Source organism: Accipiter gentilis, chromosome 13 (genome assembly GCF_929443795.1).
Source record: "Accipiter gentilis chromosome 13, bAccGen1.1, whole genome shotgun sequence".
Taxonomy (NCBI): Eukaryota; Metazoa; Chordata; class Aves; order Accipitriformes; family Accipitridae; genus Astur; species Astur gentilis.
Genome location: NC_064892.1, coordinates 31,396,165 through 31,467,733, shown reverse-complemented (window position 1 = coordinate 31,467,733; position 71,569 = coordinate 31,396,165). Strand labels below are relative to the sequence as shown.

The window sequence follows — 71,569 nt, the reverse complement described above, 5'->3', positions numbered from 1 at the left end:
CTAAAGTGTTTCTAAACCTGTGAAAAACAGAGCCGTTCTGTTTATTGGACATGTTTGAATGGGCACACGAGCCTTTTCCTGGAACGCAGGACCGATGGCATCACCATCTACATGGAAACGTCATCATAGGAGTGCTGCATAACCACAAAGTTCATTTATAAGGAAACGCTCAAATTAGGGTCCCACTTCAGCACTGGTTTAGGAAAAGCAATTTAATACTGCTCAAATACGACAGGAGCATAAAACGGCCTGATTTTGCATTAAATTGCTGGAGCCTATAATAAAATGTACTGGGGAGTTAATAAATAAGGCAACTGGATAGAGAATTTCAGTCAGACTTTTTTTTTTCTGGCAACAGGCATATATCAGTTCCAGCCTCAGCTCAGCCATGCACATCTGGATAGAAAGGAAAGACTGCGTTTACGTATGGGAGATTCAACTCTAATTTTCAGCTGTATAAACCAACGTGAACTGTGAAGAGAATGACATGATTAAATTGATATACTACCAAAGTGATAAATCCAATATCTGGAAAGATGTTTTCCTTCCCTGCTTGCTTCTGAACCGTAGAAATTGGTTTTCAGCTCTTCACCCGAGAACAGCAGAGGAGGATTTATCAGGTGGTTTTTGGGGTGGTGTTTTGGTTTTGTTTTTTTTTTTCTTTAGAAATATTTTGTGTTGCTCTAAAAGTACCTAATCATTATCGTATTGATTTGTGCATCAAAAAAGGAATGTTAGGTAAAGAACAGGAGTTTCCTTGGCTTTTGTCCCCTGATTGTTACTGAAACACATATATATGTTTTTGCTATGGTTTTCAGCGGGTAATTTATCTGGTCCGGCTGCTTCCAGCCGTGCGGGGGAGAAGGGGCTGCTCTGATGAGGAGCATCGACGTGTTGGCCACTACCCCACGGGGCTGATCACACCTTGGGCTGCCTGTGGGCAGAGGCGTCCTAAATGTTTGCAACTGGCATCTTTAGGAGGTTTTACACGATGTGGCTGTTTTTAAGCAGGGCATGAAAGCACAGCTCCAAAAGAAATATTTTATTTGGAGACATTGTAACCTACTTTAATCTGATAAATGCTGACACTGTCCCATAAAGGGATGGAGGAGAAATCAATGTAACCCTAAACTAAATTGAATTATTGGGTTTGTTCCTCTCCCTTCTGCAAGACTCGGGTAGCTTTGCAATTCATCACACACTACTGATCAAGAGCTGGGAAAGTTTCTTTCCAGCCTTAGAAAAATTAAATTTTATGCAGCTTTTGACCTGGATTAGTGGTGGGTAGAGCAATATATTGCCTGATCCCAGTTATTTCTTAGCTGTCGCCCCTGGCCCGCTCCCTCCCTCCGCTACTGGTATGTGCTGGTGTTTGCTGGTTGGCAGCTCCATGCAGGCTTACTGGAAAAGGAATTGTGGAAAGGTTATTAGATGGCAATAGAAAGCCGTTGTAAATAAAAACATTCAAAAAGCCAACAGAAGTCTTAGGCACATTTAAAAATACATTGTAAAGAATATCGCAAAGACCATTGTAGTTATCGTTATCTTCAGCTTGGCCTTCTTTCTAATTGAGTCTTAGATCCCCGCTGGTTAAATGACTGCCTTTCTATCTACATGCCTAAATCTGCTTTTTTGTGGATAACTCTTTATGAGCACTGCTCCTGTTACAAATTGTGAAATACAATTTATACTGGCAATAAAACCTTTAACAATTGCTAGAACAGTTAACCAGCTCACTAGAACATTCCCCATCACGGATCTAGCCTTAGGAAGTTAACTAACAAACATGTTATTAACCACTGATGAGGAGCTGTTTGGAAGAGATTATTGCTTAATTAATCTTTGTACTGAGCTAATAAGAGTGTTAAATGGGCCTCTCTGTTGAATTGGGTTGTTAATACAGATTGCAAGTTCCCTCAGGGGGAAATCCGAGACCAATATGACATTAAAGTTAGCCATCCAACAAAGAAGATATTTTAGCCGTTAAAAATAATAAAGCCAAATGTCTTTGTTAATAATGTCATAAGATTCAGTGGCTCTGTGTGTATGAATGAGTGTACGCACGTGTATGATTTACCGGGCTCTTTCCTCTTCTGGTAGGAAAGCTATATCAAAAATCTTATTTAGATTCAACATTTTTCATCGCTGTTCTGTTGCGGCATAAATTAAACTTGTCACACTTACCTGTAGTAAGCAGGTTACGTTGATCGGGAAGGCAGACTCCAAAGCAAACTCTCATGTCATCTACTTATCCTAAAAAGACAAACAAGATCAAAAAATCTCTTCATATTAATGAGTTGAGTAAACCTTCTGCTTGGTAGAGTTTGATGCAACAGTAAAAGGCAGTGACCAGATTGTCCTTGTGCTTTATGGCATTTTTAGTAGCGAGCGCTCAGGACTTAGCCATGAAGCAAGGTGCCCATACTTAATATTAAACCTTCGTTTTGAAAGGCGTTATAATTCCCTGTGTAAGAAGTTACCTATTGTCTTCAACTCCCTTTTAACGTACATGTTGCGTCTTTTGGGGGAAGAGAAAGATTCCATAAAAAGAAAGGCTGGAAAGGAATAATTCGCCCTTGAATGTTTGGTGTTAGAAGGGATATTGGTCTGTATCTACAGCTGCTTCCACGCCAGTCCCTGTCCCTCATGAGACCAATTTCCATCCTTACACCCAACTCGGAGGTGTTGACTCAGGGTATGCCTGCATCCCATGATCCTAATGTTATACTCAATGGGTGATTACACTCATTTTGTATGAAACTATCTCAGAAAGACTAGGCAAAGCATTTATGACATGAAAGTAGCAATATGACAAAAATGCGTTCATGCGTACCCGTATTTTTGATGTTAGGGTTTTATCTTGTCTGAATTCTTGCTGGCTTCAGGCTTAATACACTGCACACACACACACCCCCCCTAAAAGCTTGGGTGCGTCTAGGCGAGGTGAAGTCCTTGTTTGCCTGACTCCTCTGTGACTAGCCTTTGACATCTGACAAGTTTATTTTATGGTCTTTTGCTATGCACGCTTGAATATTGATGAGATCCTTGCACTTAGGAGATGTGGTCATAGTACAGATCATCTCTTAGTGGGCTGTTGACTGGTTTCTCTATGTTGTCCATGTTGTCTCTAATGCATCACATTGAAGCACCAAGGCAAAACCTTCTTGATTAGCATGCCCTTGGAGACTTCTAAATATTGCCTCACTTCATTACTACTGCAAAATGATCAATACGCCTCACCAAAATTAACTGTACTTTGGACATCTCCCTTGCCTGATTACTGTGCATTTTTTATTCCTCAAGGATAATGGAGGTTTGTTCCCAGCCAAGATGTTATCGTAGTTGTAGGCACAGCTGCGGAGTCCCTCTGTGCCTGTGGCCTTTTCAGGAATAGGTCTTAGCTGCTAATCAAAAATACTCTTTGTACACGTGCACGCGATTTATGTTTGGCGAGTATGAGTTGGAATTCATAAATGGGAAGTGATTGATTAGAATAACATACCCTTGTGCTTTTATAAACATCGGGATGAGGGCTGGAATACCTCACTCCCAACCATCTACAGCATATGTCCACAAATCAGAGACGTTGTTTTCCCACCCTTCGTTTCACGCTGACCTTTTAATGTACTAGCCGAAGCTAATCTTACGTGTACAACAGCATATTGGCTTGATGTATTTGTTACAGATAATTAATATTGCTCTAGTCAGCCATCTTCTTAATTATTACTTCCAGTCGCTTCATAGTTATTAAACTGTCACATTTCAAGTGCGGACAAGTGTCCGTGATGATATACAGAGGCCCGTTAAGTGGAAAACTTGTAGGTGCCTTTTATTACTCAGATCCCCGAGGAATACCGCTGTGGTCATGCCGTCTTCAAATACATATTTGACCTATACTTCGTATGCACAGTTAAAGGTTAGAATAAATATGCATGTTTTCTCTGCTTATTAAGCGAAACTCTAGACATTAAGAGAACATGAGCGAGGTTCCGCCGCTCTCCCAACTAACACAGTAAATTGCTCACGCTGGACGCACCTGCCTGCCTCCGCTCCGCTCATCCATGCCGCCGTTGTTCCATACGCGCATTCACAGAAATCCATTTGCATGGAAATACAGCTCGCTAGTTAAGCCCTTGCGTTGTAAATCCAGCTTTAATACTACCAGCGGTGCTCCCTGCTGTGCATCAAGGTCTGGTAAACCACTCCTCCACGCCGGGGGTTGGAGGACCCATCGCACGTTGTCCTCTTTGTCCTCTAGGCTCTGGCTTTCCATCACACCTTCTTCCATGAGCAATGCCAGGTCGCTCTTGCTGCAGCAGTAAGAAGCGCAGGAACCTCCTAGATGCCACGCCGCCAACTTGATCGTGCGTTGTCCTCCGTAAAAATCTCCTCGGGAATGGCCTTCTTGCAGGATCCTTTCTGTACAGAAGGAGTTAGGGCCCAAGGGGGTGCGAGGTTCAGTGCGGAGGTCGAAGTGGCAAGATCAGGGACTGCAAAATAACATCGGTGATCCTGAGCACTGTCAGCTGAAGGGTGGCAGCGCTTGGGAAGAGAGGGAGGGAAAGCCGAAATGGAAAAGCAGGGGGAAAGAGTATGCATAAATGTCTGAAAAAAAGAAGCGAAAGAATGAGAAAATGACACAACAGGTCTTGTTAAATCTCTGTTCATCAGGTAGTAAAAATCTCCCCTCTACACAGAGAAAAAATGTTTGCCCTCCAGGACAGAGCCAGCTCCCAACAAAGTCGTGTTGGATTCATGTTGAAGTCGTGTTGAAGTCTCTTACAAGCTTCTTCCCAAGCAAAAAAACGTCGTGGATTTTACTGAAAAAAAATCCGAACGCCAAAAGCAGTCGGGAATCCATCTAAGGATAATCTTCGACTCCAGTAGTCCTGTTTGTCCAGGACAGGGCTCTCCCTTCCCCTCTCTGCTGTCAGCCCCTGATATTTCATTTTCTCCCAGCCGCTCAGGAGAGCCTTTTGTTCCCAACCACAGCCCACCGGCTGCGACAGCAGCCTCCTTTCCCCTCTCCAGTTTAGGTACGTTTCCACCACCGCCGCGACCTTCAGAGCTGATGTATGGAGCATCCCTGCAGGATTGTTCTCTCTGACATTGAGCGTGAGGCTGGGCAATAAAACAAGGAATTATCAGGCATTTACATTCTGAAGTTAACGATGAGGAGTGTGAGCCTTCCGAACATCTGTTTCCCCTGTTTTCAAGGGGGCCTTCAATTTACTCCTGGTTCTCATCCACGCGGCTATTAACATTAAACCATCAGCCAGCATTGCCCTGGGTCTGGGGAACAGAGCCTGGGTTGTGGAATAAAAACCCTCTAAATCACGGTACAGCTCAGCTTTGGGGGTACATTTGTAACAGCCGTGGGGTTAGGAAGCAGTTGGAGACTTTCTTTGCGGGTGATGAGAGAAACACAGGGAAAGCTGGGTTATCCTCAAGCCTGGAGCTGGACTCAGGGCTATATAAATGAGGAAATTATTCCGCAAGCCGCTGTGATCTCTCCCCCAGCTGGTCTGTCTCTTCTGCCAGCCTAAGTCCTAGGGAAAGAACAAAGCCCTGACCCTAAGGTGAGAGAAGGGCCAGAAAATCCAGAAATTGGCAACTTGCAGGGGAAAAAGAATAAGAGGGGAAAAAAAGAGTTAAAAAAAAAAAACCAAACAGGGTTGCATGTGCAAGGAAAAAGAATTCAGGAGGGGTGGATGAAGGCAAGCTCTGGGTAATGACCACTGTTTCGAGATGGACTCGGCAGACGTAGGGGCAGAATATTATTCCCCAGTAAAACACAGGCTGGGGTGAAGCTGCCAAAAATCAGATGTATCCTGATCCAGAGGGAATGAAGGGAGCAAACTGGGCACCCGGTCAGGGTGTCAGAGCAAAATGTGGAAGGGACCCCTTATGGAAGAAAATGCCCGAGTGGATTATAAAGACCCATATGGGAATAAATCTTCCCTGTGCCTCTGCCTTTGACTTTCAAAGCCTTGTAAGAGGGCACGTCGTTCAGCTGTTACACCCCTCCCTGATTTAGGACACTGGAAGTAGCCTTCACCTCCCGGAGTCCCCCACTTCATTGCCTTTAATAACCTCGTCAAGGGTAATGAAGCATTTTAGGTTTTGTGTCGAGCCGGCTGGTGTGATGGGGGTGGCACATGGACCGGGTGAAACCTGGTCAAGGTTTCAAGATGCTTTTGAGAAAGGGCCTGAGGTAGGGATGAAGCATCCCAAAACACAACCCTGGGGACCTGCCCCCACGTTCAGTCCCAGCTCCTCGTCCTTTCCCAAATTCTCCCCAGTCTCCTTCCTGACTTTGGGGTGGAAATTTGGGGCTGAGGCAGTACAAGGATGCAGGATGGAGGATGGAGGGGGGGGGGTTATCTGAGCCTCGTGCCTGCTGCCCACCCACAGGCAGAGCTGGAGGTGGGTTTTAGCGTTCCCCCTTCTCAAAATCAAAGCACAATAATAGCCTGGAGAGCCTGGAGGGGGGGGACGACGACGACGACTTCAAAAGCCTGATGCCAAAAGCAACTTTCATTACGCATGGCACCGCTCGCAGTCATCCAAACACCGCGATGCCGGTGAGCACCTTAAATTACGGATCTGTGACAGCTGGATTCAGCGCGGAGGTGTGGGAAGGCTCTGTGGTTTACCAAATAACAGGGAGAGACGGGAAAATCAACACGTCACACCAGCGTCTGCTGGCAGTCCGACTGATTTAACCGGCTCCACGCTTTTTAGCGTTTGTGTTGGATTTGCTTGGCTTTTAAAAACAGAGGGGCTTTCAGGCTTTCAGCCATTTTCAAATCAAACACCCCACGCCACTCCTGTCCCCATCCTCTTCTGAGATGCTTTTTGGCTGGCACAGATCGTCTGATGAGGCTTTGATTCCGAAATGGTGCACCCAAAGTTGTAATAGAGCCTTTTCTTTGTGGCTGTTTCCCTTTTAAGCAAGGTAACCAAGAAAGCCCGATCTGCACCCAGGAATGCTGATTGCACTAAGTAGTTAAGTCCGTCAAGTTCCTAGTGACGCTTTCTGTCTGCGAGTTTCAGATAAAGACAGGGAGCTAAAGTAGCTTAATGGATTAAAGCAATTGCCTTCCCCACCTAGACACCTCGCCTGGAATCCGATTTTGGCGCTCAAGTGAAATTGCTCATTTGCTTCAGGGGAGGGAGGCAGGGGACAGATCACCCAAATTACCCTGGTGGCCAAAAGCCTCCGTCTGGTAGCCAAGGGGTGGCCATCACCAGGACTGGGGCCATAGGCGCTGGTAGATGGGGCGGCCCACCGATGCGCAGACCCCCTGCAAGTCATTCCCCTTGCCAGATGCTCTCCCCATATGGGATTTCCCCACTGCTAAAAATTTAGCCCCCTTGGGCATGGTGGAGAAGCTCGTCCCGCTATTGAATACACTGTCACAAATTCTGCCAAATTCTCGTTCACTTGGAAAACAGCGTTCAGACTGAGGAGGTGCTAAATGGTTAACCAGCAGAGCAGGGAGAGGCTCTGGCTGTGAAAGCCCCAGTAATTTACCTTCCATTAAGATGCTGCAGCTTCTCATCTATTTGAAGGCTGATAGAAATTGTTTTCTAAATAATATGGCTTTCCCTGTAAAAAAATACCATAGGTAATGGAAAGATTAAAACAGAAGTTGAGACATCACCAATCCATATATTCAATCAATGCCAAATGCTTCATACAGTCTTTCTCTGCTTCCCAATACATGTTACTAGGACCATACCAGAAAGCTCAGGAGAATTTGCAGGAATTGCTGCTATTTTAACTTACTTTTTTTTTTTTTTTTTAGTTCAGCTTTGAGGTCCAGAAGGGAATAATTGAAAGTTGTCCAAATGACCTGAGAGGTCAGTGGAAAATCTTGCAGAGAATCCATGACTTTTCATTTAGAGGTCTAGAGCCGCTTCCACAGGAGCAACAGGGCTGTTCCTTTCACTCTTCAGTGCGGCCATAATAAAAGTGGACTTTCTTAAAAGACCTGTTTGTTTCTATGTGTAGCTGAGGCCCATCACTACTCATGTCCCAAGACATCCCAGAGCACCAGACAAAATGTGTCCTGGAGGGTCACTTCTTCATTACTGTCTTCTCCAAGGTGGACCATCACAATTTTGTCTGGTGACGGTACACTGCAATTTTCACAAGGAGAAAATTTCTCTTAGACAGCCAGATTTTGATCTGGAAGAACAGAACCGGCCAAGCTGAATCTGAACAGTCAATGCCTCAGTTTTCCAAACTTCTTTTTTCCCGTGTAGTATCTAGAAAAACAGTCTATGAGAGCAGTAGGGAAGAGGACTCCATTTCTAACCTCTACAAACAGAGGCTGATCCCGCGCTGCTGGTTGAAGCTCATGTGAAACACATCACACCCAGTGCTTCGCAAGAATGATGCATCTGTCTGACAGAGGAGAGAGACAGAAATACCACTTAATGCCAGATTAATCCAACGCGATTTAATAATAAGGTGCAAAGGAACATAGTTGTCATTTACCATCGGCTTTAAAATGCTTCTTGTTAACCGCATTTACTGCTCCATCTGATGTAAGCTGTCCATTTAAATCCTCTTGACACTGTCTCTTTATAGATCCTACAGATCCCTGTTTTATTGTCCCTCTCTTCTGGGATTTTCCTGCCCCAACTTTCATGGAAGTGTGATTGGAGCAGAAAAAGGGCTCAAAAGCTGCTACAGTGGTGCTCCATTTCTCTCACATTATTTTCGGTTGAGATTCTAGAAGAAGACTGACCTTGATGTAGGAACCCAAGTCATCACCTCTGCCCCATGCTACATGGTGTAACCATTACTCCCTCTTGTGAGGATGTAGGAGGAAGACTGTTCTGCAGCTCTAGCCAAGGGAAAAGTTTTCCTTGCCAACAAAGTGAGCAAATAGGATGGGAAATTGTTCCTGGGTCCTCTCTGCAGGGTTGTTTCTAGACTGCAGCCAGAGCTGATGGGGATTTCCGCCCCCCCCCGTGGAATTAGGTACTTTTGTTGTCGGTGCTGATGTTTTTTCAAGTTTCTCCATGAGAAACCCAGAGTCTGAAAGATGGAAACATTTGGGAGTTTCTTGGCAATGAAAACTTTTCAGATCATGAAAAATCATTGAAAGTAGCGTGTTCTTAAAAATGTTTATTGAGTGGAAAAGTTGTTTTTCACTGGAAGACATCAGGGACAATTTTCTTCTCCGCTCTAGCAGATGGAGTCACCCCTGAGCCTGAGCTCCTTTTTTATGCTGTTCCATTTCTCTTTATTTTTCCTCCTTTCCCCCAAATGCTCCTCTCCCTCTCTGCCACCCACAGGGACGGTGCCGTGGTCAAAGGATCAGCGATCCCCGGCTCAGCCCCCACGGAAGAATCACAGCATCATCTAAATGTCCTGGAGACCAGTGGGATTCTGTGGTGCTCCGGTGTTGGGGTGAAACCACCTAAACGATTCCTCATTTAATTCTGACTCTAGGAAGCAGGAGAAGGCTGGAGCCGGAAAGGGGAGCAGAGCTCTGAAATTTGGGATATGTGGGCTTTCTTCCAAGCTCTTTTCCAGCACTGCCCAGACTTTTTGTGCAGGCAGCGATGGGCCACTCAGCCCCCGCGTCCATCTGCAGAGGGATGCTCTCATACTCGCTACTGACCGCCCTTTCTGTCCCCCGCACTGTCACATAAAGATCCCAGGGATCTTCGGCTCAAAAATCACGGTGCAATGACAGTATTGCAAGGATATGGGTGTCTGCCTTACTCCTATCTTGTTCGTTAGGATCCACCAGCTAAAGAAATTGCTATTTGGCCCAGTCAGCCACCGAATACTGTTTATTCAACTTGCAAAATGCAAATACGCTGGCAGTCAGAGGGTTAAGAGAAAGCAGCGACTAAGTACTTGTAAATTGATGTAGTGCCCTGAGGGTACCTCTGCTGGTAATAAAGTGCATCTCATAAACAGATTTGACTCCATGCTACAGTCCAGCAAAGCAAAGTGGAGTGGATCTGTCCCAAATTAACCGTAAATGAGACTGACACTCTAACACAAATCGAACGCCCCTCAGGGCTCCGCTTACATTAATTACAAAGCCTTGGAAAACGATCTTAGAAGGGCTTTCTCTTCTCCAGGAGAAATTAATTGAAGGGATCTGCAAACGGTGGAAAAATCAGATGCACAAGAAGCAAAAGCCATTTAAATCCTTTCCTTTGCTCACCTTTCCCGTGATGAAAATCAGTAATATCAGGAATAACTGCTAGGTGTGAACTCCTCTGAGTGCTGTTCTCCTCCTCCACCGCTCTCCTTGCCCTGACCTTTGAGGTGGAGAAGACCATCTCGTCCATGGATGTGGCCACTTCCAGATGTGCCCCAGGAGGCGAGAAATCATGGCTCCAAGGCCGGCAGCGGGAGGCGAACGGAGAGCAAAAAAAAAATAAATCTTATCAGGAAAACGCCTGGGCTGGGAAAGGCTGGACTGGCCGAGGGGCTGGAGGACACCCACGTGGGCTGTGAGCGTCCCTCCAGCTGAGATTGGGGTGCTGTGGGTGCTCCCCACCCCGGAGCACCCAGACCCTCTCTGTGCCCAGTCTTACTGGAGGGATGTGCCCCATGGTTTGGTCCCCAATCCCGCATCTCTGCCCTCCAGCCCCACGTGGGCTCAGCCAGGGATGGAAGAGCTAAGCCTCCTCCGGAGGTGTTTTGGAGAAACCAAAAATGTGCTTTTTTTTTCATTGCTAGAAGGAAATGGATTTAACACCCAAGATCATGAGAGGGGTCGGGTCCTCCATCACGACTTTGTCCCACTTGCGCTTGTGCATTGGAGCATCTCACCCTCAGCAGGCACGGAAGAAACGCAAACGAGGTGGCAACCCCCCCGGGCTGCACGCTGGACCAGGGGCTGAATGAGGTTCAGATTTAAAAAAAAAAAAAAACAAAACCAAAAAAAACCAAAACACAAAAAAAATTCCTGATCTGAACTTTGGGATTGCAATTCGTCACAGCTCGTTCCTTTCTGGTGACGGGCTGTGGGGCCGGGGTGGGTGGTGGGTGCTCTCCGAGGCAGGTCGGCTCCTCTCGAGCTTTGATTCAAAGCCACCGTGCCAGGCGGTGGAGGGGCGAAGGTGCTGCTTCGTGCCTTATCCTCCAGCTCTGCTGCTTTGCGTTTCAGATGCAGGGGCACGGTTTAGAATCTAATTCCAAAACAAGGGCTCGGCATCTATTTTTTTATGCTTTGTTAAGTAGCCTGTTTGGATTCTTATGATTCAACTAATATTTGTGGGGGTTTTATTGAGGAGCCATCCAATAGCAACATTAAATAAAAAGTGGAGTCTCTTTATTGATTTGCTTTTAGTTAAAAACAAACATGTCATATATAATCGAGATGTACGCTGCTTGTAGATCGTAGAGAGCACATTTATAAAACCATCAAAAGAAATAATTAAACGGAATATATCACAGCCACCTTTCCCAATCGTTCAAACAGGGATGTTACACACATAAAATGCTGATAGTCCTTCTGGCAAACTTTTAATACAATCATTTGGTTTGCGCTTTAAATGCCTGGCATATTTTAACCCCGGAGATAAATGAATCTCAGTGGGATTGCTGAGTAATTAAGAAAAGTGTCTCTGATGGGCTTGCTTCATACAGAGAGGTGAAACAGCACCGGGAGAGCCAGCTGATCATTTGATATCTTTACATTATAAAAAAACCCAACAAACCAGAAGGCAAACCCCGAGGCGTGCCACGGTCACATTGCACGACAGGGATTGCTTTCGAACAAGTTGGGTTTTCAGCGTTAACTGTATCGTGCTTTTATAAATTGCCATTTAAAATGTAAACCAGCGTGCAGTCTGGAAGGAAACCTCTCAAGACCGCCCGAGCCGGAGCACGATGGCCTCGAGGCCACAGGTCAGGGCTCATCTGCTCGGCTGGGGCTTTCCTTGATTGAGGGCGATAGCTGGCAAAAGATCCACAGGAGTTGTTTATTTTCTAGTGACGGGTCAAGCCGGTCTTGATAACCTGCTTTTAGGTTTTGTGTTGAGCTTTCTGGACGCTCGGTTTTACTGAAGGCTCGGATTTTTTTGGTAAGAAATGCCAAATAGAAATTGAAACGCTGAGCCGCCCCCCCAAAAAAAAAAAAGAAATCGAGCCTTAAATTACTGCCTGACTCTTTGATGTGCCATGATTAGCAACGCATGCAGTTTTAGTCCCAGTGTTATTACACACAAATCACACTGGGAACTCTCCCTCGGCTATTCCTGCCGGCAGAGGGATGTTTTTGCATCGAGGTGTTTAACTCAAAACAGTTGCTTTGCCAGAAAAATCTTCTCGGAGAGGAGGCTCTGGGAGTTTTCCCTTCAGCGTAGAGTAGCAGAGCTGAACCCCAGGCTGGGAGCTTGCAGCCTTGATCTCTGCTGGCTGCGCTGAGGTCAGGCTCCGCGCGCCTCTCGGGAGCGAGCTGGATCACGGTCAGGAACGCGCCGCGTCAGCTGGGATTTGCGCCGACAATATCGGTCTCGGTTTCCATCCGCATCCTCCGGCGTGAAAAACATCCCAGGAAGAAGGTGGTTGCATCCCCAGAGACAACAACCGATCTCGTTATGAGGAGCATTAGTTATTCTCCGGAAAACAGACCCGGAATTAAGACATGAGGCAATTAGGACAGTTGCCCCTTTAAATGATTATTTTCAGCTAAAAGACGTGGTTATTATTGGCGGAGAGGTGGCTGCAGGAGCAGTCCATTTGACAATTGTGTCTGAGAGCAGGGGACAGAAGTGCCTGTTTATTGGCTATATAAATCAAATTAATTTAGTTAAATTTACAAAGGCAGGAAGAAAAGCAATAAAGTCTGTCCTGTGGCTGTGCCCCAAAACAGAGGCAACACTGTCAGTATTAAAACTAGTCTCTCCGGGGAAACTGAGAGCACGATGTGGCTACAAGTATTTATTGGGTCATTGGCATTTCCAGCGTGACGTATTTTAAATTGATTTCAAGCCCTGTTGAAAACCACACCGGTGAGAAGCCACCCACCCAGAGGGGTGACACGGCCACCAGCGGGAAGGGTTGCTATGCCAGCTTGCTCCAAGGAAATAGTGAATTGAGGGTTTATAAGCAAGGTTAATAACTCCAGATACATCTCCTTCTACCACACAAGGCAGGTAGATTATTTATAGGCACATGTTCTGGCCCCCTAACTCTCTCCCCCTGCCCCTCTCCCCTGCTCTACCAACATCTTCTGCCCTGTCCATGACTCCGACCACGTCTGAAACATGGCACAGCATCACTTTTCCGCCTGTGATGCAAAGAGGAGGTAAAAAGAGGTCGTACTTTGACATCCCTCCCCAGCGTTTCTCGCCTTGCCCTGTTAATCAAGGCAAGACAGATGCGATGTGGGTCCTGGACGTCACAGCCTCTCTCGCCCACAAGATGTTAGTCCAGATGCAGAGAAAGAAATGCTTGCTGTAGGACATAGCTGGGTGGCTTCCACTGTGCTGGCCCGCATCAGCCTGCTTCGCCTCTGCTGACATCAGCATAATTCCAAGGGTATATTAAGCTGAAGGACAGCCCCCAAATTCATTTCAGGGAGGACTAGCCACCTCTGTTTTTTCCTTCTGAGAAGATCCTGAAGGTGAAATAAATGGTCTAAGAGTGAAATCCTGCATTCAGCTACCTCTCTACAAATGCCACCCGTGTCACGGGAGCACCGTGTGTGAACGTGGGAAGAGGATTCGGTGCTCCAGGTGAGGCCCTTCTTATTGAGCATCCTTTTCTGTCCACACTTTCTGGGCAGACAAGTCCTTGCACCGTCTCTGAGCTGGGTGGGCTCAACCTGAGCTATCTGTGGGCTGAAAAAGAAATGCCGCTGGCTGTTGGTGCACGTACAGATGTGAAAGGACGTGGTCAAGGCAAGCTGTTACTGCGTGCAGCTCACGAGGGATGGATGCCTCTGGTGATACACTGGGACGTGGTAATCATCTTAACAGCACTTGGCACCGAGTACTGTCTCCCATCCACGTCGCTTTCCGAATCTCTGTGCCATTAGCTAATTGAGCTTCACAGCAATACTTCAGCAACACCGGCATCGGCAGGCATGTTTTTCAAATGAGTAAATTCAGATTTGGAAAGGCTATGTGTTCCGCCTGGCCGGTGGTCATCGGTGGGATCTGCGATGGCAGGAGCCGGTGAGACCTTCAGACAGTGGTGGTGGTCCCTGGGCTCACCAGGACCACATGGGAGGCTTCTGCTGGTCTCTGTCCCAGAGACTTTTATGAAAAGGGTTTAGAAATTTAGAAAAAGGGGCTGAAATTTAGATCAAAATGGCGCTAGTCCAACCGTCCCCAGCCCATGTCTGTGTTAGTGAGGGGTATGGCTGGCGATGGGGAGCGGGATGAGGACCAGAGAGGACGCAGAAGTTCTTGCACTGGTGCGTATCAGACTAATTTGGGGCCACCTGGGCTCTGGGACCTTCACTAAGGGGGATGTGGTGGCCAGGGATTGAGGTGTGGGGTATGCACATAGCCCTGCAGTAGGCAGGACCCCTTGGAGAGACTACTCCCCCCGGGTCATGGACAATGCTGGTGACAAGCAGGTCCTCACCGAAGCAGCCCTTGGATGGCACCCACTGCCCGGGTGGGATGTGAAGGGGTTTCTCTGGGGGTGCGGGATGCCACGTACTGGAGCCGCTGCTTGTGTGGCAATGCCCAGCTTGCTGGGTTTGGGATTCATCTCGCCTGGTCACGGAGGAGCGCGGTGTTTCATCTGGGAGAGTCATAGGCGTATAGTCAACGGAGGCGATTTGGTACTTTTAGGTGGTGAGTCATCTAACCCATTTTAGGTATCTCCTTTAACCTGAGATGCCCCAGACCTGTTTCTCCCCACTGTCTCAGGAGGCATAGCTGGCTAATTAAGACATAGGCATCCACTAGAGGAAAATGTGTGCCACCTCTGGCAGCTGGAAAATCCTCGACGAACGTCTCCTAAATCTGCCTTGACCAGATTTCGAAGAGACGAGAGTCCAAGACCAGGAAAACATGGATGTAGGATCCAAAGCTCTGAAGCAAGCCTGAATTATTTATCATTCTCATGACCCAGAAAAGCAGGGATTTCAGTCTGTCTTGCTGGGTCATTTGGACACAGCCCACCACCTCTTCAATGCCCAGGCCCCCCTCCGCGGGGGAGGCAGGAGCAGCACGACCTGGTTCAGCAGGGCTCGCCTGCGTGCCCAGAACCCACTCGTGCTTTAACGTGAGCCCAGCAAGTCTGTCTCATCCCTGCTACCTCCCCGTCCTTCACACATCTCCTCCGTGCACGCGTCTCTGCGTCTGTTTTAAAGCAGTTGGAGCAGAAAAAAAAAATAATAATTTTTTTTTTTTAAAAAAAACCAGCTCGTCGTGACTCTGGCAGGCTCCTAGGGAGGCCCCCAGCATCCTGATTACAAACCAGCGCCGGAGCTGAGGGCACAAAAAGGAGATTAAAGGGTGAAAACGGTGCTGCCATCAGTCTGTGTTGCTGACCGCCGCTTCCTCCGGCTGAGCGCCGCTCGGGGACCGAAACGCCAGCCTGAAGTCCGTGACCACAAACAGCCTCTCCGGTGGGCTCCCTGGCAAATGGGAAACTCCCCAGCCCTTAAAACCTGCTCGGAATTAGAGGCTGCCTCTGAACGAGCCACTGTCCGGGCTGTCAGCAGGAAAAGGAGCCTTCTCCATCCATCACTACTGGCTCCTGGTGCTTTTTCTCTCCGATACAAGGTGACCGAGGCGGCTGTGGTCCATCCACCCCACCGTGCCGGTATGGCCCGGGGCAGCAGGACTCTCGGCTGGGCACTGCGTTAGGCTGGAATTGAAAGCGATCCATCCTTATGGTAATGTGGGCACCAGGCAGCCACTACGAATAGGAAATGATGGCAGTTACTTTATCTAATAACAGCATGAAAATGTAAAGTGTCTTTATTGAGCTGCTGGCTTGCTGGTGAGAGTTAAAGGAGATGCTCTCTCGGGTATAACATTTGCAGAGAGAAGTGGCATGAGATATTGCCATAAACTCTCCCGTTAATAAGCAAGCAGAGGAAGGAAGAGCACGCCGAGTGCAGCGGTGTGAAAGGACAAAATAAAGAAGGTGGAGGCAGCAAACTTTTTCCCTAGGCAGCAGATGTCCCCCAAGGAGAAATGAAGAATTCCCCTCTTGACCCAGCAACTAGAAACCGCATGTACTGCTAATAATAATGTAGGAAGGATGGCTTTGAAAGGAATAAAAGAAAACCACCTCTTGCCATATTAGTGTCCTTCAATACCAGAGGGAAATGTAAGTTTCTGCCAAAGGGAGATTAGCAGAAAAAAAGCCCAGCTCAGCAGCTGTGCGTTGACGATGCTCTGCAGGGAGCCAGGGGGTGCAGAAATGACTTTTGCCCTGTGACAGATGGGGGAGACGTGGCCCAAGCGCGTGAACGATGACCAGATGCATCTCCGGTTATTCCAGCGATGGTGTTGGACGTGCAGCATTGCAAAGTAGCTCTGAGGGCGATGACCACGCACGGCTGAAGGCGACCTGCCCAGAGGGAAGAGAAAGGGAAGAACCTCAGAGTTGTGAAATTGGTTCCAGTTCAGAAAATTCTGTTTTCTCCCTAGTTTTGTAAGATCATCTGTGGCATTTATCACTGGTATCTTAATTGGCATGTTATTGAACTGATTTAAAGACTGCTTTTGATAGTTCTTGCCCAATAAAAGCTGTCCTTTTGAGAAAATGAAAATTGTTGAGACGTTTAAGATCGGTTTCTGCTTAAAGCATCCATACAATTCCGGGGCTTGCTATTGCTTATATCGCTGCATGGAGTCAAAATGGATTTTTGAAAGCACATTTGGCAAAATAATTCACCAATAAAAAAAATAAAGTACTTTGGTAAAGCCAAAAAATTTGACAGCACTTTCCTTTTGAAAAAATAGATCATTTTTTAAAAGAGGAAAAAAGATTTGCTGATGTTTTTGCCTCTTATCACTGTAGGCACCAGAGACGACAAGAAGAGGTTGTACCTCCATGTGTTTTCCAGGGAAGTTTGCAGTTCTCCTTCCTGCCCGCCGACAGCTCTGGCTCCCGCGTAGCTGGGCTGAAGTGGTGTGAAATCTGTCCTGCAAGCAAAAAAGAGGTGTGGGAATGGAGACCCAAAGGAGTGGATGTGTCACAGCTGTAACCAGCGCACCGTGATGGAGTAAGCCAAATGGGTCGTTTTGCTTCTGCGCACATCAGCGGGGGTGAGGAGCGGATCAGGGTCAAGAAGAGATGAGGAGGTAAAGAAAATGCATCGAGAAGCTGCGAGAGTGGCCTGCTCGTGGGCAAGAAAGGTGCTTTGCAAAGGAAACACTATTTTTCTGTCGGGTTTGCTGAAGGAGGTTTTGGGCAAAAACTGTGTCTTCGCATGGAGAAGGGTTGTGACGGCAGAGGTTGCCCCAGCTCAGCACGGGAAAGCACAATGACTTTCTGCAGGCAGAATCGTATGCAGGAAAATGATTCAGACTGGAAATATGATAAAAAATCCTAGTGGTGAAGATAAATAACCTTTGGAAGAACTTACCAGGAGGTGCCACCGGTGTCCTTCGTGGGAAACTTCAAAGCCGGGCTTTTTGGAAAGGATGGGCTCCAACCAAAGCACAAGGCAGTTGGTATGAAGCGATGTGTGCTTTACAGGGGGCAGGCTGGAGGGCTACGACTCTTCTCCCAGTTTTAAAAATTCCTGGTTCTGCTTCCCCAGGGATGTGCCTTCCAATGCCCCAATAGGACGGGTGGTGGCCCCTGCCTACAACCTGGCTCGAAATGCCATCTCCGGTAGTCACTGCTGGGGACAGGGTGCTGGGCTGGAGGACCATTGCACTGAGCTAGTGAGACGTTTCTCATCTTCTTGGTTAAAAGGTCTGGTGGACAACAGAGGGAAATGATAACTGGCAGTGCAAACACCTCTCTTCAAAACCTGCCGTGAAACCCAGGAGAGCAGACAAAGCTTCATACATTGGGTTTACATCCAAAGGATGTAGAAAACTGCCTGATGTCCCAGCCAGGGCAGGGAAAATGCATCCTCAGTGTGCCCCATTCCCCTCAAACCTACAAAAGGAGCTGGGCTGATGCACTCGGATGTAGACAAGCACAGGAGAGGTGCCTCGTTGGCATGGATCCTCCTCCTCCAGCCCCCAGCCAGGCAGAAAACGGACTCGCACCTTGGCTAGAAGGTGGCAGGGACCTGTTGAAAAAGCCGACTAGCACCCCTAGAAGGAGGGCTTGAGGGTGTAAAAGGGGTCCTTCCCTGCCCCAGTTTGGAAACGATGCATCTCCCAGGCTGTTGTCCTGCCAAGTCGCGCAGTGCCTGGACAGCCACGGTTTCCCACGAGCGTTTCCCTTTCACCTCGGCAGCACAGACCAAAAGCCAAGCAGGCAAACTGGAAACCTAGCACCACTGCGACCAGTTTTTCTGTCTAGCTGATCCTATTATCGTGCTAACCTGATGCAGCTGCACCAGCAGCTGAGCTATTAGAGCATTATAATCCCATGCGTATTACGGTGATGCCACTAGAGCAGTTAATTTGGCAAAATCTGAATCCTAATGAAGATTTAGCCTATGGCCTTTTGCCATGTCACACTTGCACGTTACAGAATTAACTGTCTTGGAAATAACGGCTACAGTCGCCAGAAATTTGCAACCAGCACTTAAATGGGATTCATCAAGTGCCCCTTGCACGTGGATTCATCCCTCCTCTCTCTGGCTGCATCCACACAGCTCAATAATGCCGTCGAGGACCCGCTCCGTGGTTTGAGCCCAGGTAGGACAGCAGACCTTGCATCCCCAAACCTGGATGAGACCACCAAGAACTCAAATTAATGGAGTTGCGCTGGTTGAGAGCCCCTGTGTGCAAAAGCAGAAGAAAGACCTGGACCCACGTCCACGCGCTAGACCACACTGCTGAGATTTTTGTTTGCAAGCGAAGCTGCCGTGGCGGGGTGGGTGTAGGGTCCGTTTGTCGAGCCGGTGCTAAGTCGTGTGCTGCATGTGGGTCTCGGGACGTGAACAATACGGGCAACAAACCATTTCCCAAAAGCGTCTCCATGAACGTAACTCGCGCACCGAGCAGGAGTTACCTTCAGATGCGCTGAGCACTCGTTTTCGCCCTTTTCCACAAATACTGCTGGCCGGGAGATGCTCCTCGGGTCGTATGTAGAAAGCAAGATGGGCACAGACACATGTGGGAATTTGGGCACGGCAAAGGTCCCTTGCCCACCCTTGAAAGCGGTCTTTTCTTCGCAAGAACGACAACGCTTCTGGTATACCAGCCCAGTGCCCAGGATGTATATTTAGGGTTGAAGACGTCCCTGTGCTCCTGTGGTATCAGGGGCACCTCTCCTGCCCCCCCAGAAAGGCAGATGGGTCTCAGGGTGGCTGGACCGTGGCGCTGCCAAAGCCCCGAGGTGGCTGGACAGCAAGGATGAGGGGTGCCGTCTCCGCTGCCCACGGATGTGTTTGTGCCCCCCCAAAACCTAGGCTTTCAGTCGAGTGGATCGGTCAAACAGAAATAATCCCAGGGGATTTAGGTGGCAATAACGAACGTAAATAGCAAGGACCTTTTGCTCGTTTAAGGCTTTGATGGCAGAATAATTGCACTGTTAACTTACAGGCTGAAATTTGCTGGTATAAAGTGTTTGTGCAGCTACCAACTACAAATCAGGAAGAAGTAAATAATAAATAGCTGGATGCTCGCAGTTACTTTGGGAATGGAGAAAAGGATACATTTAAGCAAATCATTTCACTCACTTGTCCTCAAGTCTGTCTGCAAATATTCTCAAAGTGTCTCTCAGTGCTGCAAAAATTATCCCCTGTTCTCATTTACAAGCCAATGTTAAGAACTGAAAGATACATATTCTTCCCATCTTTAACATTTTTGGGAGGGGTTGTTGTGTCAGCTGTTCCAGCATTCACAATTTCCCACTTATTTATCTACACAGGCCTCCTTTTTTTATTTTTTTTTTTATTTTTTTTTTTTACGCACAGGCTCTCTGCAGTCTGGCAGAGCCAGTATTGCAGTATCGATTTAGGAAGAGGCAGTTGTGACAATCCAGTCCCAGGCTGAAGCAGCAGCCTCACCCCCAGCGCGGGGCTCACGTTTAAAAAGAAGCAGGAAAAAAAAAAAAAAAGAAAGAAAAGCTACTTTTATCTGTTCTGCTTTGAAGGGAAAAAAGGATTACCAAGGCTAAATAAGCCATCTGAGTACTTAGCTAGCAAGCCTAAATAGCACCCTGATAGGAAGTTCTGGCAGAGAGCTAATTAAATTAACCCTCTTTGATTTATTAACAAGCAGAGCAACATATCACACAGGATTGTCCCATGAAATGAATGTGCCTTCTGATTCCCTCGGCTGCTTTGGCGCAGTCACCTCCCGGAAAACCCGGTTATGGGGACTCAAGTTTAATGAGAGTCAATGGCTCGAAAAGGATCCCTGCCCACCGACAGAGATACGCGCGGGTAATAATACGCAAACGCGTGTTATTTTCCTTGCACTTCCCTAATTCCTTTTTAATGCCTAGGATGATCTAATGGCTAATTCACAATTTCCTGCCCACCGATATGCAGATGAATGACAAGCAAAAGCCTTCTGCATGTTTAATTATTCTGTTGATTTAGAAGCCACTTTTCCCTCAGTGCAAGTTTCTCTCTGTGTGTGCTCTCATGCATCATGTATTTCATTATTTTTAGAAGCATGCTCTGTGCCTTTTTATGCTCTCATAGTTCCAGCATCCAGTAATTGCCATGTTTTGTGTCCAACGGACCTGATCCACCGGCAAGTGTAAATCAGGAAAACATTGCTGACTTTAAATGGAGTTATTCCAAGTTACACCAGACCCGAGACCTGACCTCACCTATTTTTAGGCAGGGGGGGTGGGGGTGGGGGGGGGGCGGAACGTTATTTGTGTTCTGGGACCCTTGTGAAGTAGCGGAATATACAATTGAGAAAACTTCAGAGTGGTGAAAATCCAAATCAAAGCCTGGAAATGCACAGACGTGAATCTTTTTATATAGCGAGCTCTACTCCTGTTTAACCCCTGCAAGGAACTGCAACTGTCTTTGCATATTTGATTTTTCTCCCTCAGTAAAACACAGCCTGCTTAATCTATTTTTGCTACTTTCTAACAGTTTCACTGGTGAGCTCCTTCCCCGCGCCTTACATTTAGCTTCGGTATCCGAGCGCTCTTTTGTTAAATTAAGGCAATTAATAAATGGAGACGTTAAGCAATCAATTTTGCCTGCACATCTCCCCAGCCTTACGTATGACTGGCTGTAATCACAAGATAAATGCAATGTGCTGATGTATGGTAATGTTCAATAATACATTCTCCACCAGGCTCAATTCATCAGGGAATTTCTGGAGGGGAGGCATTCGTTATTGGCTGTCTCCGGACCTCAAGGATAACATTTCTGTCCTTTCCATTGGCCGCCCCGCTGCTGCAAGCCTCTTCCCGTCTTATTTTGATGATGAATATGAAGGCATGCTAAGCCGTGCCGGAGCGTAGCTCTCACCGACCGCACTCCCTCCGCGGGCTCAAGGACTCAGGGGCTCCCCGGCTGCTTCCCCTGCCCACCGCCAGCAGCAGCAGCAACGCCAAAAGTTGTGATGCTTTTCTTCACCCAGTGCTTTGGGGCTGTGTTAGATCTCATTCACCTGCGGTTTCAGCACTACAAGGCAAAGAGGGTTTTCTCAGCTGCCGGGCAACTTGTCTGCGTCGTCAACCCAACACACAGCCTAAAGGTGAGTCAAAAATTATTTTTTCTCTTCTGGCAGCTTCTTGTCTTCCCCCTCTTCCCCCCCCCACCCCCCACTGGTGTTTCTATGCAGGGAATCAAAGGATGCTCTGGCAACGAGGGGAAAGTGCTGTTAACACATTGCAGCCCTGGCAAAGAGGGTGTTTGCATTGTCTGGCTGCGCGATTCCCTTCGGAGCGAAGGAGAAGCAACCCGCTGCTCCAAGCCATCGTGGGAAGTCGCTGCTCCCCCTCCCCAAAGTTTCCTCATCCCTTTCAGCCCTGGAATGAGCACGGGTGTTGCAAGAGGAAAAAAAAAAAAAAAAAAGATTGGAAAAGTTAGCCAGAGGAATTAAGGTCCCTTTTTTTGGTGGAAGGATGCTGGGTGGTCTCCCAAGCACGGCGGGATGCTGCCAGGCGGTGGGGAGCAGCGAGGGGGGGGGGGGAGGGGGGGTATGGCAGCAGAGGAATCTCCGGCTGCTGGTCTTGTTTGCTTTTTTTGGGAGAAAAAGGCTGTTTTTGTCTCCTGAGCGGAGTCTGAAGGCGTTCCTCTGGTGCTGAAACTGTCCTTAAGCCGTTTGCAAGGTGAATCTATTTTAGGTGGCGGAATATATTTGCCTTAATGCAAAACTATTTATAGTCCCCGAAAAACATTTCTCTTACTCGCACAGTTCTGGATTTTCACTGACGAAGTGTCAACAGCTCTGTCTATGCCAGAGCCCTGATGTTTGTACATAGAGAAGGAGCAGCAGGGGGAGAAAGCGACTGGGAGGCTTTAATCACTTTATCGCGGTAGCGAATGACCAACTTTAACAAAGTGGCTTCTGTTTCGTGGGAAGTCCTTGCGAACCTGACTTGCGATGTCAATCCACTAGCCCGACGCAAGCTCAGAAATGAATTTAATTCAGGACAACTTATCTTTGGCTCTGCTGGGCTCCCTGCGATGAACTCGGAGGGGTTGTGGGGAGCATCTTTCCCGAGCTGCGGGTCCCCGGGAGGTCCACTGATGGGGTAAATCCCTCTCCAGAGCAGCATCCCATCCCCCCCCCCCCCCCCCCCCCCCCAAAAAAAAAAAAAAGGCAGATTTCCCAAAGTTATATTTCCAGTCTCAGGCTGCACTCAGGCAGGGAAATGTTGATTCTACCAGGCTGCCAGCTCCGGGAGGATTTCCCCATAAGACTGTGCTCAGCCCGGCGAGCACTGCTGGCCAGGGCAGGCACTCCCGGGGGACGGACTGCTCCGGTGCGGGCTCCCATCTCCCAACATCGCAGTCCTCCGCTGACATATTTTTAAAAAAAAAAACGCGTGCAGCCCTGTCATTATCTGAAAGGATCTGGCCATCCGAATGGCTAAAAGAAATAGCCGCGTTCCTAAGTGCATGGGGAGATTTTGTAAATGAATGCTTCTGTGCTCGACCCCTTTTATGTGGCTGTCGCCTGCTACTTTCATTTGTAATTTTAATTATTTTTTTAAAAAAAAAAAGGGCAGAAAAAAGGTTATTGAAGGTCACAACACAATTTCAGTGCCAGTGGCTTTGTCTGATGAGGTCCCATAAGCACACAGAGGGGTGTCCACTGACTGCTCCACTGGTATCTAGGACTAGACCTGAATCTATCAGTTTAGGTCCTCTCGAGTTGCAAATTTGCTATTGTAGGAGCTGCAGCATTTTACCTTTGAGCATACCAAAAAAAAGTTGATGCTTCTGTTCCTCTCTGTTAAACACATAGGGCATTTTGGTTTATTAAAATCCCCCACGGCCAAGCTCTTCACTGCTCGGACCCAAAGCCCGGTAGAGACACGAGCAATCTCGGTACTGTCTTGGCAGCTCTTGAAAGTAGGCATTGGATGGAAAACTCTCTTGGAAACAAACAGGAGCCTCTAGGAGAAGGTCCGATGTGCCAGTGAAGCCCCACTGAGAATCATCTTGACCTGGGTGGGAGTTGCTCCCCCGATAGGATTGCCGGGGGAACCCGATGGCACGTGTTTCCCCACATGGGCCTCTTGAGACACCGGGCAGATGGACAAGCTGACAAGAAACCTTTCTGCTCTGAAAAAACCCCCTCTGACTGTAAAGTGAAATATGCTTTGAAGGTACTCCCGAGTTACCCAGCTCACATCCAGCTGGGTAAATACAGGGGGCTTCAGCTCTGATCCGCTCTCAAGGTGTTCACTTTGGTTTCCCACCGGCTCTGTAAGGAGCTCACCACCGCTTTGTGCCAGCACCCAAAAGAGACGGGTGGGTCGGACGGACCCCTTTGTGCCCATCACTGCTCTATGGGTGCCCACCCGCCAGCTGTAGGAGCCTGCTGTCCCCGAGCGAGAAGACATCTCGCCCCACCACCTCTCGCCTGGTGGTGGAGAGGTGGTCACCTCCAGCCGGCAAGGCACCTTGTCCAAAAACCGGTGCTGGAGACAAGCCAGATGAACTTGCTGCTGGGGGTGCCCGTTTCTCCCCCGGGGATGCACAGGGGGGCTGTGGTTCCTCCTTCCAGCAACCTGGTGCAGAAACTTCTGAAGCTGGGACAGGGAAATCTCCCCCAAACTGTCCTGTACGCCAAAGGACACCCGAGGGACCGTTAAAAATGAAAGGGCCAAATGTATTCCTCTGTGATGGTTTAGAGTATTATGACTATTTTGATGTTTCATAGTCTATTATTTCTAGCTGGGTCATTTCAACTGTAACATTTTGTTGACAGCCCCCAGATCTATCTTAACAATTGACAAGTGGAGTGAAAACTGTATTAAGGTTCTCGGTCGATGAATACAAGCCTGCTAGGAAACAAGGGCTAGGAGCAATGTCGTTTCTCTCCCTTCCCTTCAAGGCTTAAATGTTTGTGCTTACTCCAAAATTGTAAGCTCTTTGCAAAGAGCTTACCCCCCAGGTGAGGGGGTTCCTGGCTGACTGGTGCAAATGGTAAATGACAGGCATCGTATTCTGGCGTGATTATGCACGTTGACATCCCTCACATAGGTCAGGTCCTCAATCAGTGCCAACGCGCATAACTCCATTAAAGTCAAATTGCAGCAGGACTTCCATCCTCGCTCCTTCCATCCAGAGGAGCGCTCAGGGATGGTGGTGGGATCCAGCCCACGCCGGGGACCCGTGGTTGGTGTCAGAAATGTATGGGTGTCAGAAATTGGGCATCACGTAATGGAGTCGGTGAAGGGCAGAGAGCAGGGGAGCCCTGGTACCCTCCAGAGAAAGGTTGCACCAGCTTCTGCTGTCACAGACCCATAGCTAGACTGGAGGGGTCTCCAGTAAAGTTATGTCAGCATGCTGTCACAGCCCAGATCTCTGATCGTGACCGGAGCCCATCGCTTACCTCTTCCCTTATGAGAGGTCTGGAGGTTGGCACAGAAGCGCACGCTTAGAGAGAAACCCGTGTCTTTCTTCCCACTGCAAGGCTCGTTAACTGGGAAGGCTGATGAGCGATTCAGTGTATCTTAAAGGAGAAGACGGTAAAAGTGTCAGCGCAGACACCTCTATTGATCTGCTACTATTTTCCCTGAGCACGACAGGCTGACACAGGCGGCTCTAAACAAGGAAAGACAATTTTGCAACCGCCACCCTCCGTTTGCCTGTTTGGCAGGGGTATGAGTGGAGGGGGGGGAGATTTGGGGGGGGGGGGGGGGGGGGTGTGTTTTGGAGCCTCTTTGTCCTTCTTGCCGCTTTCTGCTCTTTGTCCTCCCACGAGCTTTCCCAGGTGTGGCAGCGGCACCTTAAGACGTGGTGCTATGCTGGGATGAAAATTCACTTGCCGAGCAGAGAAAATCACGTATTTACCACACTTCTATCAGTCACCCTCGTTCTCGATCACATTAGATGCATTACCTCGTAACCTGTCTTCCTTCAAGCGTACGGTTGCCCTTATGTCTCCCCTTGGAGAAGCACGGCCAGGCAACGGAGCTCCCCAGCTAAGTGGCAGCTCCTTCCAAGGACATATTAATTAGAGGAGCTCATGCTGCTGGCTGCAGAACCCAGCACTCAGGGCAAGTTTTAAGGTGCTCCATGCGCGTGGAAGAAACGAGCCGGGTTTGCTGGTCCCTCTGGAGAAGTGGCTCAGTGAATTCTTTTGCATTTTCCCCGTTAAGAGCAATTCCTCCCAGCACTACTTATTGCACTCCGGGGAGAAGGCGAAGGTGGGCGGTGTGTCCTCGTTCCTTAGCTGGCATCGGTCCCTGCCCCAAAAACCAGACGTGCACGGCGGGGGACTGCAGTGCAATCACAGCCCAGCCGGGTGCCGATGCTTTGCGAGGTGCTGTGTACGGCTGGGTAAAACAGATCTTCTTCATTCAAGGAGTTACTAGCTTTTTAAACGCAGCTTTAACCATTTGGAGAGCGTGAAAAATGTTCTTGTAAAAAGTATGTTTGTGGTGTTCTTGTAAAAACCACCCGTCTCTGTCTCTGTAGGATTTGAAGGAACGTGCTGAATTACAAAAAGCAGCATATTTAAAACAGGGCATAAATAGTTGAATCTTATATTCAAAAAGGGTCGTAGCACGGTTTACGTGGCCAAGCTGTCTTCTAGCTGTTTTTTAAAGCAACAAGCAAGTCTGCTCTGAGTTAGGGAAGGGTTTTGAATCCCATTATAACAGTTTGGCTCTGTGCACGGTGGCTAGCCAAATAGCATTGTAATCCACTTTATCACCAGCAGGATTAAAGTGCTATGGCGCATTATACCCCCTTGAGATTTATTTATTTATTTGGTGCAAGGGAGGGGAAGGACTCTGAAATCTGCTGCTAACAGCCCCCAGACACCATTGGAGGGTGTCCTCAGCCCAGACACCCTCCAATCTCCAGTGCAGGGCTGTGATTTGGAGATCCCAAGCGGCGTTTGGCCCCAGTGTCCAGCAGGATCATGACAGCCCTGGCGAGAGGGTCCGCAAAACCCCCTGCTGCCTGCAAACCCTGGCTCCGGGCAAGGCGCCTGGATCCCATCCCGGCTGTAAGCCAGGGCTGTGCGAGCACTGGGCACCTCAGACTTCCAAATCCTTTTGTAGGGATGCGGACGGCGTTTGCAACCCCCTCCTTCAGCCCTGCCGCCGTTTGAAGGGATTTCGGCGGGCCAAACTGGAAACCAGCTTGACCACGAGCACGCCGGGAGCCTCCATCCGCACTTCCACAGCTGCCTGCAGATGTGCCCCATACCGGTGCTCTGCGGAGGAGAGGCAGAACATGCTCCGGCAGCTCTTCCCAGGGGCTTTCCCATCCTCCGCTGCCTCTGCCTGGTCCCGGGAGCTCCCCTCTCCCGTAACCCGTTAACCCTGAGCCCACAGACCCATGCACCCACACAACCCACGGGCTTTGCTCCAAGCTACAAAGCAGGGCAGCTCCAAGCTTCAGCGTGGTCTCCCAGAATAACAATTACGGCATCTCCTCGGCAGAGGGAGAGGGAGGGGAAGAGCCGCCGGCTCAGAAGTTTCTGTGTTAATATGCGCCGGCTTCCTTCTCCCCACCTCCCACCCCAAATCCACTGCAGAAAATTAATTACCGCTGTTAACTGGCCCTGCCTGTCACGGTACAGCTCTGGAGATGGGATAGAGTGGGTAAACATCGAGTCCTTTCCCACCCGCGTTTGATTTTGAGGGTGAATTTCAATAATAAACCTGACCTGGTTGCAGGACGTTTCAAGTCAGATGTTATCAATGGAAGACAGTGCTGTTATTTTAATATTACAGAAATGCCTCTCCCCTCGACAAGGTGTTTGACAGCAGGGTGAGGAGTAGCCATCAGACACTGCCACATACTGCTTTGTAATCCACCCACTCTGATACGGCTCAGTAGATCAAGAATTTCTCAGTGCAGCCCTTTGGGTTAGACATAATGGCCCAGATTCCTCCCTCGGGAGAAATACTGCCCCAAAACAATTGCTGTGGCTAACACACGGGGTGCAGAGGAAAGAGGGATGTTTTAATGTAAGCCTTGATTACATGAAATGAGTGGTGAGGTCTCAGTCTTCTTCCCAGCAGATGTAAGTCACCCCTGGACATTCCCACAACTGGCATTAATTAACACACGTTGCTGGTTGCCTCAGTAGAGACCCTAAGCACAGAATCTGGTCCTGCAAACCCTGGATGTTAAAAAGTTCCAGAATGGGTTCCCAAGCATTGTGAATTTTGCCTCAAATTCAGAATTTACGGAGTATAAAGTTTTGTTTAACCATTAAGATTCTCTCCTGGTATCAAAGACCTCGCAGCACACTTAGCTGGGGGGGGGCACTTACTTAGAAACTTCCTTTTTTTTTTCTCAGAGACAATCTGAGGTTCTTAAGTAATCCAAGAAAGCGAGTTTAAAGGAAGCAGGGCAGATCCCGAGAGCTCTGGTAAAGCGAGGGAAAGGAGCTGCTGTGTCTGTGCCCTGTCTCCCCGGGTCTTCGGCGCTTCTTATGCCATAGAAAACCCGTAATCCTTGTCCTGCCTGGCTCAGAGCTGAGACTTTGGGTCCCTCCTGGCACCCCAAAAGCCTCCCCATCACAGCAGGCAATCAGTGTCTCTCAGCCGGGTACAGAAGATAGAAAAAAATGTAAATCCTGCAATAATTTCACAGGGTGCTGGAGGGGAGGACGGTCTCTACCCAGCTTTACCGAGGACTGAGCGAGGCGGTGAGGAGCGTGGGAGGACACGGCCACGCTCTCCTGCCTGCAGGAGGCTGGGGTGGAGGGGACTGCTGCTCCCCTGGCACGGTGGGACCGATGACCGTGGAAGCGATGATGGTGATGGACTGCCCTCAGCATCTCTCCGTGGCATTGCCACTGGCACGGCGTGGTCCAGAGCCGTGGTCCTCCTTGGAGGTGTTGGAGGTGGGTGCCGGAAGGCACGCACGCCACCAAAAGGGAGAGAATTCCTTTGGAGAGCTAGACAAGATTTAGGTAATACGCTGGGCTTGCTTTCAGCGTGATTTTTGCAACAGAGGAGAGCAGAGCTGAGCCACCACGTTCAGCTGATTTGGGTCCAGCTTCTGATGGAGCTGGGGGGAGCCTGGGCCTGAAGTCTCCACTTGGGTCTGGCTGAACGTGGTGGCAACTTCCCAGCCCACCTCTGTATGCATGTGCTCTACGTGGAAATGAAAAGCACGGCTGTTGAGACATTAAACACCTTATCAGGCTGCACTGCTTTTCTTTCTTTCCATAGCTTGTCTCTTTTTGTTAAGTACCTTTTCTTCTGCGCTATTGTTCCTTCTCATCCTGCCCTTTCCCTGCTATACCAAAGTCTTAAAGCAAAAGATTCTCCTCCTCTGTCATTCAGTAACCTAATTTTGGGCTTTTTTTTACTCCTGCTGAAAGGAAAGCATCATTAACTTCACTGCAACTTTGGATCTCTTATTTTCCTCCAAGCTCTTTCAGAAAAAAGAATCACAATCATTCAATCCTCAGCTCGTTTGGTGCCACCAATCTCCCCACTGACAGATGAAGTCCCTCTTTAAAATGATCACCAGCAAGATGAGGGGAGCTACAAAAAGCAGCGAAACATTGCTGTCACCACTCGCAGATGCAGCTGGCGAGGAAGCCAAGTGCCTTACATGCCTGCAAAACCTAATTGCCATCGTGCGCTGGATCGGGGCTCGAGCAGACAGGTCCAGCTGGAGGTGCCACGGCCACCCGTTGTCCACCCAGGGCAGCGAACCGTGATCGTGATCCCTTCGCCGGTGCTGGCAAAAGAGAATATCTTCCTTCTCCTTCGGTGTAGCGAAGCAAATCCACTTGCAGCAGGGATTTAAGCTGGCGGTCTGCTGCGTGCGCTGCCGAAATAGGCACATGCCCCTTCTGCATCCATGCTGCAGGAGCAAGCGGTTGGGCAGAGCAGTGGCCTTAGCTGGTTTTCACAACCTCCCACAAAGCTCTTACCTCTAGGGATTACTGTGGGCTGTGCTGAACGGCAAAATTTCACTTGTGCATGAAGATGTCCTGAAAATTGCTCTGGGTGACCTGCTGCTAATAGCCACCTGCAGTACTGCTTGGCTCTCCCACAGCGTTCTTCTCCAGAGGGAAGAGCATCCCGGCACTGCCGATGAATTGCCTGACACATACACAGTGTACAAGCTGAGGCACTTTTATTTATTTAGATGCATTTTGGAGCATCTTATGTAACATTAATGGATTTATCTTTAACTCTCCCCTTTAGTCTCAGCAACAACATGAAAGTGTCACTGGGAGAGAATAGCAGAGAACCCTGAATACTTTGCGTGTTTATTTTGGTGTACCTTTTTTTCAAAAGGTAGAAATGTTTGAAACAACCTTGGAAAAGAATTAATCGGTTGTTTCCATACCAGATGTAGTGCTTTCAGTTCTAGTCTTTTCTTCTAGGGCAATTATGTTCTGAGCTGATCCAAACTGAAATCCCTTTTCCTTCCAGATTGGCCTCTCCAGTAAAAAAATAAATCATCTGCACAGCTTTAGTGATGTTACACCTGGAAATATTAAGCTCCAGAATGGTTGGTGAATTGCCCATCAACCCCTGGGAAATTCATGGTGGAGAAGAGACACAGGTCCTTGTAAATATCTTCAACACAAGATCACACACTCTCTCACATCAAGTGCCAGCTGAAATGGAAAGAGAAACAGAGAAATGGAGCATAAATGAGACAGAAAAAAGATGAAATCAGTAATGTCCCCTTGTGCAGAAAACAAACACTATAGATGAGCAAGGAGGCAGCTGCTACGGAGCAGAAAACCACATCAGCAGAGGATGAAAATGTTCTTCCACTCTTAGGGACTGCCATGTGGAAAATAAGCAAAGTGTGAAAATGGAGTAAATCACCACCACACAGGGATTTTATAGGGCAGCTGGGGCAAGGGGGTGGTTAAGGTCACCTTCAGGCTTTGCAGGAATGAGAAGCTGAAATAGAAACGGCAGGATGGCAGCAAGTGGGGGAATGATCACCGTAGTGCCCTGACCTCAGCCAGACCACTCAGGGGGTCAGTATCAAGCATGTGCACAGATTCAAATTTAGGTATGTTTTGCAGGATCAGACCCTTACTCAGACATACTTATTCTAAAAATTAGCAAACTTCAACCAGCAAAAGACCATATGAAAAGCTGCTGGAGTCCAGCAAATTTATCCATCTCTTTTGAAGAGCACAAGGCGGACTGAAGACATCTTCCTCTTTAATAGGGAAGCGAGCCTGGATGTCTCACTGCTGCATTGCAACGTCTGCTCAGATGAGGATTGCTTGGTTGCATGCAGAGATGTGTTATCTCTGCTGGTTGGACCCCCATGGTATGAAAAGGCACATTACAGACCAGCGGGGCCAGGCTTTGCTTGTGGGGCAGCGCTGTGGGTTCCCTACTTGTACTACCTGAGAGCTGAGGACACCTCTGTGGTGCAACAACTTTTGGAGTCTAGGATCAGTGAGATGAACTGTCCTTAAAGGACGACTGTCTTTCTTGCCACTGACAATCAAGGAAGCCAGAAAACTGGCTTGGGATGGATATGTCACTTTTTGTCTAGCTGCAGTTAGATGAAATGGACTCCACTAATACCCTACAGCTCCTTTGACTTATGCAAAAGAAAACCCAATTAAGATAATTGTCTCCTTAAGATAAATCCAGAAAGTCTGGGCACAGTAACACCAAGTATATATATAGTCACTACTATTTTACACATGTTCTGGTATGACAACCTTCTTTCCACTCTGCAAAAGCAAGATTTCAGAATATAGCAAAACAAGGTCTGGCGACATAACTGTAGGGTGAGAGCTTTCAATTTATTTCTACTAGAAGGAACTTCTCATCAAGAAAAAAGTAGGGAATAAGTTTTTTGGACTAATTGACAACAGGGAATTTCAGGCAAAGCAAGGGAGTAAAGCATGGGTGCTGTCACCATTGCCAGGCAAGACAAAGGGTTCCTGGTGGACAAGGTGAACACGAGCCAGCAATGTACCCTTGTGGCAAAGGCCAACGTCATCCTGGGCTGTGTTAGCAGGACTGGAACCAGGAGTGCAGCTTGTGAGACCACGTCCAGGGTACTGGGTCCCGTCTGGGGTTCCCCACCACAGAAAAGACACCGACACAGAGGAGCGAGCCCAGGGAGGGACACCAAGCTGGTCAGGAGGCTGGAGCGTGGGATGGAGGGGGAGAGGATGAGGGATGCGCTGGCTCAGCCTGGAGAAGAGAAGGGAATTGCAATCTACAATTAACTAACAAATGGGACTGTACAGAGAAAACAGAGCCAGACTCTTCCAACAGATGCACGCTGGAAGGACAACAAGGATCAGACGTAAGCCGAAACAAGGGATATTTTGACTAGATATAAGGCAAAAAGTCCTCCTCATGGGAGTGGTGAGGCACTAGCACAGGCTGCCCAGAAAGGCTCTGCCACCTGCGTCCTTGGAGATTTCAAAAACTTGATGGGACCCTGAGAGACCTGACCTATCTTTGGAGCTGACCGTCCTTTGAGCGGGGGTTGGACAACGAGATTCCCAGAGGTCCTTTCCCACCGGAATTGTTCTGACCCTGCAACCCTGTGTAAAAACAGAGCTTGGTGTGCAAGGAGCGGTGTAGCAATATAAGGGTTTCAAGAGGAATCATCAAACGTTTGCCTCAACAACGACCAAGCCAACGTCATATCTGAAAGACACACCTGAAAAGGATGAAGAAGGCCGACAGACAGACATGTGGGGCACACGGGGGAATCCAAGGATTCAGGAGACTGACACCGGTGAAAAAGTCTGGAGCTATACCAGTTACACAAGCATCTGGTACTTTAAACTCATCAGAAATGCAAATCCCCATGGTATTCCAAAGCCCAGGGATATTACCAGCTAATGAAATCAGTCTGGATTGGAAAGGAGGTCACTGTGGCAGATGAGGGATGGCAAAAGAGAGCAAGACATACTTCAAAATATGCTTCGGGATAAGCACCTTTATTGGTAATTACAAGCAACACAAAATAAACTCCGAAGGGGAGAGGACAGATTGTTCCACACCTACCAGAAAAGACTTTGCACCATGGCACAAGGGTAAACAAGTTCCTGAAGAGCCCTGAGTGGAGCAAATAACGTGGAACAAGTCACGTGGAGCAAATAATCCACTTGGACAAATCTGCCTGTCGTTCTCCTTATGGGATGGCTGCCAGCAGAACAAACTTTCCCTGGGTTTATTCAATTAACTGCTTCATGATTACTTTCCCCCCATGGCAGGATCCCTAATGCTTCAGACCCGCTTTTTGGCGTGCGAGCTGTGTTAATTAGATGTGCAAAGAGGTACAAAGCAGAGAGGCTACTTAGGTAGTGTCATTTCTGTTCCCTGCCTGGATTCCGGCTCTGCTCCCAGGCTCGAGGGAGTCTGTTTCTGTTTATCTTTGGTCAGTGAAAACCAGAGGTGCTACGCAGTGACTTAAAATGAGATAACATCACTAGAGGTGAGGAAATGCTGACTTACCCGGCCTTTTTTGGCCAGCTCACGGTTTGCGGTATGGAAGTCTGCGGGTGACCTGTATTTTGTTGGGGCAGCGTAAAATATTCCTATCATCCATGATTTTGTTGGTCCCACAAAAGCTGTCATTGCCCTGGTGCAGGGGCAGCAGAGGGGGACATAAAGCTTGGTCCTCACGCCACTCCCAACCCATTTCACAAGCCTTTGTGGGTTTATTAAAAGAGTTTGCATTAGTACGTCGGATGGAAGAGGCAGCTGAAATGCAGAGACATGTTCCCCTTTGCTGTCGGAACAAACATGACTCCTGGCAGTGTTCGTGCAAGCGCTGGGATCAGGAATGTCTTAGGCCACTGTAGCAAGCTTCACCAGAGGATACCTGAGAGGAGACTGAGGCATCGGTCCTTGAAATATGTTTTGCTGGTGTTTAAGGTTTATTGCCTTGGGGGAGATGTTTGCGTTTCATTTTCTCTCCTCACATTCCTACAAAATGGTTGTGATGTGGTCAGGGGCTTGTCTGGCTCATTTAGTTTCCTCCCTGCCATCATTCTGGCAGACCTTTTTGGGGGGACCTCTTTACCCTTCTTGAGTCAAGCAGTATCCCATATAAATATTTGCCTCAAGACATGTACCCAGGTTTAGACCTTTCATTATCTGTGCTTTTAGGAATGGGTGAAAAGACATATTTTCCACAGCCACATGCCAACCTCGCCAGAATGCAAACTCAAAAGAAGGCAGCAATGCAGCAGGAGCACGTTCCTTACAAATAGGGGTGTGTTTACTTGCAGACAATTCATGGCTATGCCCAGGTCAAGATTTAAAGTGTGGCAGGAATACAGACATAAATGCTTGCAATAATTCACCATTGCTTCATCTGGTTTCCCCCTTAGAGCCAAACTGGAATCTTTTGTCCAATTACAATTCCTGCCTGGAGTCTCAAGGGTCTAAATCATACAGGAAATAATACAGCTTTAAAAATAAAATAAAACTTTTACTGAGTTTCTTCTGCCATAGAAAATAATTCAAAAAAGAGACTCAAAAATGTTAAAGTCATGCAAGGTTGCACAAACATAACCCTTGGTTTGTAAATAACTGATTATAAAGACTGAATTTTCTTTCAGGCTGTTGGTAAAAGATGAAGGCACTATCAGAAAACAGATCTGAAGCCAGCTTAATCTCCAGGAGCTTCATAAGGCAACTGGAGGTAATTTAGTGTTGCAGCTAAACATGAGCTTACTGGTGAGGTATCTCTTAATAATTTTTAAGCTTTTAATGATTTTTTTTAAATAATAAGCCAGTGATTAGAAAAGAACATCCCAGTTCACAGATAAATCCAGGCTGCATCTGGGTATTTTGCCTATTTGCTGCTTTAACTAAAGCAACTTTAATTTGCCAGAGGCCAATCAACAGCCTATAGCAAGAGAACTCAGTCTGATGAAGCAGATGTTGGGGAAGGGAAGACCTTTTCTTTACTCACTCATAGAGAAAATTAATTGATGCTGAAAGCAGCCTTTCAGCATTTTTGTAATAGTAACTTTTACTTCTTGACTTTTACACCATAGAAGAAACTTGCAGATCAAGTAGCTTCTGAGTTGTTTTTCATGGAAAAGGACCTTGATGCTCTCTACAGGCAAGTCACGCAGGGGGTTGCAGCCCGTTCCAGTCCTGCCTGACCCGTAATTACAGCTCAGGCACTCCAGTAAGACCTGTGCCACCTGGTGTTTGCAAATAGCTGAGCATTGAAAGATGAGCAAGAACCTGGTCCAGCCCTCTGCGGTCGAGAATTCCTACAGCCTAAGTCCAGTTTTGCGGATAATTTTTTTCCCTGGTGGGGAACAACCCTACCTCTTGGTGGGGATCACCAGGCGTCCCCAACACCCATCCAGTGAGCATCTGCTCCTGAGTTCACGGGCAAAATCAGGCTGAGCTCCTTGGAGAGCGGCTCAGTTGATGACTGACCCAACGCTCTGAGCCCAGGCTACCGCTAACGGTGATGGAGAGCTTGCTGTGCTCACCTCTGTACCCAAAACCGCTTTTCCCCTCCGTGTACAAACACAGCCTTGGAGCTCACCAACAGCACCGGCAGGCTGCCCCGTCTCCTGCCCCGCTCGCCCCAGGAGCTGGGGCGCGGGGAAAGGACGGAGCAAAAGCTGGATACGAGCCAGGCTGAGCCTAACGGATAAATAGCTGCATTAGGCGGGTGCTGTGCCTGAACTAATAAGCCCTGCAGGAGATGGGATCCGTTCGCTGCAGCAACCTGCCAAGGCGTCGTGGTTTATCTGCCTCCAAACCCGACGGGCGCATCCGCACGCTGCAGCGGGTCCATCGTCTCGCCGGAGCCGCGGGGGAGGGGATGGATCAGCTAGCTGGGATGCTCCATGGGCATCTTTGGTTTTTCTCTCTCTGTAAATGAGGTGGGGGACAACGTTCTCCAGCATCAGTTAGGTGGTTTGGGATGGAGGCCAAAATAGTCAAATCTCCTGCTGTAGGTTAAGCTGCTGTATGTGTGCGGGGGACCCGTCAGCAAAACTGGTCCTGTTGTCATAAAAACCGTGAAGCCGCTGATCCTTTTGGTGTCAATAAGGCTGGGGCCATATGCTCTTCCGATCTCACAGCCAGGCTGTAAATATGTAAGACCCAAAATGAGGATGCCGAAGCTTAATTGTAGCCACCTAAGTTTATAATTTTTTTTACCTTAATCCCTTAATGATGATTATACTGTAAGTAGAAAATAAAAAGTATTTTAGGAGCATTAAGTAATACTTAGAGGGCTCATCAATCCACAGTTAATATTCAGCCACCGCTGAGAGGGAACGAAGCAATCATGCCGCCTCAGCATTACGCAGCACGCCGTCCCCGCCTGCCTTCGGGAGGGAAGCGGAGGATCCCCGCTCCACCCGGGACCACGGGAGGAGGTGGAGGTGGGCAGAAAATGATGCTCTGAGGTAGACACCACGAGGCATGGGCAGCCCCAAAACCTCCCCTTGTCATCGTGCACTGGGGTTTCGGGGCAGATTTGCGCCAACGTCTTGACTTTTTCCCTAACAAAGAGAGCAAAGTTGGCACCTTTTAATTTCAGCTTCTGACCAGAGTAAAATTCAGCCACCTAGGTCAAGGTTGAAGGTAGTGCTTCGGAAAAGTGTGTGTCAGTGCAGCAGCCTCTGTGCTTTTCCCCGGCAAAGGCAAAACCCTTGGGAGGTCAATCATAAATCATCTAGGCTTCACCACACCGATGACCCGATAAAAAAAAATAAGTGTGTGGGAGTATTTGCCAGACTTATCTTCACTGATAAACAAAAATGCCCTTTATCACTTTGGGTTTTCTTGGTGGTTCCCTATGCACAACAACTATTAGACTGTGCCTCGTTCGGTCCCAAGCATGATGAGCTCCCAGCGCTGAAGCAGAGGCAGAAATCGCAGCATCTGCAGTACAGCCATCCAGTCTCTGGGTCACAGCAGATAGAAAAACTTGTCAGCTCAGTGATCTTCAGGAGGTTCTTAACTGGCATAAAATTCAAGGGGGTGCTGTGCATTGCCTTAGGACAGGGTAAAATGAGAATGGGGTGGCATGTCAGGCAACAGTAGATGTTCATGTACTATGTGGTCAAAGGCAGGGTCTTCCTTTGTCCTGCCAGGGAACTTAATTTTCCAGATGTCTGTCACTGTAGGAAATGATTACCGAGGCCCTCACTGTTCCAAATGAAATTTTTTTTTGTGTATTACCTTCAATTCCAGTGCGCAAGATAAAGCTAAGGCCACTTACGTGCTGGCCAGGCTATGTGACCAGTTGAATTGCATCTTGGATGCAAGTCAGTGTCATGGCCAAATCTCCAAAAAGGCACAAATCCCATCAATGCGGGGTGGCTGCTCTAGCTGCAAAGCAAAGAGAGGAGCAAGAGCCGGTGCCTTTCTGGTGGGCTTGCCTCTCAAACCCAGCCCCAAAGCTGAAGAAGGAAAGAAATTCATGCGTTCAAGGGGGTAAATCCTTCTCCGAACAAGAGCGGCAGGGGTGCAGGGTCCCCCGAGGTCCCAAGCCTGCAGCAGTGCCCTGTGGCATGGCATTCCCGGTGGGAAGCTAACTGTGGTGTATGTGCAGTTTTGGAAGCCACCCCAAACTTCATGGCCAGGAAATAGGGGGTGTGGGCAGGTCATCCCCAAAATAGAACAGCTTGCTGCAAACCGGCCCCCTCCTGCCTGCTCTGTGCTGCCCGCATTGCTAATGTGGACATACTTGCTGTGTCTCCTCTAATCCAGAAGCTATGCCTGGGGAAGCAATAAATGCCAGGCCGTGATGTGATGCTCCTGATTTTCCAGAATTTTTATCTAAGCATAATCCATTGGTATTATTTAATTACCATAAAGCAGCTGCCTCATAGCATCCAAAATACATCTATTTGCCTTAGTTTTACAATATGGTAATTAACTACCCACGACTTATTTAAAACATATTTATAGAGGGAAATGTCAGAGATGCATCGCTCTTTCATGCCCAGTAAATGCACCCGTGATAACCAATTTGGTATTTAATTAGCTTGCTTATGAGCTCACCTCTGAGAAAAATTATTTCGGAGAACATGTTTGCTATGATGCTTAAGCAGGTTCTCAGAGAGAGGATGCACCAGCTGCAGGTCAGCCACAATTTTTTGCTTTAGTATGTCAGGGTGTTTTGCTGTTCATACAGGCTTAAGGTAGTTATGGCCTTCACATCGTTTTTAAGTTAAACTATTAACCACACAGAAAATCAATATGCAATAGAACAACGTTCATTAAGCGAACCATAAATCAACTCTTCTGTAGACACAGCAGGTACCAAAGACTTTCATAAAACTCCCGGCCTGTCGTGATCAAATGAGAGGAGACTTATCACGAACAACACATTTCTGTGCATCAGATCTGGGTTAAGCAACATATACAAGCTAACAAATACTAATTGGGAAGGGAATTTGTGTCTGTCAGGGTCTAGCAAAAAGGTGGTCCTTCAAGCGTTCCTTCTGCTGTAGCTCCCTGGACAAGACGGGAATCACACAAGTTAAATGGCCCTTCCACTTCTGCATTAGGGATTTGATTCTCCTGGGTCCCTCAAATGAAGGTTATACCCCCATCCCTTGGGATCGCTGAGCTGCCTCTTAGCCACCAACCCCAGGAACTGCGGGGCGTCACGCTTGTGTCTTCTTTGGCCTAAATGAAGTGGGAGTTGCGAGGCTGCGGATTTCCCACCGCTTGTCACTGACTTTGCGTACTCGCAGCATCCATCCCTGAGGACAAGCATCCGGAGGGATCTTGCGAAGCCGGCGGCAGGGGCAGGCAAAGGGAGGGATCCCGTTTTGAAACTTCACTGGCATGACACAGGGTGAAGCTTTGGTGAGGGCACAATGACATATTCTTGCCTCCCAGACAGAAATTCACATCCATTAAAGCTAGAAGAGGCTCTTACGGCAACCTAACCAGGCCAGCTGCACAAATCCAAACCCAAGATCCTTTCTCAGGAGCTTAAGGCCATAACTTTAGCTCCCTGAAGTCTTTTAGAAAGACCTCTAATTTGGACACGATGACTTTCATCGACAGAGATCACATGTCTATGGGCAAAACGTAGTATTTTTAGAAATGGTACTGTCAGCAGAAAAAAAGGCTACATTGGAACGCTTTGGGGAAGCTGGGAAGATGTTGTTCAGTATTTTCTTTTTCCCGAATGTGAACAAATAGCAGCAACTTGAGATCCCACACAAAAGCCTGGAAATTAAGTATCCCCTCCCTCCTCCTCAGGAGAACTTTGATATCCCCACAGAAACCCTGCGTCTGTTGTAAAAACCAGAGTAACTTTCCTAGGGGTTGGAGGGGAGGCAATGAAATAACCCCACAAAAAATCAATTACGGCTGATCGACAGTAGAGGTTTGTATCGATTCGGTGAGACTCCCCTTCCTCAGGACACTTTTGCAATAAATAGCCTTACATTCCCTTGGTGCTCACCGCATCAGCCTGTTCCCTCCACGGCGGCTTTTCCCCGTGCTCCTCTCTCCACCAGCTTTCGCAGGTGCGGTTACAGCTCATCTCAACTGCTGGATCAGCACTTTTTGCCCTTTGAGGCTTCGTGAAAGTCACCCCAGCTTGCAAAACCCCTGACCGGTGCTTCAGCATTCTGTAAAAACCAGCGATGTCTGCACCCACCACTTACTTACCTCCCACAGCAGACTCCCAGCTCTCTCCACGGCTTTCCCACGGGAGCTGCAGCATCCTCCCCCTGCCCCGTTTTTGCCAGATTGCTCTTTTACTTTTTTCCCCAGTCACACCCTGGCCCATCCAGCTGGTTTCCCCATCCAGGAGCGGGCAGAGAGTCCTCTCCCTGCAGAGCATCTGCTCCCGAAGCAGCCCTTGGTCATCCCCCACCAGGGAGATCAGCTGTGGGCTTTCTTCTCCTTCAACCTTGGGGGTACCAGCCTGGTGGTGTTACAATGCCTTAACGCCCCACTTCTGTTCTAATTAAATATCGAAAGTCTTGTTTCAGGGGACTGGTTCTTTTTGTACTTTTCCCTGCCCCCGCCACAGAGAATCCGTGGCTCATTGGTCTGGAAAATATCATGCTTTTCTTTGGCAAATAGCCAGGCTTTCATAAAATGTTCCTCAAGTAGAAACTCCCAGTCTGCTTATAAATACCATCACCTACATTTTAGAGCTGGAAAAACCAAGGCCTTTCTGAGGTTAAAGCAAGGTCTGCGACGCAGAAAGAAGAAAGCCCCAGTCTCCTCTCTTTTCATTTAGAAGGCGTTCTCAGTAATTCTGTGCAACGAGAGATGAAGCCTCTCCTGAAGTCAGGGAAAGTCTCAGGGGCTCAGCACTTACAGGTTCACACCTCCCATCAGCAGAAAGAAGGGATTTTTTTTGAAGTTGATCAAAATACATTTGATTTTGAAGTTACAGAAAGCCATTAATTATGCTGGGTTTGGAGATAATCAGTGCAGGCAACTGCCACATAAAACAAACAAAAATACAGTGCCAGGAAAAAAAAAAAAAAAAGAAAAGTAAATGTAAGCCGATAGCATTTATAGTCCAGAAAAGATGCCTGTTGAAGGACAGACACTATTCCCTATTTCACCTCAAAGCACATGAACCGGGAGCTTTGTGAGAACATTTCAGCTCCTGACAGGGCTGTTGTGCCAGCCCCAACAGTCTAGAAAATACATTCAGAAAGTTACTTTTATAGTCTGTGCTGCGTTGTCTCAAGATCACACGAAACTTGTTATCCAAATCATAGAAAAAAGGAAGACGCTGTTGAGTCTCCAGGGGTAAAAGTGCTAATTTCGTGCAACGTGCCTTCTGTTTGTCCCCGAGGGCAGCGCCTGGGCATTGCCCGTGGGATGCCGCCTTCCAGCTACGTCTCTGCTGGTGATGTTCACGAGGGGAGACCTACCGCAAATGCCTTCTGCTGATTATTTAAGAGGAAGGGGGAAGTTTTGATTGAATTAAATCTATGGTAGTATTTACTTAGGACTAAATTGCAGCTAAGTTTTATGTCCCTGTTTTACAATAGGGAGCGCGTTCTGCTCGTTTCCTTGAGATTTTATCCACCTTTGTAGCAGAACTGGAGAATGGAGAGTGGAAGTGGGAGGTGGTTTCAGTGCCAAAAAGGGGGACCGTGTTTTGGTCCCTTCCTTTTGGATGGGTACAGCCGTCTCCCCGTGGGGCAGGCGACATTCTGCAAACCCAGCTCCCTGGAGAGGGACGGGGCAATTGTCGCACGAGTGGTCAAATCTGCATTTTTCTGATCACTCGAATTCACTGCGAAACTGATGATAGTGCAGGGCTCGTACTTTTCTCCTGTCTTTTTCTTCCCCTTAATATAGCAAAGTGGTCCACTATTAATGGACATGCATTAAACTGCTTGGCACAGCATGTTCAGCACTGAGAGCAGGAAATGATCATTTCAGGGCCACTGCTAAGAAAACCTGTTGAAGTGTCTTGGGGCAGAGTAAAAATCCAGTACTTGGGGATTAATTATCTGCAATTTAATGAGGCCAAAAGCCAGGTAGCAATTAAATGTCTGTAGATGGAGAGGATAGTTTCATAATACACTTCAGTGGTGAGGCTGGCTTAAAAAGTTTTTGCTCTCTCATCTCAGTCTGTTAACCAATATTACCATTTTTGGGGGGTGTGCTGTGAACCAGATTGCTGAAGCGATCTGCATTGCAAACTCTTTTGGGGGATTATATTTCAGCTGTGACATTTCAAAATTAGGCTCCAGTTTCTGCCAAAGTGGAGCAACAGAGATGACATATGTGTGTGCGTGCATGCCCGTGTGCATTTATACACATCAATGTAAATGCATTGCAGAAGTGATGTTTGCACAGAGAAAGTACAGTATCAAAGTCCAAGATTGGCGGGTTATGTCTATATTGCTAAATGAAAGAGGGATGGGAAGCAAACTCTTCCCTGAAGCTACATGTCAATGTCTTCTTCAACTGGTTAGGGTTAGCTCTTGTATAGCAATTTCACCTTGGAGAGATGTAGCTGGAGTGGTACAAACAGAGCCAGGGAGTGAGCTGATAATTCGGGTATATGTGGATGATCAGGAGTCCAGTGCTTGGGTTCACTACTTGATCTTCTTTTGCTGGACATAGCCATATATCCCTCTGCACTGAACGTACCCAGCTCCAGATACTGGATTTGTGTTTTGCGCCCGTCTGTCTGATATAATGAAATTCAGAATATTTTTGTTTGATTTTTAACCTCCTTAGTTTTATGTATATATGTAAATATATGAGTAAAAGGAGGGTGGGAGTTCATAGTCAATTATACTTTGAATAAGTCAACAGGAAGTCCTGGTTTTTCCTGATTTATTTTAAGAAATGTATGAATAGTTCCTATTTAGCACTTATAAGAAAAACATGTTGCATGGTAAAACCCCTGACCACTGTATCATCTGCCATATAGGTCTCTATTTTGCATTAGCCAAAATCCAGTCCTATCCCCTGTTTCATCCAGTCCAGTTTTTCGGCAGAGTTCATGTTTCTCTCCAAGTACAATAACCATATCACTTCAGTTATTGCTGTCATAGCAAGGAGATCAGACACGCTCCCTGGCTTCTCCATACAATATATCAACTCTGGTTATGTAAAGTATTACAATAAATTATTACATCAAACAGGATGCAGACAACAGGATTAAAACACTATGGCATGACACGTATAATATGAAATTATAGGCACACTACTTGACTAGGTATATGTGTATATATTAGTTTGCATACGGGGCCTAGGAAAAGATCTGAGGCATTGGAGATCATTTTATTTTTTAAATCAAGAATCAGAATATAACCACTCTGGGCTTGAGCAGAGCCCTTTCTTGCCTCTTACAAAAAGGCTGATGGTTTTCTTACAGCCATGGACAAGCTCTCCATCACATATTTTGGTTTTTGAAGCTATAATGAGATCAGCCATAGCTCAGCTTTCCTTAACTCACCACAGGCTTGTATCAACGCAGATGTTCATGAAGAAAAGATAATGGTTTAAAAGCTCTAATTTTGTTACCCTCTCTACAATCTAAGCTGATCCTAATGTGATTAGGAAAGTCCTTTCCTACTTAGGCAGGGTCAATTTGTCTCAGAAGAGGTAGGGAAAGGAGACACGGAGGGTGCCAGTGCTGGCTCCACGCTCAGAAATGTTATTGTGGTGGCTTGGAGACTCGTTAATGGGGAGTGCTTCATCATACCCGGAGGCAGGGGAGAGCGACCCACTTTAGTCATGCCTTCTTTATTTGCATTTATCTGGAAGCAACAGGCTGCCACATTTCCACAAGTGCACTTTATACAAAAAGAGGCTCCCAAACCTGGTCGCTGGTTGCCTCAGACCAGGTTGGGTTCGTCCCATCTGATTTATCACACAGCTTCACCGCAGCGTGGTGGAGGACCACAAGAAACCCAGTGCGTCGGACAGCAAGCTGCCAAAGCGTCGACACGACGCGTTTGGCTGTCAGACCTCCTAAACGTTTCATATCACACACAACCAGACGAGGTGAAGTTAATGCAGGGCTCAGCCCTGTGGACTATCTTTTCCATAAATGGCACGAACACAAGTTTATTTCCAAACATGTCATTCTCAGTATTTCAAGATTTTTCACTTCCTGCTTTTTTGTCTTAACTTTGGGTCATGTTTCAGCTTCGTTTGCCAAACTGCTCTTTCATAAAGTGTGGGCGCCCCTGCAGCTGCCATTGTTCAAACAGGATTTTCAGGATTACAGTAGTAATATTGCTGAGACCTTATATAAGGCAAGAAGGGTTTTTTTCATGTCTGATGCAACCAGATGTTATAAACTTCCAGTAAAATGCAAAAGCAGTCACTTACCACCTCCCACCCACCAGCAGACCGATGTCCAGCTGATCTCCAAGCAAAGACTGCTTTGGAAAACCCCCACCCCCACAGTTTATTGCTGAGCATAATGTTATAGAATATACCTTTGATCAGTTTGGGTCATTTGTCCCAGCTGCATCCCCTCCAAACCTCTCACTCACCCCCATGCGACTTGCTGGGGGCGGGGGCAGAGCGAGAAACAGAGACCTCGATGCTGTGCAAACACTTCTCAGCAAGAACTAAACCATCCGTGTGTTATCAACGCTGTTCCGGTCACAAATCCAAAGTCCAGCACCATATGGGCTCCTGTGAAGAAAGTTAACTCCATCCCAGCCAGACCCAGTGGTCCTTATTTTGATTTCATTCAACAATATCAGTGACTCCTCCCTTCTTGCACACTGCTCTTTTCTGGTGCCAAATATGAAAGATAGTGACTAAATGGAGGGTCCCATTTTACCCAGTGGAGGGAAATAGGCACGCCTAGAGTAGATGCAAAAGCAGATCAGGAGGTGAGCCCAGAGGATTACGCTATTTACTTTGACTCTTAGGAGAGCCTATATTGACTAGATCATATGCAGATGCCTGTGAACCTGTGATGTTAGCTAAGACGAATCACACTTTTTCTGTGATTTGTTTTTGAAACTTTTGAGTGATCTCAAAACTTTGAAACACAGAGCATAAAACTTTAACCAGATTTCTCTTCTTGAGATCATAGATACTCTAGCCCAGCAGACTGACACCTTCCACTACCTAAAAGGTCCACATCTTCAAAGGTATTTTGTGCTGTGACTCTTACTAAAATCTGAATTTTTGTCCTTAAAAAAGAGTCAACACCCTGACATACTACGTACATCACTTTCCACTTGTGTACAAGTGGAACTACAACCCTGGCTGCCTCTTTTACCCCTATGCCTTTCTGGTAGCCCCCAACAGCAACAAATCACGATGAAAGTGTTTCTTTTTCATCAGCTGGAGGGATGATGAAGATTAAAAAGGGGAACAAGAACAAAGAAACCGGGTTTTCTTCTATTGGTCATGCTGGCTTTCTGTGCTGGAGAGAGGAAACTGTAACCCTCCTTTTCTAGGTCACTTTGTTCAGGCACCCTTTGCTATGCACAAAGAGATTCTGTAAGCAGAATATACACACCTTTGAAGTATAACACAGTTATTTATTGGTTGACACAGACAAGAGATAGCTGGGATTTAACGTGCTACGCTCGGTGTCCCCAGTAAGACCCCTGAAGAGTCCTTGCGGGCTAGGAAGTCAGCCGTCAGGTGGGGAAGGGTTGGTTTCTGCTGCACTCGTGACAGGTCCTCAGTGCTGCTGAGTTTCCAGTTTCCAACTCTCTGTGTTGCCATCTAGGATTTTTTACCTTCCCATGCTGGTGTTTTTTCTTCTTGAATTCTTGAGTTGTTCCCTATCCCCATCTCAGCAATCCTACCTCCATTTGCCTTTCCACTTATCTCATGAGTGACTGCTCCCCAGATTTTCTCCCAGCTCTTCCTCATCCGACTGAGCCAAGGCTACGTAGCTGGGCTGAACCAGAGCCAGGCGCAGGATTCCTGGATCGGGGAACTACATTTCTAGGAAGAGAGGAGGTTGCAAATGTGTCAGGGCATAAGTGATTTATGGATGCACAGATCTGCAAGCAAGTTTTTGCCAGGCACCAAGGTCAGCAGCGCTGGTGAGGATGCATATTATGACTGATAGGTCCCGGCACGGTGCCAGGCTTGCATGCCACCAATATTGTGTGCTCCACACCCAGGGAACCCCCGTGAAAGCATTTCAGACTGAATCTCCAATCTGGCTGAGCCTAGTTTCATTCTTCCCACCCTCTTCTGCAGCCACAGCCACCATCAGGCTCAGCTCCCATTGGCAGAGCAGAGACCTCCAGTACCCGGCCTTTCCTTTTGAATGCATTTTCCCAATATCTTCATTCAAGGTGTCCCCTTTTTTCTCAGCTAGCTGTATGAGACCCATTTGGTGCAAGCTCAAGTGTGGTGTCGCAGAGCAAAGTAACTCTTCTGCAGTCAATAGACTGAAACGCCCAAGCTTGTCAGTGGTCCCCCAGTGTATAGGGGATGGATAAGATCCCATGATGGATGGTGCCTTAGCCAGTGTAGGAGCAAATCGTGATATTTCTTTTACCTGTCCGTGAGCATGACCTGGTGGGCACTCAGGGCAAGATCCAGCTCCTAAAATACAATTAGACTCTATTTGGTCTCTAACTCCAAAAGACTCCCCTGATCGCTTAGGCACTGTAAGAGCCCCTGTACACCAAAGCTGGTTCTGAAAATGCGCTAATGTGCTTGGTGTGCCTCCTTCCCCCCAAAGGGCTGACATCTTAGAACACCATCTTGCTCAGCTCAGCGTCTCCCACTTGTACCTCTCTGGGTGCAAAATCAGGCAGTCCCCTGCTCCCCCCGGGACTAGATCCTGTATTTAATTTGTGATGGCCACACGGAGGGCAGAAGACACAACTCCCTGGCAGCAGCTTTCAGTCTGTGTTTCATCCACTGCTTGCAGAGCAACCTAGAAGTTGAAAAGTCTCTCCCATAGCGGGGGGAGCAGCGTCTCCTACTTCCCACAGGAATGCCCCGATGGTGGAAGGGATCGGGGCAGGGATCACCCTCCATTCTTTCTGTTGAAGCAAGGTCATCACGCAGGCAAAACCACAAGCATCTTGGGCTAGAAGAAACATCACTCCATACCTACGTCTCTCCTGGAAACAGTAAACCGCAGCCTGGTTTCTTTTAGTTCCTTTCTCCTGTAAAACACAATCCACAGAAACTAGGACTGGGTCCTAAATTTATCTTCCCTCACGTAAGCACGCAAACTGTGAAAGCCTCTGCTGTCCCCGTGTCTCCCTGCTCCTAGCAGCGCATCTCCGTAGCAGAGGTTGCAGCGGCCGTAGCGGAGCTACGCTGGCTTTGTTCAGCTAAGAATTGGGGTTTATAGCAGTTCACCCTTTCTGTACGGTCCTTTTCCAAGGTACCTGTTATGCTCAGTGCTGGAAAAATCACAACAGCAGAAAAAATGAGGGTGGCACAAGGGTAAAGCAGCCAAGTGAGAAATCCACCACTCCAGCGCAAATTGAGACCCGTTCCGGCCGCTCAGCATCTGCTCTTCTCCCTGGAGCCGCAGCTCCTCTACCAGCCACGTCTAGGAAACCTTGAGGTGCCTCCACTGAAACACGATGTCACCTGCACACAGCTGAGCGTGTTCGACTGAATGTGACCCTTCGCCAGGTGTCTGTAGTTGTGCTGATGGGATTTGGGTGTATAATGAGAAGCCAAATTTACTTGAGATACCCTTGCTCCAGAGTGCCAGTATCAGGGAACAAATGACATAAAAGGAAAGTAATGCACTCCTATGCCCGTACTATACACTTAAAATTAATTCCCTGTAACTGAAACTGATTGTTCACATAAATCTTACCCTGCTTTTAAGCTAGGACATAACCTCAGCTTAATTGATATTCGTGCTTGAAGACAAAGAAATCAATTTGACACGTCTAAAGAGCCTTTAGGTTTTTCACAGAGAAAGACTTTCCCTGGTAAACAAGCTTGTCTTTTTATAGGCTTGGGTTTGCGAACACGGAAGATATGCCTTTAATATTTACACATACATACATAGCTCTCCTTGGTGGGATTGGAACCAGAAAAAAACCTTCTGGATGCATCCTTACTGTGGTCTCCCCGGCTTTCAAATTCTGGGGCACATGAAAACTTGCACAGACAGTTCCCATTCTTTCCCTCACTGTCTCGCTATTCCAGGGTAAGGTGCCCATTTATGATTATTTATCAGTGTGTATACTATCAAGCCCTGTGGAGGCATCTGCTGAAATGTGGGTATGCCACTTCCATTCCTGTTTTAGTGTTCTTTAACCACCGCCCACCCAATAACATCCTCAGCTTCAGGTGAAAGTGCACAAATTAGGTGGGAAAGCTCCTTTTACTACCAAACCTGGAGTGTGGGCATATCAGCATAAAAAAAAAAAATAATGTGTGAAAAAGCTCAGCCCCGTTTCTGGCTGACTGGAGTTTGGATGGGGTTAGCCACGTACCTTCACAAGCACACCCTCCCTTAAAGCTCTGAACCAAGCAGGCGGGAGAGCGAGGAGTCTGTGCTAGATCTTGAAATGAGCTTGTACAGCAGGTTCACTGCACGCTTATCGTGCCTTGTAACAAGCACTGCCTCCATGTCCTACAATTTATGTGCTAAGTATTTCTAATACAGCAACCACATTGATTTCAAGGGCAGTTTGCGGAGCGGTGTGACTCTTCAGCTGACAGGGAAGGTAAAGCCTGAATGCCCTCTTCTAGCCATAGAAGAGCTGCGGTACGGCTGAGGAGTTGAAATTGGTCCAAAAGAGCTGCTGACACAATGTACGCTTGAAGGAAGAGACGTCTTTTACATAGTGCCTTACGAAAACAAACATGTACCCGACAGGTAACTGCGTCTTGACATAAGATGCCAAAAGAAAAAGCCTTCCACGGGAAAGCGCTTATTATTATTTTCCCTTCCAAATGACCGAGTGCTTAGGAAAGATGCCAAAAGATGTCCCTGAAGGCTGACAGTCTCTGTGCAGCCATTAACCTTCGAGGGCCTGGGAAGCAGCACATGAACATCCCTGCCATGAATTTCTGCCTCTCGCCTGCACAAGCTGAGCCACGCCTGGGTGTGGGAAATACAGGTATGGCTGTACCCACAGCAGACCAAGGTCACAGCACCCACTTGCAATCACCCACCCTGCGTGATGTCCGGCACTCTCCCTGGATTTGCCTCGTGCCAACAAGTGCTCTCCTTGATGACCTGGGAGAGACCAGGGGCTGTTCCCACCAGGCACAACGCAGAGGCCACACCGTGTGGGAAACGAGTTGAACCTCACGGACGCAAGACGTGCCACGTGTCCTCAGCGCCGGGGAATGGCTCCTGACTTGTTTTCTTGACCTGTATAAAGGTGGCCTAAGCTGATAAATTAGAGACAAAGTCTGGGTTTGAGGTCTGGACCTTGATGGCTTGCACCACTTTTTCCTTGGCACGGGTTCAGGCTGCCCTGTCTCCCCTCCCGAAGGTATGTCTGTAAGCCAGGTTGTGTCACCTGAGCTTGGGACCAAAGATCTGCCCCTAGACCTCCTTTATTTGGCAGTTTAGGCCTTGCACATAAGACCGGCATATCACTGTCCTTTAAAGGTGGCAAGCCATGATGCAACCAGGGATGGTTGCTTTGTCACGTGGAGTCTTTTACACGAGGGACCGGTTGGTATAGGGTTTAACGGCTAGATGGTCAACGTTGAGGCACATCTTCATATGGCAAAGAGGGGGCACGGAGGTACTTCAGCTGGCGAGAGGAGATCCTGAAAGCAGTCTAAGTTCAGAACGGGATGTTGACGGTCCTGTCTCTTGCCTCGGTTAGGGTGGAATTCAGGGAAGAGGGGAGATGTTGCTAGGAAAACATAAATTCATAAAAGCACTAATCTGAAGAAGGACATGGAGACAACAAGGGGACCATGTTTGAGGCAACATGGGGACAAGCCAGTGCAGGGCCAGGCAGATGGATGAGGAAGAGACGGAATCAAAGGGCTGGAAGGTGGCCAGGACGCTCAGGAGCCAAGGCAGGAGCAGGGTGGGATTCATCTCACCTGAGCGTAGGAGCTGAAAACCAGGTGTCTGCGTCTGAGCTCAGCTTAGATGCCCTCAACTCCCCTTAGAAGCAGCGGAGAGAAATAGCCAAGTGATGCCGGAATCAGGACAGTGCCAGACCGAACTGGGAAGGAAGTTTAGCTATAACTCTGCCGCTCTGCAGCTTCAGATGGTTTAACTTAATCCTGATGTTATTTCACACACAGTCTTTTCTAATTTTTCAGCCTTTAACTGCAGTCACCTGTGTAAAGTCAGTAGCAAGGAACTCCAGCAAAAGGGCATTTGCAAGTCAGTTTAGGTTGATACTGCTGTCGCTGGTGCTCGTTTTCACATCTGCCTGTTAAAAGTCATAGTTTACCTTGCTCCATATCTTAGTGAAAATTTGCTGCTTAAACCTCTTTTTTACCTCAATTTCTCATCCTGAAACATTCGCTTTCCTCTCTTCTCCTGCCAGTGTCACCTTAATGTCCATCACCGAGAGATGTGACTGTGTCTCCCCTTTCCTGTTCTTTTACTGTCCCTTCTACTTCACTGCCCGAGTTACATGGCTTGAAAAATAGTAGCCAGCCATCACTGTCACCAGGGCTTGGCACATTTCTAAGTACAGAAGGAAATAAAATATTGAGCGATAATAAGCGAAAATGAAACACTGAGCAGTACGGCAGACCACAACGCTGAGGTTCTTGAATCACAAAGGTTTTTTTCCCTTGAACCCTTCTCATTTCACAAGATCACCTATGTAACTCTCTGTAACCAAGGGCAGTACCAGGCCCACCGCTATTTAACAGAGCACTGAAGCCTCTCCATAACTTATTAATTTGGATGATCTCTGGCCGGTTTAAGCTGCGGCTGATTCAGGTCCTGTACATCTCTGCTGCTGCTGATTGCCATTCTGAGAAACAGCAACAGGGTGAAAGGAAGAAAGCAGCATGGGCCTGCTCCTCCATTTGCTTAATGTATCCTCAATAGCATTGCCCTGTAAAATATCTATTACCAATCAATACTTGATATAATTTTAGCGAATGGTACTGGAGCAAGCCCAAAAGCTAAAGCAGATCTTCGTATAAAACAGGCAGCAGGAATAAATGAGGACAAAGCTCACGTGGGAAGCGAGATGGAGGTGTGACTTGCAGGTCCGACTTTGCAATGCTGCCCTCGCAACCTCAGGACCACCAGAAAGACAAAGCAGCTCTGGGGCAAGACCATTTTGCGATGCACGAGTTGGGAATGCAGCAATAGAAAGGGAGCGGGATGTTTCTCACTGTAACCGCATCAGCGCTTCTGTGGGAGCAGGTTCTCCCACTGCCTGCCCTGAAGGTAGCTGCTCTCACCAGTGTTGACAAGACCCTAAGCAGGGATGAGGTTAATGATCTGCATCCTAAGCTGGTGACTACTGGGTCTGCTCTGGTTTGCGGTGGTGGAGGAGCTGTGTTCATACAGCCCTGTTCCGTGCTGGACCGCACTGGCCTAAGTGGCTGTGGATGGAAGAAAGCAGTGAAGATACTAAAAGTCCTTCATTGATCATTTAACTTCTGGGCTATGGTCTAAATCTGACGAGGGTCTTGCCATATAGCTTCGTGCCACAACCTTGCACAGTCTCCTGTTTGTGCTTCCGAGCCCATGAAAACGGGGCAGTCAGCTCTGCTGCTCTGCTGTAGAAGAGTTACAGCTCTGATTTCCTTCCATTCAGTGCTGAGAAGAAACCCTGGTGTGGAGAAGAAAGACAGAACGCGACTCCACAAAGTAAGGTTAGGATACTGCTCTGAGTACTTTCTCTGCCTGTGGATGCACTAAACAGGCCTCTATGAACTAAGGGCAATGGGACAGTTTTCCATCTTATGTTAGATCGGAAAGAGGAACCGCTAGTCAATTAATGATGAGCTAGTAGCTGATTAAGTGGCAGTCAGTTCTTACAATTTTCTTCCCTTCAATACATGACACAACGTCAGGGCACCGTGTCACGCGATGGGAAAAGCCTGGTGAGTCAGGGTAGGCTGCAGGGAGGAGCAACGCTGCTAAATCAGAGATGGTCAGCAGATTCGAGGGTCCAGGGCACAGCTGGAGCATAGGATCAGAGCAGGATCGGTGCTGTGGTGCTGAGCTACATGTGAGTGACACGCAGCCCCCCCCGGTCTAGGGGCAGGAGGGCCTGAGCAGAAGCCAAATAGGTGTGTCTTGACCTTAAGACTCTGCAGGACTGCTAGGGTCTAATTTCGCCTTCACACAGCTCGGAGTTGGGTTGTCCAAGACGTTCTTCTGTATTTCACCTAAAACTTGAAAGCTATTTGTTTCCCATCTCTGAGGATGCTTTTGAAGGAGACCAGCTTTGTCACTTGGTGGCAGGGACCGGTCTGCAATCAGCATCAGGCTAAGCACGGAGGAATCTGCCATGGGGGCTGCTATTGGGAGCGAACCGTCCTATTCATTTACCCCCTTTTGATTCAAAACCTCTTTGGTGGGCAATTTAGCTGCGGGCAGTGATGGAGGAGAAAGGGCCAAGCACGTACATGGCTAACGGCTCCTTTGTATGAAGTCCAACATGTGGGAGCTGGATTGCGCTTCCAGGTAGCAATGGGAGGCAACCAGTAGAAGTGGAAAAGTCCTGCTGGGCTCCACGATTTGGGCCCACGGCTCAAGGTCCTGTCGTTGCTGAGCTTTTCCCGCATGTAATTCTAGAAAAAGCCTCTGGTAAAGGCAGCGTTCGTCTCATTATCAATTCAATTTTTGTGACAGCCCTGCTAGGGCTCTTAATTTCTTGTGTTAAAACAACAAATGAGATGACCCAACTGCAATCTCTAATAGGTATCATGGGTCAGTAATCATTCATTTGTTATAGTGCCTCTTACCCGAAGGATGGAGATGAAAATTTGTCCTTCTAATGGCAAGGGCTGTAAATTAGTTTTATTTCACTGTTAAATCTAGAGGCCTGAAAATTAGGATGACCAGCCCTTAGCTGGGAAGAAAATGTGCCAGCTCAAGGGATTTTCTGCATTAGGCAAATAGGCAGATCATAATCACCCATTAAACAGTCACAGCCGCTGTCTCCCGACACCCTTTGCTACTCCGAGTCGTGACTTCCCTGCTGCACTGAACGTGGGGAAACTTTTCAAGTCCGATGTCCAATTCTGGGCCAGTGACCCCAGCTCCACTTCTAGCCAAGGAAGAGAAGGGAACATGTCCTGCAGGTGCTGCACAGTAATTTCATCTTTCCCTGAAGATGGGCAGGTTCAAAACAGAGGTGATGAATTGCTCTGTGGAGGTACATCTTATCTCCATTATTAAGGGAGCTTCAGGGAAGTAGCTCAGATTTGAACATGTCTATCTTATAGAGATATACATTTAGATGAGACAAATCACACCCCAAATTTATCCAGTTGTTTGTCACAGGTGTTTCTTCTGCTAAGTAAAGCTATCCTTCTCCCTGAAGTCTTTGCAAGCCCCGAGTATCTAAAAGACGTTATTCTGAGTTAGCATGGACTCGCTGCGGATTTGGGAATTGCCGGGTAAGCCATCACTGCATGCTTATAGCGTGGAAAGGAGGGAAATATAGGGTTTTAAAGACAGATGGAAGCTATGTTGACAAGGGCATGGAGGTGCCTAACAGTTTTCACTGAGCAAGTAGCTGCTGGTGAAGTCTCAGGAGCACTCGAGGTCTCCTCCTGGGAGTCTGGGTGTCCCTCTTGTAGTAACTACACACCCAATTCACGCCTTTGGCCCACCAGGCTGCACAAAACACCACACGGCCAGTCCTGCTCGTTAAGCCTGGTCCCAGAGGTCTGTCGGGGGGGTGTGCAGTTCCTTGCAGAAGAGCCATGTTCTTCACCCCAGGGTCGCATCCTGACAGGCGATGGGTGCTGGAGCCGTGCCCTCCCTCGCACGCCCTGCACCCCGGCCCAGGGAGCAGGTAGGCATCACTGCAGCGTGAGCGATGGGGAGCAGATCTTCTCTTGGTGTCCCATCCCTGAGCTGCCACGCTTCTGCCCTTCAGCCCTTTGGGAAGAAGGTGAGAGGTTTCCCCTGGGAAAGAAAGGCCAAAACGGCTTTGACACGATGGAATGAGTGGTCTTTCCTCTTGTTCGATAACGTCACACAGAAAGCTCTGTAAAAAGGTCTCTATAGAGAGCTGAAAATACACACACAAAAAAAAAAAAAATCCAGCCCCCTCTCAAATCCTCAAACCCCATAAGTGTACCAGAATAGTTGTACAATTATTCAGTTTTATGATGTGCAAGGTATAGAGTATTGTACAGCCAGACAAGTTTATAAGAACATCTATTAAGCTGCCTGCATGGGGAGGACCTGGCTGAAGCTAAAACATAAAAACTTCCCACAAGACAAGTGAGGGTGTGAGAGGGGACATTAAGGCGCAAGAATGGCTTTGAACAAGAAATGTGGCCTCTCTGCCTCCTTTCTCCAATGCTACACTTGCACTGAAGCAGGAAATTTTAGTATGGAGAGCCAGAGAGACCCGAGGCAATAGAAAGAGCTTGTGGTGCTTCAGCCGGAGCTACACAGCCTATGCCTAAGGAAGAAGTTCTGCTCTGTGAGGATGGTGAGGCACCGGCACAGGTTGCCCAGAGAAGTTGTGGTTGCCCCATCCCTGGCAGTGTTCAAGGCCAGGTTGTATGGGGCTTGGAGCAACCTGGTCTAGTGGAAGGTGTCCCTGCCCATGGCAGGGGGGTTTGGAACTAGGTGATCTTTAAGGTCCCTTCCAACTCAACCATTCTGTGATTCTATGCTCCCTCTTGCTCCTGGCACACGAGGTCAGAGTGGAGGTGCCAGCAGGCCAGGGGATGCCGGGGAATTCCGTCCCCAAAAGGGCAGTGCTGTGGCAGGCACAGCGTGGAGATTGACTCAACCTCTGCTGGCTAGGGAAGACCGTTTTGTCTCAGATTTGAGGCATTTTGACAGGACAAGTTGGAAAAAAAATGAACGCCGCTGTTCTCTGTGCTCTGCTCCTTCTGGAGGCAGAGCACCGCAAACTCGGAGGCTGTCAATACATTGCCTTTCTGTAGCATGAATGTTAACTTGGCGGGATGTTGGTGGTGGGTTTTTTTTTCCTTCAGCAAAACACTTTAATTTCAGTCTATTAATAGAGATAATTTCTTGCTCTAGGTGGAACATTGTCTTCTCTGGCTAAGCTGAGCCTCCCTTTCTGTTCTTTCTTTCCACCTGCATCCTCCCCATGTGAAGAAAACTTCTAGAAGAACTGTTCTTTGAGAATTTGAGGGGGAGGAAGAAGAAGGAGCAGGTTACGTTTTGCACAAAATTAAAAGAAGTATTTGTGACACAAGCCAGATGTTTCCACAGAAATGGCCCTTTCCTTACCGCAAAGAATATATCAATGAAGCATCAGCATACATTACACAAACTAAAAGAATTTCCCCAGACTTGCAGTTTGTGTTTTGTGCCCAAAGCTAACGGCTCGCATTGGTTTATCTAGATCATTTTGCGTTTTTTTCCCCTTTCTTAAGCCTGACTGCACAAACTCCAGACACACTTTCAGCTGACAGCGGAATAATGATGAATTTTGAGTTGTCTTGTACCAGGGAGACTTTTTCCTTCAACGCCGCACTCACTTTGCAGGCACCCAGAGCAAGGGCAAGCTGAAAGCTCAGCGCTAGGTCACTAGTGCAGAAGAGGCAGGGATGTGCAGGGGAAAGGAGAATTTCTCTCAGCCCGGCACAATATATTTTCCCCTTTTCTCTAACTAATGTTCCTGAAACCTGAGCATGACCTCTGCCACATCAAGCTATTGTAGAAGGGTTTGAGATGCTCGTTGCCCGCCGGTACCAGCGGTGCCTCAGCAGGAGGGAGACAGGCGTGATTTTTAAGCCACTCTTGCATTTCCCCAGACACGGCTCTAAGGAGAAGGTCTTAACCGATAATGAGGAATGTCTTACGGCTCATACGTTGCTCAGTGACTGCTACAGAGATGTAGGCACAGGCACAGCCCTATGGGACAGGACAGGGAGCCAGCATCAGCAGCATTGCCTGCCCTCTGCTCCATCCCAGCCCCGGGTCTGACCTCGGCTGTGATCTGCCTGGCGTAGGCTTAATTGTAAATTACCCTGTGGCAATTGCGAGAGCAATGTGACACAGACCACCAAGCAAATCCTCGGCCAGGCGGTGTGTGCGGATGGGATTGGAGACATCGGTCCCATCAAAGAGAGGACGAGGGCTTGCTCAACACCCACCGTCTCATCCCTTCTCTCCTTCCAACAGCCCGGTAATGTTTGTGCCGTCCTTTGGCGCTCCCGGGGTGCGTTTCTGAAAGAGCAGTTAGTGGATTTAAATGTCATATAATTGTGATAGCTGGAGGTTGCCTGATGGAAGGGAAGCATTTCGATTGTCTCAGGGTGGATTTGGTCTAATTATCTCAGCTAACACCAGCAAATCTGCTCCTCTCGGAGACACGCTGTTACTGTAGTAACTTGTAAATGAATATTGGATGATGAGTTATTAGAGCCAGTCTGAACTGGTAAGTTTATGAGCACAGTGGGCAATCATTTCTTTTTTTTTTTTTTTTTTTAAATTCTTTTCCATATTAATTTTTTTTTCATTGTGAATGTAAGACACAACATCAACAGGTCAGATATAGGGCTCTTGTGAACTCTGCCTCCCCTATCAGACAGAGCAGATGCAGCTCGGAACTACTTTATCACTTTGCTTTTAATTAAAGGCTGTAATGGTTTTGCACTTTGTTAACAGGCTTTATCCAAAATACAAAGTGGATAAAGGATGAAGTGAATCTTCAGATAATTCTACATTTCGATTATCTCTTTTCACATATTCAGGCCCTTCGCTACATCACCCAGAGCCACAACCAGCATTGCCTCATGAGCGATCTGGTGATAAAGAGTGGTTTTACACCCGGCCCTTCTGGAGCAAGAGCTGATAGCCTGTGCCTTGCCTTCTGATACTTGCCAAAGGGGACAGCATTTAGAGGCATCACCCTTGCTTAGAACAAGGTAAAAAGTCTTCTTCTAGCCCAAAGAGAAGACGGTAAACATCTCCATGCTCCAGTGCATCGGCAGTTGCAATGCAACATCAAATACTCTGCATTACGGTTTGTTGTCACTGCGTTGTGCTCAGTCCTAAAATACAACAAAGAGAATTCAAGTTGCAAATCAGGTCCCAAGGGCACGTCCCACCTTCCAGCCCGGCTTCTTCCGAATCCGTAATGGCTCCAGCCCTTCCGTGAGGCTGGGCACTCTGCCAGGAGGAAGTTCAGGGTCTTCCAGCACCAAACCAGAGAGGGAAATGATCTGATTATCTCTAAACTACCAGCGGAGGAGGAAAACCATGTTTCTGACCTGCAGCTGCCCACCCTTTCCACTTCTATTGCCGACAGTAGCTGTAGCTCAGGATCCGGGATCTGGATTCATCCCTAGTAGCTGCCTGCACTTCAGGGAAGCTCCTCATGACAGAGGCAGAGTCTGTCCACAGCGGGAACACCGGCTCCCACTCCACCAAAACAGCCTCAGTTCAGCTCCTCTCTTGGGTGCCTCCGCAAAGGGCTTAAATGGTTCTGGCGAGAGCACCCTCGTGGGCTTGTCCTTGAGGAACAGAAGGAGTTCGTTGTCTTCTTCTATCGTTCCCCTTCATTTTAAATGCCTTTCAAAATTTCCAGGAAGCCACTGTTTCTGTCAGGGGGTCCCAAACCCAAGTAACAGAGAGCAGAAAGGCAACGTGGGTGAGGGTAGGGAGCATGGGTGCAGGATAAACCTGCACTGAGCAAGGATGCTCTGGGCACTAGGAGCATGTCTGGTCCTATTTGTTCCCACAGTCATGGTCTCGTACCGTGTTCCCTCACAGCCAGGGTGCTTTTTTTCAGTTCTTACAGATTTAAATCTAAGATTCATCCTTGCTTAAGCCCTTGGAGCAGGCACAGGGCAATTACCCCAGAGGGGGTGATGTTTGTCAACTTGCCAACCTGCCAGACCTCCACAGGTCCAGATGCTTCCATTTCATCCATTTTGTCTCCATGCTTTTCATTTATTTTGGCTAGCAAATAACTGTGCCAGATGCTCCACAGGAATTGCCCACGTGCTTGTATATACTCCATGTATGCTATTCCTCAAAGAATGCACAGAAAGTGATTTCAGGTAAGATCCAGCAAACGCAGCAGCTAAACCGGGATCATTTGTCTGGGTGTCCATGACCCATCTGCAGCTTTGGCTGAGGGGCAGTAAGGTGGTGCATCTCCGTTCAGCCCAAAACACGGGACGTTTCGGTATCCTCCCACCTGGGCTGGGAATGGTCCATCAAACTTGGTTTTAAAGCAGGAGAACTGGAGAGCGTGACCTTCCTCCACCCTGCCAGTGCCTACCCTGGGGTGTCTCTCAGAAAACATCTGCAAGACTGAAATGCTTTGGTATGGATCCTGTTTATATTTCATTATAATTACATTGTTTTCAATATATTGAAGAATGTCAAGTTTCTTGGGTATTTTTTGCTTGCATGACAGTTTATCCTGAAAAAACTGATTTTTGAAAGGCAAGCAAGGGGTTTTAATTTGAGAATAATGTCTTTCTTTCCATCTGGGATACATTTAAAATGCTGTAACATATTTTTGCTACATATACCACAAAAACAAATTTCTTTTTTTCCGTAATACCTCTAAAAATATGTGGCCTCATCTAAAATTCAGGGTCCACTGACACAGAGAAGTGTGGTGCTACAGTGTGGACATGTACTAAAGCAGCATTTTCTCTGCGTACTCAGAGGTGTGTAATTAGCGTGAGGACAGCCATTAACACATCCTGTGTGCTGTGTCACCAAGTCACGCCTGATTATGTTGCAAACTGAGATTAGCAAAATGAGCTTGAAGTTGTACTCTCGGTGCCATTTGGTAGCAGGGAAAACAAATCCTTCCACTGCCAAAGCTGCAACTAATATTCAGTACTTAAGAAATTCAACTGATGCATTCATAATGAATGGGATTTTGTATAATTAAAATTTTAAATAAATCCCCAACATGAGCCCTGACTTGGACTTCTTAATTTCAGATATGGAAGTATAGCTTTTGACAAAATAGGTTGAGGGGTTTCAGGTTTGGGGTTTTTTTTCCTTCTCTTTTCTTTCATCTGAGAGATTTAGAAAATCTCGTTAGCATACTGAAAAATAGCAGAAGAGAAATTAAATGAAGAACAGGATTAAAAGACTCACTACTTTCTTCATGTCACCTTTATAGTTCTTTTGAGCATCTGTCCCTGTGTGGTGGGTGAAAGTAACGTGGAGGTGGGTGTTAGTGGGTGGCAAAGCTTTTATGAGGCAGAAAGAAGCTGAGAATTAGAAAATTATTTTCCATACAGATGAGAAGAAGCAATCAGACCCTGAGAAGCCAAGGAAGAGGAAGAAGACTAAAAAAAACCTGAATAAATCGCACATATCTCTGGCAAAGAAAAAGTCGCTTCGTTTCAACAGAAACCCTGGAAGTTGCCACAGAGCTCTCGCTCAAAGCACCCCACGGCTGCAGGCCCGGGTCCTTCCTCGCCTGCAGAAATATTTAGGTCAAAACCAAAAATCCACCAAGTTCTCATGGGACCTTTCCAGGTTGCTCACCTACCTACAGGGTGACCGCATCCCTTGTTGTCCCTTATCACAGGGAGGGTGGTGGAAGAGATAAGTGATGGCACATAAGCAAGGAGGTCCTGTAGCTGGGAGGAAGACCACGTTGCCCTGGAGAACTGGACTCCACTGGAAAGCCCAGTATGATACTGGAGAGTCATTTACAGCAAGCTCTTCGTGGATGGCTTCTAGTCAGTCGATCTCTGCTCCCATGTTGCTCGACCTCAAGTCTTAGACCTGATTTTTGGATAGTTTAATCACTTGTAGCTGCATCTGAGGTTAATGGAGGCTGGACTTTGAAAACATCAAGTGCTCTAGGAGGCAATTCTACTATGAAAAATCAGGGGCTGTGTGATTATTTCTGGGCAACAAAATATGGTCAATACACTTGGATCTTTAATCTCTCTGTGCCTAAATTCCTTGACCCTAACCGGGGAAATACTCTGCCATTGTACTTTAGCTCAACGTCATAGATATCAGCTGACAGATGCCTGTGATGCACAGAGACAGCCACAGCAATGAGCCTCATAGAAGAACATGACAAAATGAACTCTTCTCGGAGGGAGTTTTAAAAAAAATATGCAGTCTCAAATTTGGGACTATTTTCACAAGGACAGCAAAAATAAGCTCATCATCAAAATGCATGGGCTTCCATCCTCCCAGGTCCCACCATCTTTTAAGTAAAAAAGGTACCAGAAAGTTTTAACCTGGGCAAAACCGTGTTTTTCCCCACTGCGTTATTCTCAGAAACATCTGAAACAGACCTGTAAGTGTTAGGAGTCTACATGTAAATATGTGTGTTTACATAAATGTAAGTATAATTTAAAATACCTTTCAAAGTCAGCCTGAATCGGGTGTTATCCCAAACAACATTAAGTTTTACAACGCAAACTAGATCTGAGTAGGGTCGGCTGTAGCAGGAGGCAGCCCCCAGCTCCCACCAAAGGTTCACAGCTCCCATGAACATACACGGCTCCTACCAAGTCTCCTGTAATCCAACCAAGAAAGTTGTGGCTGAGGAGAAAAGAGTTTGGATCCACGGAAAGAGCAGATCGGGGTTCCCTCTCAGGAGAAGGGTTAGGTTGCAATGTCTCGGGGGTGCTGAAGCTGGACCGGGGTCGGGAGGGAGCACTGTCTGCTGGTTTGTGTTGGCTGGCGTGTCCGACGGCTTGATTTTCATCGCTGATGTTTTCTGCACAACCCTGCTCAGAAGCCCCACGGTGATGGCCTTCAAACTACACCCTTGACCTCCCCACGCAAATAGCCCGGCCCATGGGGGAATTAATGAGTGTCTGCAAAGTTGTGTGTCGTCACTGGATAAAATGCAGTTGCACAGCTGTGAAGTGTCTGGAAAAAGATGATTATTCACAGCACCTGCTTTGCTGTCAGAAACCCTTATTGACCAGGCAGCGAACGAGTCCTTGTCCTCACTCCTCGGGACGTTCTTGGCACAGACTGGTACTGTTCATAGGCATGTAAAAGGCTGATATATATTTTTTTGCACGTTATGTGCATTACTGTAAGTACAAGCATGAATGAAGCATCCAGGCTCCCAGTATAGCACTGGGGAACACTGGAAAGTGCCAAAAGGCGACATTCAACCTTCACTCTGAAGACCTAAGGGGCGTTTATTCTTCTACAACGTGGTGGTACTACTCGCCCTACCTTTTACTCCAGCTCATCAGGGTCTGGGTCCTCTCCCATGGGGTGAGAGGACTGGACTCAACCCTCCCTCACTCTGAGGGGTTTGCGGCGAGCTAATTCCCCATTTGCCAGTCGGGACTTTAATTGCGAGGCGTTTGGCTGCTCAGGGCAGCAATCACCTTTGCTCTCCCGTTTGAAGCTGTGCCAACGTGCAGCAGAGAAGCAGGGCTGGAGGGATGGTGGTACAGCTGGTTCCTGCACCCCACAGGGCCAAGAGCTCCACCAGCAGGGTTGTGGTGTGGGTTTCTGCCTCTGTTTGCACTATTTTTACCATCGTTGACCTAAAGTCTTTGCTAGTTAAAGTACACAAGGTCCCTCAGAGCGTGAGGAGCAACACCAAAGCCCTCTCTCCTGGGTGGGTGCCTCAGTTTTGCAGCTTCAGACTCCAAGATACGCTTGTGTCTTCTCTACCTTTTGGAGTTCTCTACCCCTTGGATCTACCCTTCGATCTTCCCCTGGATTTTCTATCGGGTCACTGGCGACCGGAGGGGTAATGGTGGTAGGGAGCCATGGATTTACACCCTCTGGTGAACAGGCATCCATTTCTTTCTCCACAGACTGTGTGGTCTCCAGTGCAGCAGGAGAAGCCCATAGAGGTATGAGTCTCTCCAGACTGAAATAGGGGTTTCCTTCTCCATCTTGCTTAGAAACCAGTAAAACCTCTGTGGGGCTGCCCCAGGATGGGTTTGGTGCTGGTTGCGTGTAGAGAGCGGTGTCCGGAGCGGGGGGAGGAATATTCCTTCAGCATCTCTTGGGATGAAGTAAATTGCACGCTGGGGCTCCGCATGGGCTGTAAAAGGAGCTGATGTTCTTCAGACGTAGCCACCTACTCCTCAGACATCAAAGTTAGAACAGATGAGTCACACCTAGAGAGGTTTGTGGCATTTTTAGCAGAAAGTCTGTAGAAAAGCTGGGGCAGGACCCAGAAGCCCTGTGTCCCAGGTCCATACATAACTCTTTTTTTTTTTTTTCCCCCCATAAGAAAAGCACCCTGTGTTTATAGATTGCTCTTTGCCAAATGACTCGTTCTTAAAAAGAATTACAGTGTAATAACCTGCATCATTAAAAAGAATTTTTTTCCGTGAGCGGCAGAGCCTGGTTTCCTGCAGTTTGGTGTCTCGCGGTGGGATTATTTCGCGTCTAATGAGGAGCACTCTGGCTGAAGCCTTTTCTCCTGTTCATAAAGACGCTGTCTCATGTGGGTTCTCTGGTGCCTATGATACATTTGGGATCAAACTGCTGTTGTTTAGGTTCTCTCCTACCTGACAATGCAATATTGCCCACGTGGCAAGCTGTTCCTCCCTGGAGACGTGAAAGGGTCACATTTCTCTACCCTGCTGCCTCTTCTCACAAAACCAGTTAAAAATTAAAGCCTTTGAGACTTCTATCACACAGTTAAATTGGACTGAAATTGGCCAACAGGCTAAAAGATAATTGAGAATAATACTGGACTGACACAACAATATAATGAACCTAATTTTATTAGGTAATCGGGCAATAAATGACGGAAAGTAAATACTGGAGCAGATTAAACATGGAAAAAAATGTTCATAAATATTTATTTAAGCATTTAAATGCACTCAAGGTGACCATTTTGTGCTTGTTTTGCATTTCAGTTTTAGAGGTTGGATGCACAGCCATGTGGAAGACCAACAAGGGCACAGGCACCCCAATAGTTGCACTCATACCTCAAAAGTAAAAAAAAAACCCAACTAGTTTTCTGTGAGACTTTTTTTCATAGAGACAGGGAATTTTAAAGCATTTCTTTCAGAATATAACAAAATTTAGAATTTAGAAACAGGAATGTTGAATAATTCAGAAACCAGATTTTGAAGATGATTCTCACCTAGTCAGAGAATAAAAATAGATCATGTGGTTTGTGCTGGATTTCCAGAATTTTCAATAAACCTGAACTGAACAAAGTCAGACCAAAAATCCTTGCCTGAAGTGGTTCATAGAAATGGTTAAAAAATGTGAGATGTGAAAGGGAATTCTTAATCATTTGAACACATACAGAAAAAATCACCAATGAAGGAAAGAAGAAAGATACATTGAATAAATTGCTCATTATAATTTATTTTTCCAGTTCCTGAGCCATAGAAACGTGCTTGTCATACAGTGATTTTTGGAGAGATTTGTATTTTCTTACCTTGGATACAGTTTAGATGGATGAGTTACCATTGCTCTCCATGCTTATCAAATTAGGAGAATGCATTTCTAAATTCAATTACATCCTCAGTGGAAATGGTTTCTCTGACTCTGGTAATCTTTGGAGAGGAATTATACACAGTCTATAAAGCTTCACATTTCAAAACCTAATTTTGAATGTTATTCAAGAGGTTAATTTAAGATTCATCTTCCTAAAGAGGAGTTAAATAAAACTGATAGAAGGCTGGAACTTGTCAAGTGGTTGAGAGGTTTATCAGCATGTGAGTATGAGTTCATTAGTTTTAATTAGTATAATCACTAATGTTGCATTAACAGTTTGGTGAGAGAAAGTAATTGCTCACACCCACTGTATTAGATTGGGAGATTAGAATTCATTTTATGAGGCAATTAGCATTTCAGGGATTTTTTAAAAGGCTTTTACGATCTGCCATTGCAGTTGCCTCCTTCACCAAAAAGAGTTTAAATTAACCATAACTTTCATCCTAATGGGATGCAAAAATTAATGTGGAATTTAGTGTGAACCAGTAATCCCACCACGATAAGCAGGCAGCTTAAGCCACAAACCTCGATTAGTTTATAATGACCTGTTTTATTTCCCAGACAATGATAGTCATTTATCTGTCCTCAATTCATTATCTTCTTGGAAAGTTTATATTCTTGAATTTTATACAGCAAAACAAATAAAATATGAGGAAGAGAAAAGTAGAGCAGTACTATCGAAGTAATAATTCTCCAAAGAAAAAGCTGCAATGTTCAATAAGAGGGCTTAAATACTCAATTATTCTTCGTATCAAATGCCAGAGGAAGAAGAAACAGCTCCCCTGGACACCCAGTGCCTTGGGGAGAACTGTGAATTTCACAGCAGCAGCAATCACAACCCTGCTCTGCCCATCACATCCCCTGGCACCTACTGCCAAAACGAGACTGGAGATCCAGGACTTTGTCATCCTGGCTGGCAGGGAAGCCCTGGTCATCTGAGAGTTAGGACAGTTGATCCAAGAGATTGCCTTCCAAAACATCCTGGAAAGCAAAAGAGCAAGTTCTGGTGGGAAGAACTGCTTGCAGTAAGAATACTTATGCTCACGTCAAGGCTGTAGTGAGAGCCGTCACGGTATCCGTAGAGAGATGAGACAACGCACCATTTGCAACGCATCTGGCACCTGCTATACAGGATTGTGCTTGCCCCTGGTTAAAACAAATCTCTGCTCAAAAATAGCTGAATAAAGCCCAAATCTTCTATGACTTGGATGTGGCATGGAGGAGAACAACTGTTAGATGTTAGAACCATGCTGTTGTTCCTGTAATTTGGGGTACAGATGTTAAAATAAGCAGACGTGGGGCAATATTCAGGGAACTGCATGAACCTTCCTAAAACCTACATTAAAGCAAAATGTACATATATACGTATGTACTCTTAATTCTTGTATTCCTTGTAAGTATCTCTGAAGGAGTTCAGAGAGAGACAATGTCCTCCTGTGTTTCAGCATCTAAAATTTAGGTGCGACGAGACAGATTGGATCTCAGCCTTAGTCACTCCGGCGGCAGCCGGTGCCACCTTTAGGAGGTGAATTACTCCAGCTGAGATCCGAACCCACCACTGGGAAGGGCTGGCTCCCTATGGACTGCAGAGGCAGTCCAAAGTAACCAGGTTTCCGTCTCGGGTGGCTGAAGTAAATGTTTCAAATTGGGTAGGATGAATCATGGCCGGCATCCCTTTGCCTTAGGGTTTGTCTACGCACAGAGTTATTGCGAAGAGCCATTACTCTTCCTGAATAGCATTACATGTGGGTACACTTTTGGTTGAATAAGACTTACTCATTTCTCTTCAGCAACGTCTGCTTGACAGAGGCAGGGTTGTTTGCTTCCTAGTTCTCACATGGAATCCTTCTGCAAGAGCTGCTGCCTTTTTAGCTAGCTGCCCTACCTTAATCCAAATTTACTTTAGTATAAAAATGCCCTAAATTTGCCATCCATCCACCTTTGAGAGCTATTTAAGATTTATGGAGGTAAGCGCATCAATTAAGCACAAATATATGGACAAAAGAAAAAAAAAAAGAAGGCATCGTATACAATAAAAACTGACTTTTATTTCACAAATTATGGGTGTTATAAAGCATATTGTTTCAGGAGAAATGCCTGTATTTGCCAGTGTGTTTCATTAAAGAATAATAAAGCCATACATATTTCATTTCCTTGTTCCGAGCTGCAAGAGCCTTAACTATATAAAATGCCCCATGCTGTCCTTGCTTTCTTGGGCTTTTTTTTTTTCTTTTTAATCAGATTTTCCCCTCCGAACTAATGAAATCGCTCTTTAAACACATACATCACTTTCATCCGAAGTGACTTATTGTTGCTCAAACCGTTTCTCTCTTCTCCTGGAGAACAAGGCAACTGCCGGCACCTTTTGCTGTGCAGATCCAGGTCTGGATTGCCCCCGATCTCCGGAGTGCCGAGATCCTGGTGTTCCCACCGGTGCTGTTTTAGGCGGGGTGTTAGGTGACTGATGTCTGCGGGGTCTGCAGCTTGGATATCTGCACCGGTTCTTGCTCTACCTGCTATCACATCTAATTTCTCTCTTCTTGCAGTATGCACCAGCCCGCTGTGCAGCTGCACAGACGTCTGCGGAGCAAGGCATCCTTCCTCCCTGCCATCACCACGAAGCGGTGCATGACCCCCAGCTGGTTCCCTGCACGTGCCCGCTCTTCTCCTGCCCGTGGGAAGGGCACCTGGAGGTGGTGGTGTCCCACCTGAGGCAGACCCACCGCATCAACATCCTTCAGGGGGCAGAGATTGTCTTCCTGGCCACGGACATGCACCTGCCCGCACCCACGGACTGGATCATCATGCATTCTTGCCTTGGCCACCAGTTTTTGCTGGTCCTCAGGAAGCAGGAGAAGTACGAAGGCCACCCCCAGTTCTTCGCCACCATGATGCTGATCGGCACGCCGACCCAAGCCGACAACTTCACCTACCGGCTTGAGCTCAACAGGAACCAGAGGCGCCTTAAGTGGGAGGCGACCCCCAGGTCGGTACTGGAGCGCGTTGACTCTGTCATTTCGGATGGGGATTGCCTTGTGCTGAACACTTCCCTGGCTCAACTCTTTTCCGACAACGGAAGCCTAGCGATAGGAATTGCAATAACCACCAGCAAAGTTCACAACGCCGAAGCTGAAATGTGAAGGGGGAAGAGGAAGAGGAGGAGGAGGAGGAGGAGGAACCACGGTGCTCTAGCTGCCTTGTGAGGGCCAGAACTTGCGGACTTTTCGGGGGGGTCTCAGGTCTTTTATGGTATTTAGTACTCGTCCACAGTGGGCATTATGTAAACATCCTGTGGTTACGGTCTCTGTGTAATGTATTTACTGTTTTGTTAATACAATTTTATGAGAAATTTTAAAGAGGCTAATCAATTTATTGTCGCCCTCCAGCAACACTGGAAACAACGCTTCCTCCTGGAAAGTGCACCCAGGGTGACTCATAGAAACCTTTGGTCTGAGCGTGCGTGATATGCAAATGTGTTTTCTTCATTGTCGGCCTAATTGCCTGGTATTAAGGAGGCTCTCCATGCCTGACAAAAGGTAAAGTATTCCACTAAGGGACAAGAGCACCCAGGTTTCGATACTAGCAATAGTGATTTAACTCTTACACTGTGGTCACAACCAAGCCCTGGGAGCTTGCCGTTTCAGAGCTCCCTTCAGCTTCTGAGGAAGCAACCTCCACCACCCAGACAACGAAATCTTCGGAAGGAAAAGTCACCCTCTCCACTGAGCCGGCGCCTGGGAAGCCTCATCCTGCATGAAATTGGGGATGACAGCTAGTGGGTGGTCACTGGTTAAATATCGCTCTTGTATCGTGATGGGCAGTGAGAGGCTTGCTAGATGGTCTGGTTCCAGGATGCATATAACCATAGCCAGCCATCGGGGCATTCACCTTTTTTTTAGCTGCTCTTTCCTTAAGCATTCAAAAAGAGAATTTCAGAAAATAAAGCATCAGGATGGTCCTAAGTTGTGTACTGATCTTGCTATTGAATTCTGTGCCCCTTAGACCCACAGGGTGTGCGCAGCTAAATATTGATTTAAAACAATGCAGCCAGAATATCCATTTGCAAATTGGCTATGAGATTTGAAATGCTCTCCTTTTAAAATAACCTTAATTTTTTTTTTCTTCCATCCACTTGGGGGGGTGGTGATGGTCCCTTTCTTCTGCTGAGGGTGTTTCACAGACGGCAACGGTCACAAGAAGGTGCAGGCTTCTCTAAGAGCTTCTCCCTTGGATGGTTTTTTGGGGAGAGGCAGAGGCAGATGCTGGCCATGTCCTGACCCTCGGTCCCACCTGGAGTCAGGTACGTTTCCTCCATAACCAACACCAGCAGTAAAAATCCCTCCGCAGTAGGTGACGTGTTGAAGGATGGGGCTCTGCAGTGAGCGTGACACACGAGAAGCATGGGAAATTGTCTTTGCCTGTTTTCCCTTCTGCTCGTGTGTGGCTGTGGCCTGGCCGAACGCTTTTTCAAGAAACATCTGGTGGGTTGAGTCAGTTAGTAGCTAGAGAGACTGAGGCTCGTTGCTTGAGTCCCTTGGAAAACCAGGGAAGGGGGGAAGCAAGCGAAGAACAGCGTTGGGTGTTTCAAAAGGCATCTCGCTGGAGCCAGCTTTGGGTGGGCAAACCCACGGACGCTAATCTCTCCCACCTCCTGCTCTCCTGGGAATTATTACAAATGATGCGTGAAGTAAAACAAATTGCAATTTTCCCAAGGTGACTGCAACACAGGTGATGCCTTCCGAGTTGCAGATGCACCTCGCCTCCTTACCTGGACTTTCATAGCAGGTCCCTGCTCAGAGAGGAGCTGGGGTCTCTTCAATAGGCTGCTCATGAACATGCAAGCTGAGGTCTGAAGAAGTCGTCTCAGTCCCTGTAAGAGTATGCTGGGGCATACTTTCACAGCTCTCCCACCTCGGAATTTGGGGGGCTGGGGGGCATGCTGGTTTGCAGTGCTTCACTGGAACACGCAGGCTTCAGAGTGGCTTCCCTTTTCCCTGCGATGTTAAATATTCAGAACCAGCAACTGCTGCCCTTTCCCTAAATGATAGCAATAAATAAATCATTGGCATTTTTGTGGACTGAAACTGGCTTCTCCAGCTCCTCCGGCAAATATTCTGCTGCTGAATTAAAACAAAGCAAAAGCAATAAAACCCCAATAAAAAGAGTTCCTCTAGCTTAAATTTCCTGAGCTCTTTGTACACTGTGGTAGAGACCTAACGTAATGCTGCTTTTGTTGCCTGACCACAGTCAGCTCTAGGGGGAGGGATATTCCTCGGGTATTCACTTGCTCCAGACTATTTACTTCTTGCTAGTTGGCACCTTCTGTTCCTGAAATATCTACTGAAAAGAAGAACGCGCTGTTGGTATTTTGGGGCATGCCCCTCACCAAAGGGGCAGGACGAGTGTGACAGCAACAGTTCTCTGGGATGGGCATCTCCATCCCTCACCAGCACCCTGATTTTCTGGTTTCAACGGAGCAGGAGGCACTTGGAAGTGTGACGTCCCCAACACGGACCTCCTCACGTCCCACGTGTCCTTCTCCCAGAGCTTTCTCATGACCACACCAACAGTTCAGCCTTTCCCTTTCCTTCATCTGGTGGCCACCCTTCTCAGCCCATTCTCAAGCTCTCAACCTGGGTTTCAGCCTTCGGTTTGCAGAGCCCGTGGCACTTCTTGCTTCCTCCCGCTTTTGCCTCTTGGGTGCTGTTGCTTAAATTATTTTTCCTGCTCTTTGCAGCCAACCAAGTAACCTCCTTGCTCGGCTCTCTCCACAGCTGCAAAGCCCCAGCTCTGGCAGTGATTTCAGAAATCCAGATATGTTGGAGTACTGATGAAAATCTGCCCAGTAAGACTCCCAGTACAGAAAAGGAGGACACATTTTTGGGAGAAAGGGGATAAGGGTGCCTAATTCTAGCCTTCATAGGCACCTCAGTATAAAACTCAGATGTTTAAGGGTACATTTAAGGACTTTTTACCACGGAAGACAGTCTAACTCTGTCATAATTCAAAGCCTATGAGCAACCCTTCACTGCCATAAAGAAAAGGTGAGGCAAATATGCTGCATGGTGGGACATAAATCCTAAAATGCTGGCAAGTGGGATCAACAATGAAATTCACTTTACATGCACTCTTTCAATGCCCATAATATAGCACTTTTTACAGCTCTTTACTCATGTTTGAAAGGCAGCTGTAGCTTGGTTTTGCAAATTTGGGCTGAAATTGGGGCTCCTGGAATTCATTTTGTACTCTAATATTTTGCATCTTTATAATATTATACCCAGTCGCTCCAAATTCCTTCAAAAATGTGAAGAACACAGCCTTACATCTCTTTGAAGTAAGGATGTACCCTTCCTTTGGTGCAGGAGAAAATGAGGTCTTGCAAAATTGCTCTGCAGCTCTTGCAAAATTACTATGCAGCTGTTGCAAAATTCTGCTTTGCTACCTACCTGAAAGCAGTGTTCCCTCTTTATTTCGTTGGGTTTTTTTTTACATAGACAAAATGGTGAGGTGTTTTGTTTGGGTTTTTTTTTTTTTTTTTTTTTTTTTTTTAAATATCTGTGTTCATGGATGGATTTTCTTGTGCCTAGATTAGTAAATTGCAACAATAATTTCATCAGGCTGAGCCAGATGGGTTGCTACCAGACCCACTAGAAAACCTACTTTGGTTCTTCTGCACTATCCATCAGACACAGTGTGAATGTTAATGTCAGATCTGCAGTAAAACAGCATTAGTGCTTTCAGCTCAATCCCATTATGAATTAAGCTCACATCATATATCCATGACTACTTATAAATCAGCTGAAGCATCCCTAGTCTCATCATCTTGAAGATGACAAAGGATTTTGCTGTGCCAGTGCCAGTGCCAGCCGGAGGGCTTGCTGAGAAGTAGGGCAGTGGTCCTCTTCCCACTAGGCTCTGATACCATCCTTTACAAATACTGGCCAGTAAACTACCGAAGAAAGGAGGGACAATGAAAGGGTTATAACAAAATGAATGGTTTACAATAAATTGCTGGACACTGCTGCATGGCTCGCTCTCTTTTGGGCATCGGAGGAATGAAACCCAATTGACAGTACTGTAGTATAGGTGATTTATCTGCTTTTCCAGCCCAGAACACATCTGAAAAACACATTGATCAGAGAAGAGTCCGTCAGAACAGACTCAGAGATGCACTTCTGCTCCAGCTGGATCAGAAACACCTTCTCACATGGAGGAGTGCAGCTTCAGAACTGTTCAGACACAAGCATAAGTTTTTAATCCTTTTTTTTTTTTTTTTTTTTTTCCTTAATCCAATTAACTCTTCAGGCTCACACCGTCTGAGTGAAGGGCAGAAAACAAAGATTGCCACACGTATCATCACCAGAACCATTCACACAAAAAGATGATTCATCTTCTGCAGAGATGACCCTGCAGAAAACGAGGGGGTTTCACAGCAGGGTAGCACAGGACAGCACCTGCAGCCTCCGGAGCTGTACACGTACAACCGAGGGCAGAGCAAAACCTCCGGACAGAAACATTACTCAACAGAAACCACTAGCAGGGAGGTCACAGCGGGGGCTGTCAGGAAAATGATGAGCCCTTTCGAGAATAGCAAACACGCGAGGAACTGAGGGTCTGTGCAGAGACGCGTCTCTGCACACCGGCACCTTCCACCCGGCAAAAGGGTCTCTCGTTTGCCGGGAGCCTTGTTTTGGGAGCAGTGCGGATGAGGGGATCAGCCCTTGGCGCTGTGGGTTTGGATGGTCCTGACGCTTCAAAGTGAGGGCAGACACCCAACCCCAATCCTGCCCCACAACTCTTCTGCGTTTTGTGGGTACCCGGCTACCTGCAGCTGCTAGTGGGTCCTCCAAGCCCTGGCACAAGAGAGTTTTGTCGTCTTTCACCGTATTTGCTGAAAACCACCCCAAAAAATCTTTGGCAGACCATCAAATTACACCTGTACCTCAGACCCTCGGTTAGGACTATGATCACTCATTCTTTCTTTCTCCACAAAGGCAATAGGCTAATGCATAGTGGGTTTATCCTCCTTTGGGCTCTGCCCCTCCAGAACATGCATGTGAAGGCACTAATGCAGGCAGTGATCATCTTCAAGAGAAGGATGAGGACTAACATTCGTTGCAAAGGTGGTTGTTCTCACAGTACCTTCACAAAGGGATGCCAGGCTCCAAAAAAGAGCCTAACAAACCTTAGTGGGAGGCAAATGGGAAACACCAATTGCAAAGCCTGCTGTCCTTCGACTAGAATGAGCTTTATATCTTCCAGGTGCTGAAAATCCTCCTGAGACATTGCCTATCTGAATACATCACTTAATCTTGTAGAAAGCCCCAGGACTGAGGGGTTCTTGCTGTTAGAAATTGCATCAAGTAACCTTATTGAAGATAAATGGCTTTGAACTTTCATGGCAACAGTGATGAACTGCTTCAACATCCATGCGGTGCAGGCTGAAAAATCAGAGCTTTTAGACAAAGAAATAAACTTGTTCAAATGCAAACATGAGATTTGGGGCAGAATTTTCAGGTGATCTTAAAAGCACTTTCCTTATTGCCACAGACTGGATGTCTGCATAGCAAGAGTCATTTCACTGCCAGTCAGGTCCTGTTGGTTTGAGTTCAAGAGAAACTCAGATATTCTTCCTTTCTCTATGGAGGGAGACCACTCAAAAGTAAAGCAAACACTGTCACGTATGAACCAAGTCTGGAAAGGATCTTTCTTTTCAGACCGGACTGCCTGGCCAGCAGACTGTGGGGAGAGCTCTACATCTCCTACCTCTTCAGGGTGAATCCAGAGAAGCAAGCACAACCTATGGAGACACTTTATTCATGGTACAATCCCTGCTTCAACTATTGAAGATAACAGCTGTCAAGAAGCTGGCTTGCAACCTTTGATGACTTTAAGACTGCTCTCTAAAAATCTACTAATATCGACTTTTAGGCTGAGATGGTTTTAGGGCACGAGACAGCGAGGCTCCACTG

General features: G+C 47.3%; 1 protein-coding gene across 1 annotated transcript; it reads left to right on the top strand.

The window, feature by feature from the left end:
• The first annotated feature begins 21,460 nt into the window (after window positions 1-21,460).
• SIAH3 (siah E3 ubiquitin protein ligase family member 3) lies at window positions 21,461-66,108 on the top strand. The gene is made up of 2 exons (XM_049815742.1): window positions 21,461-21,762; window positions 65,144-66,108. Exons 1-2 carry the CDS (start codon window positions 21,628-21,630, stop codon window positions 65,735-65,737), a joined length of 729 nt encoding a protein of 242 aa, XP_049671699.1. The 5' UTR covers window positions 21,461-21,627; the 3' UTR covers window positions 65,738-66,108.
• Window positions 66,109-71,569: the final 5,461 nt, after the last annotated feature.

Coding starts and splice junctions, on each gene's coding strand:
- SIAH3 (XM_049815742.1), top strand. CDS start 21,628: ATGCTTTTCTTCACCCAGTGCTTTGGGGCTGTGTTAGATCTCATTCAC. Junction 21,763..65,143: donor ACCCAACACACAGCCTAAAG/GTGAGTCAAAAA, acceptor CTCTTCTTGCAG/TATGCACCAGCCCGCTGTGC.